General features: G+C 34.9%; 5 protein-coding genes and 2 pseudogenes across 7 annotated transcripts; 3 read left to right on the top strand and 4 right to left on the bottom strand.

Annotated features, from left to right (window-relative positions):
• Window positions 1-13,795: 13,795 nt before the first annotated feature.
• Window positions 13,796-16,622, top strand: LOC120138495 (annotated as a pseudogene).
• Window positions 16,623-18,647: 2,025 nt separating this feature from the next.
• Window positions 18,648-23,472, top strand: LOC120138489. Its single transcript, XM_039153942.1, has 15 exons — window positions 18,648-18,950; window positions 19,858-19,959; window positions 20,084-20,195; window positions 20,328-20,483; window positions 21,306-21,410; window positions 21,624-21,707; window positions 21,798-21,913; window positions 22,018-22,119; window positions 22,199-22,315; window positions 22,445-22,501; window positions 22,596-22,662; window positions 22,746-22,799; window positions 22,893-22,967; window positions 23,056-23,091; window positions 23,203-23,472. The coding sequence occupies exons 2-15, from the start codon at window positions 19,940-19,942 to the stop codon at window positions 23,314-23,316; spliced, it is 1,215 nt and encodes a 404-aa protein (XP_039009873.1). The 5' UTR covers window positions 18,648-18,950; window positions 19,858-19,939; the 3' UTR covers window positions 23,317-23,472.
• A 3,864-nt stretch (window positions 23,473-27,336) lies between these two features.
• On the bottom strand, window positions 27,337-32,842 carry LOC120138481. Its single transcript, XM_039153936.1, has 9 exons — window positions 31,908-32,842; window positions 31,336-31,391; window positions 31,165-31,247; window positions 30,911-30,989; window positions 30,597-30,707; window positions 28,591-28,700; window positions 28,415-28,498; window positions 28,183-28,220; window positions 27,337-27,579 (listed from the first exon to the last, which is right to left on the bottom strand). Exons 1-9 carry the CDS (start codon window positions 32,803-32,805, stop codon window positions 27,509-27,511), a joined length of 1,530 nt encoding a protein of 509 aa, XP_039009867.1. The 5' UTR covers window positions 32,806-32,842; the 3' UTR covers window positions 27,337-27,508.
• A 1,819-nt stretch (window positions 32,843-34,661) lies between these two features.
• LOC120138480 (golgin candidate 6-like) lies at window positions 34,662-41,365 on the bottom strand. Of its 3 annotated transcripts, none has more exons than XM_039153932.1 (20): window positions 41,240-41,365; window positions 41,074-41,126; window positions 40,569-40,621; window positions 40,348-40,475; window positions 40,188-40,261; window positions 39,200-39,346; window positions 39,030-39,103; window positions 38,869-38,938; window positions 38,603-38,656; window positions 38,372-38,467; window positions 38,104-38,154; window positions 37,936-38,022; window positions 37,709-37,822; window positions 37,545-37,616; window positions 37,286-37,471; window positions 37,061-37,164; window positions 36,841-36,889; window positions 36,579-36,644; window positions 35,717-36,475; window positions 34,662-35,313 (listed from the first exon to the last, which is right to left on the bottom strand). In XM_039153932.1, exons 2-20 carry the CDS (start codon window positions 41,095-41,097, stop codon window positions 34,771-34,773), a joined length of 2,751 nt encoding a protein of 916 aa, XP_039009863.1. In that variant the 5' UTR covers window positions 41,098-41,126; window positions 41,240-41,365; the 3' UTR covers window positions 34,662-34,770. The 3 variants fall into 3 exon arrangements, with proteins under 3 accessions (XP_039009863.1, XP_039009864.1, XP_039009865.1); XM_039153933.1 differs by having other exon boundaries at window positions 41,074-41,152; window positions 41,240-41,346; XM_039153934.1 differs by having other exon boundaries at window positions 34,771-35,313; window positions 40,188-40,240.
• A 2,370-nt stretch (window positions 41,366-43,735) lies between these two features.
• LOC120138572 lies at window positions 43,736-45,386 on the top strand (annotated as a pseudogene).
• Window positions 45,387-49,493: 4,107 nt separating this feature from the next.
• LOC120138543 (CRM-domain containing factor CFM9, mitochondrial-like) lies at window positions 49,494-52,290 on the bottom strand. Its single transcript, XM_039154005.1, has 4 exons — window positions 52,137-52,290; window positions 51,636-51,921; window positions 50,888-51,289; window positions 49,494-50,772 (listed from the first exon to the last, which is right to left on the bottom strand). The coding sequence occupies exons 1-4, from the start codon at window positions 52,208-52,210 to the stop codon at window positions 49,717-49,719; spliced, it is 1,818 nt and encodes a 605-aa protein (XP_039009936.1). The 5' UTR covers window positions 52,211-52,290; the 3' UTR covers window positions 49,494-49,716.
• Window positions 52,291-53,924: 1,634 nt separating this feature from the next.
• Window positions 53,925-66,537, bottom strand: LOC120138571 (serine/threonine-protein kinase STY13-like). The gene is made up of 8 exons (XM_039154027.1): window positions 66,429-66,537; window positions 62,551-62,689; window positions 62,253-62,343; window positions 61,286-61,327; window positions 60,926-61,121; window positions 55,242-55,344; window positions 54,987-55,164; window positions 53,925-54,594 (listed from the first exon to the last, which is right to left on the bottom strand). The coding sequence occupies exons 1-8, from the start codon at window positions 66,535-66,537 to the stop codon at window positions 54,280-54,282; spliced, it is 1,173 nt and encodes a 390-aa protein (XP_039009958.1). The 3' UTR covers window positions 53,925-54,279.
• Between the last annotated feature and the right edge of the window lie 5,184 nt (window positions 66,538-71,721).

The raw sequence follows: 71,721 nt of genomic DNA, 5'->3' as shown, positions 1-71,721 counted from the left end.
TTAAGTTATCTTATTTTTTCTTGCTCGGGAAGCCACTTCAAAGGTAAACTTTTGAAATTTGTTGGTTCCTTCAATTTTTGGCTTGGTGTTGAAAGTTTGAGTATTAGATAAGCTTAAGGAAAGCTTGTATAGGATAAAAACAACAAGAGGAGTGAATTAGAAATGATTTTTTAAATTGGGTTTTGAGATGAATGATTGATATGGTGTAGTTTTTGGAGTCTTATTGATAAATTTGACTTATCAATGATCTAACTAAAGACTTAAGAGGGTTAGAATTGATTAAGAACTTGTTTGAAATTACGGTATGATTTTGAAAGGTAAGAGTTTTATATTTTTAGGAGTAATAAATGGAGGCAAGTTGGTTTTGATGAATGAAGTTGAGTTTAAAGGTATAAAAGGAAGTAAAAATACAAGATTAGTTAAGTTTTGGGTAATTTTCAAAATGGAAATGGTAAATTCTAGGCATAGGTATCGGTATTGTTCTTACAGTACCAAATCTTCAAGGCTAAATCAATTAAAAATCGAGGATCAGTATTGATACTGATTGAATGGGTACGGATACTAAAAGGAGAGTATTGATACCTAGAGTAAGGTATTGATACCATTTTCAAGTTGAAATTCCAGTATGTCGAAATGGTATCGATACAGAAGGGGGTATCGATACAATAGAAGGGAAGTATCAGTACTAAAATGGGAGTACCGATACTATTAAGCATAAAATGAGAAATTAAGTGTTTCTTTCAGCTTAAGTTATTATGATTGGATATAAGTGATTTGAATTTTGATATTTAATTTCGATTGTTTTGTGTAGACGTTGAAAAAACTCTATTTCCGGTCAACTCGACATTATAAGTTTCGATCAAAAGTATTAAGGACTTCGTTTAGGACTTCAATGAGGCAAAAGTGAGTGCAACTTATTGGTTTTATATTAAATTCGAGGTCGGCTTGCGATAAGCTAACCTCAAAGTTTTCGATCAAAAACCTTTTAAATTCTTTTATTTTATATTTTTACAATGTTTTATTCAAGTTATATTATTTAAGCTAATTTTTTATGTTTATGGATGCATGACTATGAAAATGTGAAATGTGAATATGAAAATACAAAGATATTCGATGTGAAAGTGCCTATTAGTATAAGATATACTTCGAATCATGAATAAAAAAAATTATATGGTTAAAATCCCAAGGAATATGTATGAGGAATAGAGGTATAGTTGGCATGCCAAGAGTCGAGGGTTCTATGTGGTTATTCGAGACAAAATTATATGGTCATTCGGGACAAAATTATGTGGTCCTTCGGGACAATTATGTGGCACTTCGGTGCAAATTATACAAGCTGTGGTGAAAGTATTAGTGCACAACCTCAATTTACTCAAATACCTAAAGTTCTTAGTAGTATACGTTGGGCATTGAAAACAAAATATATAAAGTGAATAATGTATAACATCACACATTCTTGTTATGGAGAATCATTTGAAATCCTTATGAAATGTTTTTATGAAATAAATAAAGATTTGGATTATATAACTTTAGTTTCTCGTAATTGCCTCACAAAGTCATCGACTTAGCATGTGATTGTTTCACGCGTAGGTTTGAAGAAATCAGAAGAGTGAAGCTTGTCGAGGATAACATACTCCCTTGAAGATCAGATCAAGACAAATTAAATATAGGTTTTCTGAAAATTTTATAAACTGTTGGTATGTACTATACGTTTAATTTGAAATGCTCTTATCTATTTTTATAAACTCTTAATTTGTATTTATGTAAATCATTAAAGACTTTTATTAAGTATGAATGTGAGTTTTATATTTTATTTTAAGTTAAAGAGTTTCACCTTGTTAATATGAATAAAAGTTAAATTTTTCCTTATTTTTTATGAATCAATGTTTTTAAAAGTCAATGTGACACCTCAGATTCATATCCGGATTGGGTACGGGTTAGGGGTTTTACATTTAATGGTATCAGAGCTATGGTTTAGTTGATTTTGATTCGAACCGAAATCATTTTTGTTTTAAAAAAGTGTACATGTCAACTTTTAGTTAAGTCATTATGATCTGATAAGGACTAGTATGATGTCCTACTAATATATATTACTGAATTGATCTTATTAGATGTTGGATTTTGAGGGCTCCCGAAGTGAAGCGAGAGATAGAAATGAAGGAAGTAGCAACTCACATGCCCCAACCAGGTAGGATGAGAAATAGGCACATTAGGGAGTGCATGTACAAGATCAGGGAACCTTTTTCCAGACGTTGGATGCAATTCTGAAGCGTTTCCAACCATCGGCTCCCTCAACTTCTAGGATGAATGTGGCTAAGGAGCTTAGAAGCCTACGAGCTCCCGAATTTAAATGAGAGGCTGAGGAAGGTCCAGGGTCTACCGATCTGTGAATCAATCACCTTAAGATAATGCTAGAGAATCTTCATTATTCTAAAAGTGAGAATCTGGATGGGGTAGTTTCTTTACTTCAAGGTCAAGCCAAAATTTGGTGGTCTAATATGACGATGAGAGCTGCAAGGGACCAGGTGACATGGTCGTTCTTCTTGGAAGAGTTTTAGAAAAAATATATTGGAGATCAATTTATTCATTATATGAAGCAAGAATTTATGAGTTTAAAGCAAGGTAATCGCATTGTATATGAGTTTGAGTGCGAATTCAACAAGCTGAGTAGATTTACAGCAGAGTTGATCCCTACGGAGAAAGAATCTTATGATTGGTTTGTGGAGGGTTTACACCCTCGATTGAAAGATTTGTTGTTGACACTCAACCTCTCTTCATTCCAAGAGGTAGTGAATAGAGCCAAAGCCCTGGAGCGAGCTCGAAATGAAAGGTTTGTGGAGCAAATGACATATTGGAATAAGAGAGCTGGTGCCTCTTCCAGTTCCTCCCATTCAAAGAAGAGTCAAGGTTCAAGTTTTCGACCTCAGACCAGATCGGAGTCAACTGCATCCTCAGGTAGAGGATCAAAGCCTGGAAGAGTCAGACAAATTCATTCAGTGGATTCAGGAGTGGATAAGCCAAATTAATGTCATTACTATGGGAAATCTCATAGTGGAGTGTGCACAAGAGTCTCCGGAGTTTGTTTTAAATACGGAGAGCCATAACACTTTATTCGAGACTACCCATTGATGACGGGAGAGTCTGCCTAAACAGGAAGATCCACTGCTGCAAATATGAGATGTAGAGGTCGAGGTAGAGGAATAAATCAGTCTGAGTTGAACGCTCAACCTAAAATACGCTCCACTGCTCGAGTGTACAATCTAAATACCAGCGAAGATTGTGATGATCCTGAAATCATTGTAGGTACTTTTCAGATAGCTGGTAAATCTATTTTAAATCTAATTGATCAAGGGTTGAATTATTCCTACGTTGGTCGTAAACTAGTGAGACAAATCTGTCTAGGGTGTTATATATGGATTCATGGAATTGAACTCCCTACTAATCTAATGAAATTACCCTTTGATGAGTTTGAGGTTATCGTAGGTATGAATTGGCTTTATCATTATCAAACCAATGTGGATTGTTGATTTAAGTGAGTTATGTTAAAAAGTCTTGAAGGATTAGTGGTTAGTGTGGTCAGTGAAAGAATTAATCCCTTAGCTCATGTGATATCAATTATGTCGACTCGGAAGTTAATGCTACAATGATGCCAAGCTTATATTTCCAAAATGATCGATACTAGAGCCAATGAAAGAAAGTTTGAAGATATTCCGACAGTCAGAGAATTTTCAGAAGTATTTCGGGAAGAATTACCAGGATTACCTCCAAATAGGGAGGTTGAATTTCATATTGAATTAATGTCAGGATCAACACCGATTTCAATGGCTTCTTATAGGATGGCCCCAAAAGAATTGAAAGAGTTAAAGATTCAGTTACAAGAGCTTTTGGAAAAAGGATTTATCAAACCCAATGTGTCACCTTGGGGTGCTCTAGTATTGTTTGTAAAGAAGAAAGATTGTTCGTTGCGCCTTTGTATTGATTATCTCCAACTTAACAAGGTGGCCATAAAGAACAAGTATCCTCTTCTAAGGATTGACGATTTATTTGATCAACTCAAGGGATCTGCAGTGTTTTCTAAAATCGATTTACGCTGCGGGTATCATCAGTTGAAGATACAACAAAAGATGTTCCAAAAATGGTGTTTAGAACTCAGTATTGTCATTACGAATTTGTAGTAATCCCGTTTGGGTTAACTAATGCACATGTAGTGTTTATGGACCTTATGAATAGAGTTTTCCAACTGTATATTGATTAGTTCGTGGTCATTTTCATTGATGACATTTTAGTATATTCTAAATCAATGGAGGAGCAAGATGCCCATCTTCGTGTGATTCTTCAAACGTTACAAGACAATAAGATTTATGCAAAGTTCTCTAAGTGCGAGTTTTGGCTAACTAAATTGGCATTCCTTGGACATGCGATTTTGCTAAAGGAATTCGTGTAGATCCTCAGAAGGTTAAAGATGTGTTAGAGTGGAAAATTCTAAAGAGTGTGTCAGAGGTTCGGAGTTTCTTAGGTCTCGCAGGTTATTATCGAAGGTTTGTCAAGAAATTTTCAATGATATCTCTGCCATTAACCAAATTGTTAAGAAATGATGTGTCTTTTGATTGGACTCCTGATTGTCAAAAGAGTTTTGAAGCATTGAAGAAAGTTTTGACAGATGCTCTGGTGTTTGTGTAACTAGAATCGAACAAGGATTTTCCCATAATGGTTTGGAATGTGTATTAATTCAAGATAAAAAGGTAGTTGCTTATGCTTCAAGACAACTTAAGCCCATGAGAAGAACTATCCAACACATGACCTTGAATTAGCAGCAGTGGTATTTGCATTGAAAATTTGGCGACACTATTTATATGGTGAACATTGCTATATTTTCACCGATCACAAAAGTTTGAAGTATTTGTTGATGCAAAATGAACTTAATTTGAGACAAAAAAAATATGGATTGAGTTAATCAAGGACTATGATGTGATTATAGATTATTATCCTGGGAAAGCCAATGTAGTAGCTGATGCTCTTAGTCGAAAGACTTTTTTCGCTTTGTGTAGATTGGATGCCCAAATTGTGTTAAAGGATAATGGTGTATTGATGGTTGATTTAACGTTGAAACCGTTATTGTTAGAGAGGATTAAGGAGTTGCAAAAGTATGATGAAAAATGTTTAGCTTAGTTTGAACAATTAGAAAAGGGTGAACCCAAGGACTTTGATGTAAAGTCGAATGGGTGTTTCTACTTCAAATATTGAGTTTGTGTACCTAATGTTGACAGGTTGTAAAGATAAACATTGTATTAAGCACATTCTAGTCCCTTAACTATGAACCCAGGAGGAAATAAGATGTATCAAGATTCGAAAGGGCGTTTTTGGTTGCCAGACATGAAAAGAGACATTACGGAGTTTGTATTAAAGTGTCTTAATTGTCAACAGGTAAAAGCTGAGCATCAAGTGCCTTCAAGATTATTGCAACTGATTTTCATTCCTCGGTGGAAATGGGAAAGAATTACAATAGATTTCGTAACAGGTTTACCCTTATCACCAAACAAGAATGATTCAATTTGGGTAATTGTGGATCGCCTCACAAAGACTGCGCATTTCATTCCTATGCAAACATATTACTCAATGGAAAGGCATGTTAAATTGTATATTAAGGAGATAGTACGACTACATGGTGTTCCAATTTCAATAGTTTCGGATAGATATCCCAGATTTACTTTGAGATTTTGTAAGTCTTTGTAAGGAGCTTTGGGTACCCGATTGAATTTTAGCACTGCTTTTCACGCTTAAATCGATGGACAATCAGAGCGAATGATTCAATTTCTGGAAGATATGTTGAGAGCGTGTGTGATCGATTTTACTGGATCATGGGAAAAGTATTTTCCACTTGTGGAATTTGTATATAATAATAATTAAGAATTAAGAATTAAAATGGCACCGTATGAAGCATTGTATGGAAGGAAGTGCAGAACTCCACTTAATTTGTATGAATTGAAATATTGGGAGGTTCTTGACCCAGACGTGATTAAAGAAGTTGAAGAAAAAATTCAGGTAATCCAGCACAATCTTAAAGTGGCGTCAGACAGACAAAAGACATACGCGGATTCGAAGAGGAAAGAAATTGAATTTCAAGTAGGTGACAAAAGGTTCCTAAAAGTATCACCTTGGAAGAACGCATTTCTCTTTGGGAGTAAAGGAAAACTCAGTCCAAGGTTCATAGAACCCTATGAATTTCTTAAAAGTGTTGGACAATAGGCATATCAGTTAGTGTTTCCACCAGAGATAGAAAATATCCACAATGTTTTTCATGTGTCTATGATTCATCGATGTCAATCAGATCCTTCTCACATCATAACTCCATATGAGATAGAAGTTCAATCTGACCTGACATACGAGGAAGAACCGGTGTAGATTCTAGCAAATGAAATCAAGCAGTTAAGGAACAAGACGATTCCGTTAGTTAAGGTTCTATGGAGAAATCATAAAGTTGAAGAAGCTACTTGTGAGCGTGAAGAAGATATGAGGAAACAATATCCCCATCTCTTTGTGCAATGAAAATTCGAGGACGAATTTTCTTAAGGGGAGATTTGTAACACCCCAATTATGGGTCAGTGACAAAAATGTAAGAATTAAAAACTTAGTGGTTTGATTAGAATAATTTGAAAAGTTAAGGATTTAATTGTGGAATTTTGTGTAGGATTTGATATTAAATTTGGATTAGTGGAGGGACAGGATGGTCTTTTCTCAATGAAATATTTTTATCTCCTCTTTTAAGGATAAGCACGTGGTAAGAAAGGAAAACTCTGGAGCTTAAGTTATCTTCTTTCTTCTTGCTCGTGGAAGCCACTTCAAAGGTAAGCTTCTGAAATTTATTGGTTCCTTCAATTGGTGTTGAAAGCTTGGGTGTTAGATAAGCTTAAGTAAAGCTTATATAGGATTAAAACAATAAGAGGAGTGAATTAGAAAAGAATTTGCAAAATGGATTTTGAGATGAATGATTGATATGGTGTAGTTTTTGGAGTCTTATTGATAAATTTGACTTGTCAAGAATCTAACTAAAGAGTTAGGAGGATTATAAATGATTAAGAACTTGTTTGAAATTATGGTATGATTTTGAGAGGTAAAAGTTTTAGTGACATTTTGTATGCTTAGGAGTAATAAATGGAGGCAAGTTGGTTTTGATGGATGAAGTTGAGTTTAAAGGTATAAAATGAAGTAAAAGTAGGAGATCAGTTAAGTTTTAGGTAATTTTTGAAATGGAAATGATAAATTCTGGGTATGGGTATCGGTACTGTAAGAATAATATCTATACTTCAAGGCTAAATCAATTAAAAATCGAGGATCAGTATCGGTACTGATTGAAGGCGTATCGAAACTGAAAGGTGAGTATCGATACCAAGAGTAACGTATCGATACCATTTTCAAGTTGAAATTCCAGTATGTCGAAATGTTATCGGTACCGAAGGGGGGTATTGATACCATAGAAGGGAAGTATCGATACTGAAGTGGAGTGTTGATACTATTAAGCATAAAATGAGAAATTAAGTGTTTCTTTCAGCTTAAGTTATTATTATTGATATAAGTGATTTGAATTTCGATATTTATTTTTGATTGTTTTGTGTAGACGTTGAACAAAATCAACTTCCGGTTAACTCGGAATTATAAGTTCCGATCAAAAATGTTAAGGACTTCGTTTAGGACTTCAATGAGGCAAAGGTTAGTGCAACTCAATGGGTTATATTAGGTTTAAGGGCAGCTTGCGATAAGCCAAACTCAAAATTTTCGATCAAAAACCTTTCAAATTCTTTTATTTTATATTTTACAATGTTTTATTCAAGTTATATTATTTAAGCTATGTTTTGATGTTTATGGATGCATGACTATGAAAATGTGAAATGTGAATATGTAAATACAAAGATATTCGATGTGAAAGTGCTTATGTGAATAAGATATACTTCGAATAATGAATGATAAATAATTATGTGGTTAAAAGCCCAACGTATATGTATGAGGATTAGAGTTCTAGTTGGCATGCCAAGAGTCGAGGGTTCTATGTGGTCCTTCGGGAGAAATTATGTGGTTCATCGGGACAATTTTGTGGCACTTAGGTGCAAGTTATGCGAGCTTTAGTGACAGTATTAGTGCACAACCTCAATGTACTCAAATACCTAGAGTTCTCAATAGTATATGTTAGGCATTGAAAACAATATATAAAACGAATAATGTATAATAACATACATTCTTGTTATGGAGAATCATTTGAAATCCTTATGAAATATTTCTATGAAATAAATAAAGATTTGGATTATATAACTTTAGTTGCTCGTAATTGCCTCATTAAGTCATCGAGTTAGTGTGTAATTGTTTCACACGTAGGTTTGAAGAAATCAGATGAGTGAAGCTTGTAGAGGATAGCATACTCTCTTGAAGATCAGATCAAGAAAAATTGAATGTAGGTTTTCTAAAATTTCATAAAATGTTGGCATGTATTATACGTTTAATTTCAAATGCTCTGATCTATTTTTATAAACTCTTAATTTTTATTTATGTAAATTATTAAAGACTTTTATTAAGTATGAATGTGAGTTTTATATTTTTTTTAAGTTAAAGAGTTTCACCTTGTTAATATGAATAAAAGTTAAATTTTTCATTATTTGTTATGAATCAATATTTTGAAAAGTCAATGTGACACCTCATATTCGTATCCGGGTGAGGTACGGGTTAAGGGTGCTACCCCACATTGTTTTTTCTTGGAGGAAGGTTTATGTTCAAGTGAACATTTTGTAATCAATCTCTTCATGTTTAATTAGTAGAAAATGTTGGTTTTACGTCTAAGAAGACTATGTTGTGACTTTATTTGCTCAATGAAATGTAAGGGTACGACTTTTTGTGAAAAGATAAAGGTAATGTTTCAAGGTCTCAGAGAGAGGGAATGTCAAAATTTGGTTCTTTGGTAGTGACCATGAATTATTTTGAGTTAAGAATTGAGGGTTTTTATTTTTGGTTTTGGATGGTATAAGAATGGTTTAATCTTGCCATATGTCAAAAATCCATAATTCTTGAAGAATTAAGAGAATCAGTAATTTGTTTGATATTCGAATAACTAAAGATTAAAACTATTTCAGTTATTCAACTTTAGAATGTAGCATAAGTTCAATCATTAAAAGATTAAGCAAATATGAAAGACAGAACAAAAACGAGTCCAAACAAAACAATGCTCTCAATGCAAGTGGTAAATCCAAACGAGTCCATTAGGTTCTGGATCTTGCGCTTCAGTGCCTTACAGTTCTGAGCGGAATGTTCTAAGCTTCCTATGTGATAGTTGTATACGATATCAACATCATAGACCTCAGGGAACGGTGACTCTTTTATCGGATCATCTTGAAAGGCTCAACCCTACAACCAGCTGAACAAGCTCCCATCGTACTGATTTCAGCTTCTTCTTTTAATTGTTTAAATCTTGCTTCTATTCTCAATGTGTTATCACGTTATTAGGACCACTTCATCGAATCCTCCACAGATTAATTCAATGTTTTTATGAATTATGTATGCGAAAATGCTTGAATGAATGAAATGCAGATGCAAAATGCAAAGATACTAATGTAGATGCAAAAATATTGATCCCAACGATGAATATCGCAGAACAATTTTGACCAGAGATAAAAGTCTTCACATTACAAGACAGTCCACTTTACAGACATGCCTTCGCTTAGATGTTGAGTCTGAAATGGATTACTGCTTCGTCTCAGATATTTGTCCTTGCAAATGATGCCCCTCAATTGCTCTGTAATCTGACTCTGTTAATGCCCTGGTGGTGCTGAAGTCAATGTGTCTCTCCTTGATGAGTAGCGATGAAATGATCGCAAATAAGGCTCTACTGCTAGATTACTCATTGGATCAGTGGATCATCATTTCAGTCTCAGATGCTGCACAATTTTCGAGCAAGTCTCATTCTTGCACCCTGAACTTGTTTTAGCCCTCGGTGCATGTATGTGTATGCAACTACTTGATTGAAATTTTTTACCTCTTCTTGTGAAGATTTTCTCTCGAATATCCCCTTGTGGATCAACACTTTTGCATTATGTTATGATGATGCAATACAATGAAAAGAATGATTAAAAATGACACAAACAAAAATAAATAAATAAATTAGTACAGGTAAGATAATCAATAGAGTTAAAAGATGTTATTTAAAGATAAATACAACATCTACCTTACCCGAGCATGCTTTTATTAGATAGCATTCCTATCCAGATATGTTTTCTACCCATAATGATTTTTCAAGAAATTGTTCCTAACCACATGGTATCTAATTCGCATGCTTTTATTTATAGAATTTAAAGAAAAAGGTAAGGGTTTAGAAATGTTCCTCCTTTGTGTACACTTATTTTGGGTACCTACTAACGGACAGAGGTTCGGTATGACTATACCGAGGGTGACCATTCTATGGTTCATTATATACATGGTTTCGGCTCTATGAGAATAGGGTACTCGAATTGTCCTTGATGTCGGTGCACCCTTGGGCTGTCAATCCCTCGATCCTCAGCCGTTACAGGTTTCGAACGGAACGAGTTCAATTCGAGGGGATTCACTGCCTTATACCTATATGAGGAATAAATCCCTACGAAGATATAAGGTATGTATCACATGGGTTATTTGCTAAAACTCATAAGAATAAATTCTTACGAGAGTAAAGCATTCACCCCACTTATCTGGATCGAAACTAGGGTCTAGAGCTTATGTCATGCAAATGCACGTGATCTATGTGAGGAGGAATATACAAACCTTTGACTCAAAAGATAAACAAATAATCTCTCAACAAAAACTTGGACAGAGATGAAAGCAAAATTTAAAATGTTAGTATGACAATTGAAAATAAAGAAATTAAAAACTTCACTAAAAGGTTCATAAGTTAACTAAAGACTCGTACACATAATTTCCACCACAATGACAATCTGTAAGCGACTAACAACCTAACTCTCAAAAAAATCCCCAACAGAGTCGCCAAGCTGTCGTAACCATTTTTTTGAAAAACAATTAAATATTATTTTTAAAAACAATTATGACTTTTATTTGGAAATTTTTGGTATTTTGAATTAATTTGAATTAAATTGATAGGAGTTGCCATCGGCCTTTGGGTTAGGTAGGTCGAATATTTAAAAACGTCTTTTAAAACAATTTTAATGAAAAATCGTTTTTTAAGACAAAAAATGGTATGTGTTTACCAAAGATTCGATTTGATGGGTTCGGGAGTCGATTACGTGTGGGGAAAGGTAAGCAGTCCCACAACACCCAAAATTGGTACTGAATCGCTTACACGTTGTCGTAAATGGTGGAAAGTATGAATCGAATATAAAGTAAAAATATGATCTGTTTATTGAATATTGATTAATTTATTTCAAATTATTTAATAAGGAAATTTTTTTAATTTGAAAAGAAATCTCGAGATTAGCAATCCTCCATTGGGAAAGATATCTCGACTATTTCTTTTCCATAAAGAATATTCCCTCCTCGAGACAAATACACATTGAATATAAACTAAAAATCGACATTTGCATAAAATAACAAAAATTACCATTTTAAAAAATGCATTGCATTTTTTAATAATAAAAATTTAATCGGTAAAATAAATTAAATTTATTTCAAGTGCCCATTTCGTTGCCGTATCGGATCACATCACTTTGACCAAGTGATACTTTCCACGCTCATTCTACAAATCAGTTCTTGAAATTATTTAGATAATATATCACTAGATAAGAAAATAAGGTGGAAACAAATACGATTGTAAATGTAAAATAAAATATTTACAACACAAGACTAATAACATTTATTTAATATGGTACATATAAATACAGAATATGCTAAACATGTCTATTCATAAAGGATTGAAATAAAAACAAATAAATATTACAAACCAAAATACAATGGTCAAAAAGGAAGTAATTGGTAGTTACAGGAACCAGAATGGGAATAACAATAACTTTAAGGATCTAACAATAATAAAAACACAAACCATAGCCAACATTGAAAATACTACACAATACAAGTACTGGAAACGTAAATAACCCAAAAATAATGTTAAGGACTAAAATAAATTAAATTAGAAGCATGAAGGAGTAAATAATAATTAAACCAAATGTAAGACAGCGACTAAAATAGAAGATTTACAAATATCATGACTGAAATCACATATTCACTAAATTACATAATATATAATAATATGACTAAAATACAAATATTGAAACATTAATGCTCAAAATAAAATGAGATAAAACTTCATTATGTGACTGAAATAAAACATTACAAAGGAGAAAGGACCTAAACTGTTATTTATCCTAACCTAAAAACACGATGAACCCCCTTTCAAAATGACATCATACTGTGTGTGGCATTTAAGGCCCAAAACCGAAGCCTCTTCTCTCATTCCCTCATTTTGTCTCTCTTCACAAAACAGAGAAAGAGAGAGATTTAGAAATCTCTCAACCTCCCATCGCCGGGGAAGCTCATCGGCTTTGACCCACTGTGGTCCACAGTGGCCGGAGGGAGTAAAAGACTCCTAGGACACTCCTCTTCTCGCCCTCAACCCAGATATTAAACCCTCTTAACCTAAAGCCACCCATATAACCCTAGATATATGTTATACCTTTCGGGTATTTTGAACACATGCGACTTTCGGGCTTCCACGGTTTCGAACGGAGGTAAGAACTTTCTCCCTCTCTATTTCTTTTTGTTCTGCTTTGTTTTCGTTGTTTCTTTTTCTTTGTTGTTTTCTTTTTGAATTTGTTCTCGATGTTTTCCCTCTTTTCTCTCTTCGTTTTTTTTTTATTCTCAGTGAATACTCTCTGCTTTTCTCTTTCTATTTTTTTAAATCTCCTCTCCCTTTGATATCTTCTCTGCCCTTTTTATCTGAACGCATGTGTGCTCTCTTATCTCTACTGTCGAGGAGATAGGATATCATTATCCTATCTCCATTTACTAGGTAAGATTTGATGTATATTTGTTCTGACTTGGTGTAATTTGGTGTAGAAATCAATCAATATGGATGACAATCATCGGGCGGTGGGATGTTTGGCGGCAGCTCGAGTTGAGTCTAAAAATTTTAGACTCGCAAATTGTCAAGCCGAATCGAGTTATATTTTAGAGTTTTTGAGTTGAGTCGAGTTCAGCAATACTCGAGCTACTTGGCCCGTTACAGCCCGAGTGAAAATCAAGCTAAAACAGAAATGCAACGTAAGCTAGTTCCCGCGTTATTCGCTCGCTTCCTTCACAGCAACAACATAAAAAAGGAACAGATAAATTAAAGCTTTAAATTCGTTCTGTTTCAAGTTATCAGATAATTCGATATCGAACTTTGATCGTCTTTCGTGTTGGTCAAAACAGCACATGGGCTGCAAAATTATTAGCAGCCGGCGGCTGCTTGAAAATAATAATAATAGGGGGCTAAATTTTTTATTATTTTGTAATAGGGATAATTACAAAATTGAGTCATTGAACTTTAGGGTATTTACAAAGATTAGTCCCTAAGTTTCAACTATAAATACCCTAGCTCATTTAGCTTCAAAATCATCCCAAAATCATTTCTTCCTTCCAATACTAGAGAGTTTTTTTGTGAGTAGTGAGTGTTTTGTAAACACCTGTAAATTTTCTCTCTTAGTAAACGATCTGCAGCAGTCCGGAGACGTAAGCAAAATTGGCTAAACTCCGTTATCAATTTCGGGTATTATTTTTCCGCTTTTATTTCGCATTCGCACTAATCTGATTATAAAGAAAATTACTTGTACTCGGTTTATTTCCTAACATTTCGTTTATAAATGGATTTTGAAAAGATTGCTTCATTAAGATGTGGATTCAATGATCATATTCCAGTCGAATCTAACGGCTTTGATCATCCAAAAGAATACAATAAGCAACCATTCATCATCGGTTCCATCTCTTTTCAATTTTTCCATACATTATATTTTGTTTCTTTAACTCTTCTCTAATTTTGACTCTGTTTTTGGATCCAGGAGTTGCTGGAGGAACCGCATCGGGCAAAACGACAGTCTGCAACATGATCATTTCACAACTTCACGATCAACGTGTTGTTCTTGTTAATCAAGTAAATCTTCTCATTTCTATTCTTTTTCCCCCTTTTTTACTATTTTTTCGGTTTTTTATATTTTATATATATACATATGTATTCAAATTATTAGGATTCGTTTTATCGCTCACTCAACGAGGAACAATTAGTGAGCGCTCACGAATACAATTTCGATCATCCGGTAATTTCTTCAAATCAAAGTTCTCCAATTATTAATCTTTTTTTATAATATAATTTTAAAGTAAATACTTCCGTTTCCTTTTGCAGATGCTTTTAATAATGAGCTTTTGCTTTCGTGTATGGAGAAATTAAGACAAGAAAAACCAGTTAGCATTCCTAACTATGATTTCAAGACTCATAAAAGCATCGAACCGTCACGTCTGGTAAATTGAAATATTTTCTGTTTCTTTTCTTTTGCCGAGTAAATTTTGATTTTTTTAAATGAAATCAGAAATTTCCGAAAAATTAGATTTTGTGTTAATGTAGGTTAATCCTGCCGATGTTATCATTCTAGAAGGAATTCTCTTTCTTCATGATTCTCAAGCTCGCAACCTTATGAACATGAAGATCTTTGTTGATATAGGTTAATGCGTTTTTCATACTGGTTTTGCTTACTTGATTTGCAAGTTAAGTAAGCACTGATATACAGGGTTTTAACCCGCTTTGCTGCATCCAGTTTTGGTCGTATTGTGATGTAATGAATGCTAAATCACAATATCACAATCAATTTTGATAAATTTTAGTATATTAAAAATAGAAAGGAAAGGTAGATTTTTTAATTCCATTAAAATCTATACAATTCATTTATCAACATGGCTAACAGATTCTGATGTGCGGCTTGCAAGAAGAATTCAGAGGGACCCAGTGGAAAGAGGAAGGAACATTTCAAATGTGCTTGATCAAGTTAGTAACTAGTTCTTGCTTGTTTGTCTCATTAATTAATTTCTACAATGGCATGCAAACCTGGTAATATACATGTTTATGTGTTTCATGTTTTTTTTACAGGTTTCAGTTGTGTTGAATAATAATATAGACAGTGGTTAGGTATTTCTTACCAATCCTTGTATCGTTTTTACAGTATTCCAGATTTGTAAAGCCTAGTTTTGAAGAATTCATACTACCATCGAAAAAGTTTGCAGATATAATCATCCCTATGGGGGGAGATAATGATGTTACCGTTGATTTGATAGTACAGCATATTCTTACCAAGCTTGGCCAGCATGATCTGTGCAAAATATACCCAAATATTAATGTTATATTTTCAACATTTCAGGTAGAATTCATGTATTTGTTGACTTCATCTTATTCTCTATTATATTTGAAGTCTTTGGTAGCTTCAATGATATTTTTGGCATTGTGTTCAGATTCGGGGAATGCACACCCTTGTCCGTGATGTCAAAACAACAAAGCATGATTTTGTCTTCTATTCAGATCGATTGATTCTCTTGGTAATGAGATCTAAATAAATTGAAAATTATAAGTCAAAAGTAATCACAAATCAGCAGGATACAGAATGATCTCAAAGTCCATATTTCAGGTTGTGGAGCATGGTCTGGGGCACCTTCCCTTCACTGAGAAACAGATCATCACTCCTACAGGTAACTGCTACAGTCATGTACAGCAATTTAAACACATTTTTGGTGGCTTCATATCTCCCTGATTTCATGCATGCAGGTTCTGTGTATTCTGGTGTTGTGTTCTGTAAAAGGTTATGCGGAGTCTCCGTTATAAGGAGGTCTTCCGAATCCCAAAATTTCTACCGTTCTTTTATACCTAGACTGCGTGACCTCTTTGTATCAGAAAAACGAAGTTGCTTATAAACGATAATAACTAAAGAGTTTATGGTACCAGTGGAGAGAGCATGGAGAATGCACTAAGAGCGTGCTGTAAGGGAATCAAAATTGGCAAAATACTCATCCATGGAGATGGAAATAATGGGAGGCAGGTAGGTTGAAAAACAAAAATCTGTGTTCAAAGAGTCTTTCTCCTCTACAGGCACACAATTTCTGATTTAACCGTCAACATTTACTACAGTTAATCTATGAGAAGCTGCCGGCAGACATCTCAAGCCGCCATGTCTTATTACTAGACCCTGTTCTAGCTTCAGGTTTGACAACATAAACTTATCATTTTCCTTCCAATTCTACTACTTTTTTTTCCCACAAATTCTATCCACGCTAAGGAAATTCGGTAATCAAGGCTGTATCTCTGCTTCTTAGTAAAGGCGTCCTGGAAACCAGCATCATCTTTCTTAATCTTATATCAGTAAGTTCAGATACTTTCCCAAATTCATGTGTATATCATTTTCTTATTATGTTTTCATGTTTAAATAGTCTCTTTGTATCGTATGTCCGATATTGTTTGAAAATATGAATTATGGTTAAGTGCAGGCACCCGAAGGCATCCGTGCTGTGTGCAGGAAATTCCCGAAGCTAAAAATTGTGACTTCGGAGATTGATTCATCACTAAATAAGAATTACAGAGTGATTCCAGGTATGGGGGAGTTCGGGGATCGCTATTTTGGCACAGATTAATTATGATTTTGGTTCGAATTCTTCTAAGATATTGACTATCTATAGCTAGCTTGCTCAAATCGTCCCAATTGTGTAAATAATTTTTTGGGTAAACTACACGCGTTTAGTACTTAAGTTATCAGTTGTGGTCTGTTATAGTACTAAATTTTCATTTTTTTCAAAATCATATCTAACGTTTAATTTTTGTTTCATTTTAATACCTCACCGTTAAAAACTTAATATTTTTAGTACCTAAAATATCAGTTTTGATACCTAAACTTTTAATTTTTTTCAAAACTTAAGTACTAAAAAATATTAAAACTTATAGTTTAAATACTAAACACTAGTTTATCATATTCTTTTCTACACGTAGTGGACAAGAATTCTTGTGTGGGGGGGGGGGGAAATCTTTGCAAGCACAAGTTTTAACGCTTACTGAAAGCTTCCAAACTAATTTATTTTTGACGGTATTAAAAAATCATATAAAATGTGCAACTTCTCAGAATGGACCACTGACATTTCTAATTAATTGAAAAATGTTACGTAACTTTGATTATTAATCTTAAAAAGTTAAATATTTTGAAAAAGAAAAAAATTACGTTTTGAAATGAATATAAAAAGCACAATTAACTTCGACAATGCATTGATCGAATTTGATTTTGAATTTTTTATCTTTTAGAAATTACATATAGATTTAATTATTTTTATTCCAAACTATTATTATATCTCAGTAAATATGTTAACGTCCAGCTCAAACGGCCGTTAATTTTTTAACGGTAAAGAAGAGATTGGAACATAATAAATAATCGAGTAACCATTTTATAAATTTTAATAGTCGAGGGAATCAACAAAACAACTCTCTATAATCGGTTACAATTTGTAACTTTTAATAATCAAGAGACTTAATAAAATAATATATTATAATCAAGGAACCATTTGTATACTTTACCCTTAATTTTAAAACATGTTTTAAGTTGTTTGCCTAATATTTTATAATGCTTCCACTAATATAAATAAATAAGTAAAGATGCATGATTTTAGGTTTAATCTATTTTGAGTCATTTCGGTAATTAATACAATATCTAGTGTTTGGTTCAAATCATCTCAACCGAATATCAAGTGTTACATATATTTTCTAATTTGGACGAAGAATCCTTAATCGGTGAGGCAAGTGAAGGAGATAAATTGGTTCAAAGAAATAAAGAGGGAGAGGAGAGTCTTTTTAAAGTTAGAATGGATAAATATTTTTTTCCTTTGTGCATGTTACATGTGGTATAATGATGTAAAAGTAGAATAATTTTTTTTATTACACGTACAATATATGTCATTATCGTTTAACATTTCCATCATATTATTTATCTTGTAGGAAGATAATCTTTTCGAAATGACTCTTTCAAAATAGAGGAAGGATACAACAATAATTATAGTATATGATATTCGCAAATCCTAAAATAAAACGTAAACTCAAATCTCACCAAAGGATCAAATTTAGATAACGTCATAAGAAGTCAATGGGACATCTTCTTTTGCTTCTTGTTCTTAAAATGAAAGAAAGAAAAAGGAAAAAAAATGGTTTCTCAAAGATTCTAATAGACTAATAGTGAACTTCAAAAATCAAAAGCATTGGACCAAAACAGTTCCCTCCAGTCATGATCAAACGCCATTAAAGCATTCAAACTCTGTTTAAAATTAAACTCAAATTATAAATATGGTACATTCAAGTGATAAGTAAATATAGTTTAAATAAAGTTTCGAGATCAAATCTTTATGTATGAAAAAAAAATTATTAAAAATTTTACTCACTAAAATCAAATACATAACTTATGTCGGTAGGGATTAATTGAGATAAACACCTTAAAATCAGGAGTGAAAAAAATTAAACCCGCATTGGATTTAAAATGGTAAACATAAAGCTGGTTGAGGATATCAACAAAGGGTCCCACTTTTGAGAACTTAAATAACCTTAAATCAAGCAAAGTCAAGTGACAAAAACCCTTGACAGAGACTAATAAGGCAACTTATTTAGAGTCCAAATGGTGTACACCCAAGAATTACCCCTAAAGAAAAGAAAAACGGTGAAAAGTATAATTCTTTGCACATCGTCAATAATGTTGGCAACTCACTTACCAGAATTTATTGAGAGCAAAGGGTAACAGAAATTGACAGGATTTCAACAACGAAGTCTTCAACAGTTATTGGTACGTTTTAAAGATTGAAATAAAGGGAAGCTGCCTAACCTTGGGACCAGTCTTCAGGCTGCTTAATCTTTGTGGTTGCTAAATTTGTTTCTCTCTCAAGATTCAGAATTTTCACCCTCCCACACTTTCCAGGAAAGCCCAGATTGAAAATCCTCGGTTTGGTTCCAAGTATCTCCGTTTTCTCATTAATTATATTATTTCTCAGGGAAAAGGAATGTGCTTTTGAATGCTTAATTCAATGATTCTCGTTTTGGTTTCTCCAAGTTCTCAACTTTTTTGTTTCATGAATAGTTGTGATCAAAGCTTGCGTAAAGTTGTTCACTTGAAATAGGTTTAAGCTATTCCAAAACATGATCTTTTTCTTTAAATGGCAAAGGGGTTGTTGGAAATTTTTTAGCTTTGATTTCACGTTAACGCAAAACCTGATACTTTTTCAGGTGAATTTGTGTTATTAAGAACAATACGATTTTGCTTGGTTCATTTATTTTCAGCTGCCGCCTCCTCTTTTCTGCAGTTTTAATTTGTGGGTATTGATGAAAGGGAAATTTTCAAGCTTGTTTAGCTGAATTCGTATGCTGGAAGATCAATCTCGAAAATTTGTGCTTTATCCACTCGCTTTGGTTCATTAAAAAAGTTGTTCTTTTTCAACTTAATAAGCTGCATCTCAGATCTCCTGTTTGTATGTTGTAGCTGAAGCATAACTTAATTGGTAGAAACACCTTTCCTTTAAAGGAAATCTAAAGTCGAAATCATTTTTCTATGCCAAGTTAACCATATATATATATGTAGTTATGTTTTAGAAAAATAGTTCTTTTTTGGTGGATCTCCATTTCCAATGCTATTATGCTAACATAGAGCTTAGCATTTAACAGCTGAACTCTACTGCTAAATTCAAGTAATAGGTTGAGTTAGTGCTTCAAGAATGACCAATTTTTATATGTAAAATGTGATTAGCTGAGATTATTCTATCACTGACATGAGAACCATCGGAACTACTGTTCTGTTTTTGTGCTATGTAATTAATACTAATTTTTAGTAAACCTTTTTTTCAGCATTGTTCTATCATGCTCTGCAGGTTATAATTTGAGCTTCAAACTTGATGACTGCATCTGGTGCAGTTATCTTTGTAAAAGTAGAATAAGGAGATCTTGAGCATAATGGGAATTCCCCTACGGAGGTATCGCCTTTTGTACTATTGTTTAACAGAAAACTGTTCATTGGCATTTTTACTAGTTTACAAGGTTTAAGTAACACCAAAAGTGGAATTAATATGAGTTACATTCACCTCTATTGGGCTGCAGTGTTAATTTAAGGATACCAAATGAGACAATGAGGCTTATTATTATGGCTGTTGCTGGAGTTATTTTCGGCCTTTTTTTAGGTGTATCCTTTCCAACAGTTTCATTGACAAAGGTACAATGGCACTCGCACTTTCCCATAATTCCAGCTGTTAAATGTTTGGTTTTCTTTTGTTTCCTTCTCCCCTTTCCCGTGTAATTTAACATGGAATAACGGGTTGATTTCAATATATTTAAATTTTGGTAGATGAATCTCCCATCGACCCTATTTCCTTCCATCGATCTTACATATATTGAGGACAAATATTCCGGCCTTTCAACCCAAACACTATTTAACGCTTTGAACACTCTCAAGGCTAATAAGGTTGCCTCAATGTCATCTTACAACTACACCGAGAAAAAGGTAAATCCCCTTTTTTTCGATTAACTATGCAGCATTACAATTCAAAAACTAAGATTGTAGGCTGTCCCTTGTCTTGAAATTATGAAATTTTTAACCATGATTTCTACTAAAGTAGTTGAAGATTTTTGGACAAAAAGTTCTCTTCATAAGCTATCAAAGCGATATTTACATTGAATTATGTTCGCAGTTATACAAATTTAGGATTAGTTTTATTAGCATATAATGTATTAATTTTTGCATTTTTTGTAATGGGGAACTCAACATTTGGACGTCAGTTCTATCAATTGATGAAACTATCTTTTCTTTAGGATGAAGCTCCTCAAGCAGGAGGTATCTTACAAACTTATTTATTATGGTGTTGTTAATATCATCTCAGGAGCTTTGACTAGAAAGTTGCAAAGCAATCAATTACATGTACAACTTCTTGGTTCTCAATTGATGATCTTGTTAATATCATCTTAGGTCGTATCTTTAGAACCGTTTTATGAAATAAGAAACAAAAGCTAAAGATTTTACCCCGAGATGGATGCAAATTCTTTTCTAATCTTGTTAATATAGGCTGGAGAAACTTTGTGAATCTCCTTTACTCATTGCCTTATATATTACTTTGTATATGCATCAACATCTGATGGTGTCACACTGTTCATTATATGTTATGTGATTGGCGATAGAAGTTAAAATCTGCTTGGATTAGACTTTCCTTTTTGGGCTAATATGTGATGGTCTTCTATAGTTATGTAACAATTTTCAAGGAAAATCAATTAGCATCAACACTTGCACGTTTTAGTGTGAGCACTAACTGTTAATCCTTAATTATTGCAGATCTGGCTTCCGTCAAATCCACAGGGTGCTGAAAGACTTCCCCCTGGTATAGTTACATCCGAGTCCGATCTCTATCTTCGTCGATTATGGGGTCATCCAAGTGAGGTATTCATCTTCATCACTTCATATTGACTCATTTTTATGTTTCATTATCCTAGTTTCATACATGTCAGATTTCGAACTGGTTGCCATCTAAATAAGGAGGAATTTTAAAAAGTTGAATTTGTATTATTTTGTACTCTTGTATTCTGAAGAAGTTGAATAGGGCAATGATCATTTTTCTTGGATATAATTCGGGTTGATGGGTCACATTTGCAGGACTTAACCATCATACCGAAGTATCTCGTAACTTTTACAGTTGGTTATAGTCTGAAAGACAATATTGATGCAGCTGTGAAAAAGGTCAGATCTCTCCCACTGTGCGTGTACACATACACTATATATATTCCTTGGCATGTCTTGACTCTCTTGTCTAAAACTTCTGTTTTACAGTTTTCAGAAAATTTCACAATTATATTGTTTCATTACGATGGTCTTACCACTGAATGGGATGAGTTTGATTGGTCAAAGCGAGCTATTCACGTGAGTGTTCCAAAGCAGGCCAAATGGTTAGCAACCGACTCCTTTTTTCTTCCGTGACTCTTGTAGGTTTTATGGGATTTCGCTAACCTCCAGTTGTGTTTGTACTCAAACTCCTTAATATTTTGTATAGGTGGTATGCAAAGCGCTTTTTGCACCCCGATATAGTTGCACCCTATGAGTACATTTTCATGTGGGATGAGGATCTTGGGGTGGAGAACTTCGATGCGGAAGAGTAAGTCCTTATGTTCTCTATCTTGCTTCAAGTGAAAATATGTTCTTTTAAGCTAAAATTAAACTCCTTTTGTTCTCAGATACATAAAACTTGTCCGAAAACATGGTTTAGAAATTTCCCAGCCAGGTTTAGATTCAAGTAGTGCTGGACTGACATGGGCAATGACAAGAAAGAGAAACGACAGTGAAGTTCACAAGTAAGAGCATTTTAGTCTAACAGCTTGATTGTGGTTTCTGTATTCCTAATCAGTAGTTCTGCATAGGTTGGAATGGTTTCTTTGGTAGAAAGGTAGTTTGATCTTCGGTATTTATTTTCGCTCCTATAGGGATACCGAGGAGAGACCTGGCTGGTGTACTGATCCACATTTGCCCCCGTGTGCAGCGTATGAAACATATTTAATCCCATTTGTTAAAATATTTAATCATATTGCTAATCCTTGGATCTTAGCTAAGTGTTCTCGCATATTTGATGCTTAGATTTGTCGAGATCATGGCTACAGTGTTCTCTCGGGATGCATGGCGATGTGTTTGGCATATGATTCAGGTAAGCAGCGAGTTGATTCTTTTGAATGTTGTCAAATCTCAACTATTCCCAGTTTATGATAAAATTTCTCCTTTAAAACGCAGAACGACTTGGTTCACGGATGGGGCCTTGATTTCTCTCTTCGGAAATGCGTTGAGGTTAGAGACGTCTTATTCCTCTTACATTAGTTAACTTTCTCTCATATACATACAACAACCTAACACTGATTTTGCAACTTTGTCCGTGAGAAGCCTCCTCATGAGAAAATTGGGGTTGTAGATGCTCAGTGGATTGTACATAAAAGTGTTCCTTCTCTCGGAAACCAGGTAAACATTAACCCATTAATCGTTGTCGTTACAATGTTCATCATGCACAGTATACAATTCACTTCTTTTATTCCTTCATTTCTCACAGGGGAAAGCAGAGGGTGGAAGGGCTCCATGGGAAGGGGTATGAACAAATATATATATATATATACACCCATTGCGTATTTAAACACGTATATATATGCATGTATGTTGAGGAGAGTTGTGGTAAAAGTTGGAAATTTTGGTGTGGCAGGTGAGGGAAAGGTGTAGGAAAGAATGGACAATGTTCCAAGATCGGATGACGAATGCGGAGAAAGCATATTATGGAGCACTGGGAATTAATCCTTACAATGAAACAGCTAAGTAGAAGATATAATATAGTAAGTATTTCACACTACCATTAGAGTTTTACAAGTCACTTCTATCTGTGATGCAAACTGATTTTTGGTTACACTAGAAGCTAACTTTGATCCTATCAACATATGTAATGTTACTTGGGCATCATTGTCAACATTATATATTATAAGTAACTGCATGAATTATATAAAAATTTCTTTGTTTTCTCTACTTGTACAAAAAGGACAGTTTCAAGTGCAGAAACATTCATGCCAGAAAATTGATGTACATTTCTAGGGTAATGAGTCCAGTATTAACCTAGAGAATGATATTTGGCTAAATAAGGGATTAGAATTCTTGTATCATCTCCGTGTACTAAGAAATTTGGAGAATATTTTCGCAGTCAAGATCTTCGGGGAGCATCTTTTCAATAGAGACCCCATAAAAGTATTTTTGGATATAGGGCCTCCGGAGGCTTATGCTTATTGGAAAATCATAATCTTTTGACATGACCTTTGACAGGTAACACGTGATTTTTCAATGCCAAAATCAATTGTCAGTCAACTATATCAATCGAGTCTATCAACCTACAAGTACCTATAATGACCTTACATCTTATTGCAACACTAAGAGTCACTATAAAATTCATCGATCAAGATTGAGGAAGGAATGGGAATCTTTCTCTTCGCTCATCCCTCTTCTACCTCCTCATGAAGGTAAAAGACTTTGACACCGGTTAACGATCACCTAATCACTAGTTGTGACTCTCTATCTAAATCAAAAAGGGTGAACCGCCTATAAATATCATAACACATTTGTTCCCATCAATAGATGGTGCGGTAAGCGTAGAACACCTCTTAACATAAAAGAATCAGTCAAAATGCATCCATAAAGGCAATAGTCAATATCATCTCTCATCTCCTTCCTAAAATCTCCCCCACATATTTGGTTATTTCTGGCTTGCGCCTGTAAATCAGAAGGAAAAACTTGCATACGCAACCTTACACCCCTTATGTTGCCCAAACGCGGTTGTAGTGGCGGATCTAGTTGACTCATAATCGACTTCGTAGCATATGATGGGGAGAATAAGAAGTAAAGGGGGAGAACATAGACAACGTCGTGCGCTTTGCTTATCCGGATTCCACTCCTTACGAGCTCTGGAAAGCCATTGTAATACCACCAATTCTGGAATATGTTGACCTTGTCATCCAAGAAGCGAGAAATGTTACCACTGTGAACACTCAGCACGACAGCGTCAGAGATAGTGTCAAGAGAGAGCCAACCTTGGCAAGGGAGCTACCCGAAGCATACATGAAAATCACATTGCCTCCGATTGCTCCTCCGACAAACGAAATTGGTAAACTACACTTGTAACTTTGATAATCACCGTATAGCTAATAAGTATGAGAGTTTCCTCCCTATTAGGCTTACAAACTAGGAACTAGATTAGGCAAAACCTATGAACTAGATCTTCATCTTTTCCTTAGACTTACACAATGCTTAAACTATAACTTAGCTACTTCTTGATCTAGCATGTGCTCCCTGTTCTCAAAAGGTGGTTTGGGCGTAGTTGATTTAGATATTAAAAATAGAGCTCTCCTTGGCAAGTGGGTTTGGAGATTTGGAAACGAGAGAGAGTCTTTGGAAGCAAGCTGTTACAAGCAAATTTAAGTCTGGGAGAGGTGGCTTATTTCCTCCAATTCAAATTAGAAAATCTTGCTCGTGGATATGGAATGATATTACAAAATCATTTTTCTTCTGTGATGTTGCATGGTTTCTTTGGATGACGTTTTTCGTCTTGTGGGGTATCGCTACGGCTCTTCATCATGAACCAAAACTGGTTCTATTGTCCTGGTAGAGCGACCACAAACAGAACCCAGCTGGTTCGATTTGGAACATAGTCCCACATGCGATCATGTGGTCATTATGGCTATATAGGAACGATGTTATCTTTAAGGGCTCTTCCGTGGATATCTTTCAGTTGAAATTTTTAATCAAGTATCGTTTAGCTATTTGGTATAAAGCTTTTAATTGTGATGTGCTAATTTCAGTGGTTAGTAGTATTGCACATCCATTATGTGCTGAAAAATGTCCGGTTGATAAATTCAAAAACAGCGGTTGTTCTTCATGGCGACCCCCTCCTAGGGTTTTTTTTGAAGTTCAATGTGGATAGCGCTACGCTACGTGGTGGCAACGGTGGTGGCTTGGGAGGAATCTTTAGAGACGAAGTGGGTAATGTATCATCCAAATTTGTTGTTAAACATGTGTGTGGTATCCTTGTTTTGCAGAAATAATGGCTATTGAGTATGGTTTGAATTTATACGTAAAGTCGACTTGGTCGAGTATCTATCGATTGATCATAGAAAGTGATAGTCAGATTGCTGTCGAGTGGATTAAAAATCCAATCTCATCTCCTGCATGTTTGCCTTCAATGATTAAACATATTTCAGATTGTATTCGTTTCAATAGCTCGTTTGCATATTGCATTTTTGGTATTAAAGTCCTGTGTTGTATCGTTGGAGTGTAGTTTTAGTAGGCTAGATGGGGTTTATTTTCTGTGGTTTGGCATGGATTTAAAACTAGGATGTTGTAATGTTTTCTTGAGTTATTATATAAGTCTTTTAGCTCTATTTTCCCTCCTCGTCTAATTATGGGTTTTCGAACTTAAAATTAGGTATGAGAGGGCTTTTAACGAGACCCAAATATCTTTCAAAAAAAAAAAATTAGCTAGTTCTCAAACAAGTTAAGAAAAACTTCTTTCCAGCGTACGTAACACTCAACATTTAATACACAAAAAGATTGGGGTTCTTCCTCCGTTTAAGTACTAAGACTCTAGAAACATTTTTAGTACTAGGAGTGGGTGCATTATGACCTCCGTCATGTCGGCATGATGTTGAGACACCTTCGATTTGCTGTCATAGTGGGGATTCCTTCTTTCTGGCCCGAAACATTAAGCTACCCCTGCGTTAACCGACCAAATGAGTTAGGATGCCTCTATTCCACTAATAACAAGATGCCTTTACTTTTGGATACCGTTGAGATGATTCCGTCAGGAGTAGAGATGCATATAAAATAAGTTTACGATTTATGGAATTTACCCAAAGGGTTGGAGAGCCTCTGCTCTAGCAATAAGAGTTCCTCCATTGTGCATTAACGTGCGTCGAGATATCTTTGCTCTAGAGATAGAAATTCCAACTATTCACTTCTACCAATGTGAAGATGTCTTAATTCGCACATGTAGAATTTTCTTAAAGTGTGGAGATGTCTTCACGGTGCATTATCACGGACTGAGTTACCTCATCTAATCGGTTGAGGACGTCGTGATGTCTTCTCTCTGTAATTAAGAGAACTCTTCCTAATACCAACTTATAAAATTGAGATGATTCCGTCCTGATAATAGAAACTATTTCATTGCCACTAAATTGTAATGGCTTAGCGTGCGATTTCTGATTTTTGTGCATAAGCTGAGCAGATAATAAAAGATTATCAATAGAGAAGCTATAATAAGCATAACAAATCATACACGTTTCAGTCAAATATATTTCATTTTCCCTTAGAATAGTGGCATGTGCATAATATTTAGAAGTTGATGTTTTTTTTCTGAGCTAGCCGGTGAATGGTTGATATTTGTCATTAGTAGCATTTTTCTTAAATGATGATAATAAACTCGTTCTGATGAGCTTTTATGTCAAGTCATTTTATATGGTATATTAGATTATGATATGATGGTGCAAACGTCAAGAAAATGGATAAGTATATTAGAGTAAGTATAAGAAACTTGATGGGATTGATTATGGTGGAAACTTGAAGTAAATCTGACATCTCTAATCCGATCTGGACATCAGGACCGTGCAGCGGGTATTACAAACTATATTATTATGAACCAGATCATGTATTATCAGAAGAAATACATCGAATTTTAAGCTATCGAAAAGGAAAATGGCAGCAGGCCTCAACTCGTAAATACTTTAGATCATTAAGCATTCATCCGAGATAGTCGCCTCTTCAAAGGAAACTGAAAAATCTAAACCAATTTGGAAAATTACCATGAAAAACTAGCCAAAAACAAATTAATGTATCGAATATAAACCGTTAAATGCATTTTTAATTGTTACACAACAATACGGGGATGAAAGAATTCTATGTCAAATGCTCAAAGATGGATGCTCTCTGTCCTGACATCAATGTTATGACTCTTGAAACTATGGAGATGCAGAAGGCAGTTAGAAATACCCTTTAGTGATTGCTTCCTCTAGTTCCTTGAATTCCCATGCCTCGTCCGCTGAATACTCGCCTGCAAGGAGGAAGAGTGGTTTCTTAACGAACTATTGACTTTTGAAACAAAAATCCACTGAAAATAATGTTGAATCTCTTCTAATCTGACAAAACAAACGCATTCAGTGTCTTGTTTATTGGTTTTGCAACACAATTAACACCTAGCTTCGAGATAAAACCATCTTATGACTAGGAGCATATCGACTAAAATGATCACATTTCAGTTAATCCAATCGCAGTCCAAAATTGTGTAGGATCTAGTATGGAAAACCCTACATATTCTTTGTTGTGATTAGACAATAACAGGACTGTGGTAAAAGGCGTTGTAGGTGAAATGCTCCCTTTTTGCCCACCATTTCATGAATACTAAGTCCTAGCAACCAGTGCAAGGGCCCCTTACAGCCTTGCAGATAAACCGAAAACAAAGAGAAAACGATAAATTTATATAGCAGTGATCTCTTTTGCTTTACTAGTCATTTATATTGGGAAATCAATTAGTTCTTATACCTCCTACTTGAGATAAATAGAAACAACTTCCAAGTGAAACAAAAATGATAGGTTCATACTGGCAAATCATCTATTTGATCAAAACCAATCTATTAACATGATGATGAGATCTTACCAATTGAGTCTCTTCGCAGAGCCGTCAAATGAGCACAACTGAAACAGCAGAGAAATCAAGAGAACATCAACTCAAATGTTGAAACGACAAAGCTGAGAGGTTAGACAAATTTCTAACTTCCCTAAAACCCAGAAACTATTGACCATCATTCATCAGCCAATAAATACCAGAGCTAAGCCTGAAAAGCAAGGCAGAAAATTTTTCGAGTATCAAATTATTAAAAGATGATTACCTGCCCAAAGCCTTCCCAAAATCTGCACATAATGACCGGATATATGTTCCTTTCGAACATGTGACCCGGAAAATCAAGTTTTGTCTGCAAAGACATCAGAAGCATTAAAATGAAGCTTGAATTATGCAGTAGTAAGATGACTGAACCAGTGTTTGAGGGGGGTTAAAGACAAGTACCTATCTTCTAAGCTACGCTCAATCTCAAAGTGGAAAATTGAAATTCGTCTTGGTGATAGTTCAACACTCTCTCCTCTTCTTGCTTTTTCATACATCTTTTCACCTCCAACCTATTCACAATATCAACATGTGTTTATTATTCAATAAATTCCTAAGTTTCACAAGAAGCTGAGAAGAAACCAGTAAGGCACACTGTACACATATAATGGATAAGGAAGAATGACAGACTTCTATAAAACCTAAGCCCCCCAGATGAACAGTAACTTCTATATATATTAGACAACAACAACAAAACCCAATTCTCATATGCAATGGGGTAAGGGGGAGGTAGGATAGTAGGCTGCCCCCAACGCCAGGTTGAGAATAGCTTCCGTGGAAGACCTCCGACAGTCAGAAAATTAAAAATATAGATAAAATGCAATGCATATATAAATAAATACATAAATATATAGTTGAACAGTATTCATATGCAGTCATTAATATCATATGCGCGCCTGTAATAGGCAATAATCCCTGCAAATAAACCCCTGCGAAAAAATCTCTGCATATAGACAGAAACGTAAGACCCGACTAAATTTAAAAGTGAAGAGAATGATACATAGAAGTCTACGATAGCAAGTCCAGTTTTAAGCCTTCATAAATACCAATAACAGAAACGTATAAAAAGTAGAAGTCATGGAAATTACTACAAAGACATTAAAAGAAGACAGAGATGATACACCCTAGAGATGTGACCCACACTACTCGACTACCCTAGTCTTAAGTCTCCATAATTTCCTATCAGAGGTCATGTCCTCTGTAAGAGCTAAATCCATCAAATCAGATCTCAAGCAGTCTTCCCACTTCCGCCTTGGTCGTCCTCTCCTTCTAGAACCGTCGACTGTAATCGACTCTACCCTCTTGACCGCATCTGACGGTAGTCGCCTAAGAACATGCCCAAACCACCGTAGTCTTCTCTCCCTTAATTTTTCGGAAACAGACACCACCCCCAAGGACATCCTAATAGCAGAGTTTGTTGTCATATCCCACAGAGTCCTACTGCATGTCCATCGAAGCATTCTCATTTCTGCGGCCTCTATCCTCCTTACATGATCCTTCTTGGTTGCCCAACATTCTGATCCATACAACAGCGCTGGTCTTATTTCCATTCTATAAAATTTTCCCTTAAGTTTTAGAGGCACCTTCTTGTCACACAAAACTCCAGTAGCGGCCCTCCACTTTAGCCATCCCGCCTTTAAACGGTGTGTAACGTCATCATCAACACCCCCATCTTTATGTATCATAGACCCTAGGTACTTGAAACAATCCTTTGAGGGGAGAACGTGTCCTTCTATGCATACTTCTACATCTTCATCGTTTTGGTCCCCACTGAAGTTTGAACATAAATACTCTGTCTTTTCAATATTGATCCTTAGACGTTTTTCTTCCAAAGCAGTCTTCCAGGTAGCCAGTCTACTATTCAACTCAGATTTTGTTTCAGCAACTATGACAATGTCGTCAGTGAAAAGCATACACCATGGTACACCGTCTGGTGTCGCACAAAAGATGTCGTCCATAATCAAGACAAAGATGTAAGGGCTAAGAGCCGACCCCTGATGGAGTCCGATTTCCACCGGGAATGCCTCGGTGTCGCCAACTGTAGTCCTGACGTATGTAGTAGATCTACAATACATATCACGAATCGCCCGGATATAAGCAGCTGGGATCCGTCTCGTTTCCAAAGTCTTCCAGATCGTATCGCGGGAAACGCTATCATAAGCCTTCTCAAGGTCAATGAACGTCATGTAAAGATCTCTTGACTTTTCCCTATATTTCTCCATAAGTCGTCGAAGTAGATGAATCGCTTCCGTGGTAGACCTGCTTGTCATAAAGCCAAATTGGTTTTCCGAAACCCTAGTAACTTGTCTCAATCTAGCCTCTATCACCCTTTCCCATAGCCTTCTATATATAATAGGATTCATCAAAATATTTTTATATCCCCTCAAGCATTTTTCTGTAAACCTTACCTTGATGGCAGAGAACATGGGAGGCACTTGCCATATCTCCCCACAGAAGGATGCAGCAGTTTTCTTTATGTCCTCATCTTTGATATGCTCCCAAGGCTCACGTTGAATAACCTACATAAAGATCAAACTGAAACTTAAACATATAGCAGGCTTAATGTCCTAGAAATAAATGAATACATGCTGAGATCTTGTAGAGTAGTCACAAGAGAAACATTAAGTAAACAGCACATAACAGTATACCGAAGTGAATACATAAATTGGACAAAGAAACAGCAGATCCTATTTATATCAGACTGACTACTGAATAAACATACCGGTGAATCAGCATCCCAAGTTGAAGTAGCCTCCCCTAAGCGAAAAACCCCACTATATCCCTTTACCATTCCTTGGTATCTGCAATTGAAATATTCAAACCCGTCAGAGAAATTCATCTGACACATGTATGGAAACAAAACCTTCAGTTTCAAGCCAATAGGCCAGTAAAGGAGGGGAATGGAGCCTGGCTTTAGACATTGAAAACAGAAGAGCTAGTCTGTAGAATTCAGACATGAGATCAGATCAAACAAACCTCTCTACCAACTTAGTGGCTTTACCAACACATACAATCAATAGACCTGTTGCCATAGGATCAAGTGTTCCAGCATGCCCTACCTGTAAGTACAGTCCAAAAAGTTGAACTATAGCAGAAAATAAGTTAAGAAGTATCCAACAAACGAGATGTAAAAAGGAAAAACAATACCTTTTTCACTTTGACTAAGCGACGCAGCTTGCCACAAACGGTAAATGAGGTCCACCCTGTTTTGCAATATAATAGTGTTATCATTTGATACAAGTCACTGTCATAATTCAAAAATTTTACATTTTTTTAATGAGGATTTTCAATATTTCCATCTCAACAAATCAGAGAATTAGATAAATAGCCCTAAAATTTAATAGGATGGCCAAACAAATATGACTCGCATCCTCTCTGAATTTGAAACAGGAAAACGAAGAGTTCCATTGCTAAAGCAGATGGCAAGCAGTACAAAACTACCTCACACATTGTCCTAGTTAGCCTAAGCTAACATTGAATAACATCCAACTGTAAGCCACATATTACCAAAACCTCACATATCACTGAATGCACCAAGAAAAAAAGAACACTAAAGAACACTAAAGAACTGCAATATATTCACAAATAAAAGGCCTCCGGTCTTTAATAATAGATAAGGTACGGAATTCAGATTGTGATGCTAATCAAAATATAGCATTCAAAAGTATCGAATCCATCACAATTTAAACAAAAAACACTATGCATACTACTTAGCTAACCTTTGGGCTTATTAACCAAAACTACCGTCCCATGTGAACCATCCCATCTCGGGGGCAGCTCAGTACTCCTACTAACAAGGTAAGGCTCCCCAGCACTGACCTCGGTTTCCTTATTGGGAACTTTTTTCAAACACTTGAAAAACTCCTCCACCTTCTTCTCAGTAACCTTCTCCTTCACATCCCCACCTGAATTTCCGTCTTCCTCAAAAAACACCAATCCTTTATCCTCCGCCTTGTTATTATCATCCTGCTTTTTACTCTTTCCCTTAATTTTGGTTTTCTCATTTGATTCTCCAGGTTCAAGAAAAGCTTTATCAAAACACTGATCAGGAAAATACTTCTTTTCTAATTGATAAACCATTTTATAATGCTTATCTTTTTCCCAAGGATACGCAAATGCATCATAAAAGTAGAGCTCTTCTTCCCTCTCATGTAGCCTATCAAATTCCACGACTTTAGGCTTCAATTCAACAAACCCATCTTCATTTTTTCCCTTATCCTCATCTTCAGAATCTGAACCATACATTCTTTTCCTTCTCTTTCTATAATATTTCCTCTTAGACTTGTCCATTTCTTCTTCTGAAGTGAGTTTTTTTTCTACCCATGAATCAAAACCCAATTCTTTCTCTGGTTTCTCTTCCTCGGGTGAGTTGGGCGAGTCCGATTTACTGAGTCGGCGGCGAGTTGGGGTGGGTTGGGACTGAGTTGGGGTGTTGATGACCATGTCATATTGAAGAGGATAAGGTGTAGATGTTGTAGAGAAGAAAAACGAAGAGAATGGCTGCTTTGAAAAGATCAATCTGTTGTTGAAATTATAGGATTTTGGTGATAAGAGACGAACAGACTGAGTTGCTGTAAGAAAAGATAGAACCTTTGGACGTAGCAAAATAAGTGACATCGTGGCTTCAGGTGGGGAAATTTTACCTACACTCGAGGTTTGAAGGATGAAGCTTTAGAAAGAAAAAAAAAACCCAACCCGATTCAGGGTTTTAGCAGAGCCATGTCCAAGTGTTGAAATCTACAATTTCACAGGATTTTTGGTTTAGAATTTAAGGCTTTGGACAAGCCCAATGGCAAAATTAGTCCAACAATCCAAACTGTAAAGTTAATTAGGCTTATACGAAGGTTTAAAAATTAATCTGGAATTTATGATAAATACAGAATGAAGTTGAAACTCGTCATTCTATCGTAACGGATTTCTTATAATATTTATTTTTTTTATTGATATTGATTATGTGAGTGTCGTGAATCGTATTATTTTAATATATTTTTTGAAACTCGTCACAACTTGTAATGAATTTCACTTGATAAATTAAAAATTATTTTTAAAATAATATAACTGAATAAATTTAAGATAAGATATTTTGATAATCACTCAACTTGAATAGATTTTAAAAATATTTAATATTTTTTATAAGCAAAGAACACGTAAATACATTAAATGTAAGGGCTTGTCTCTTCTTAGATTACATCAACTACAACCGTAGGAAGTGTATCGAACTTTATTAACCAATTTAAATGTAACTTTTCAATTTTCACGTATTAACCTATCAATCATATTCACAAGAGCATGAAATGTTGGATATTTTATTAACAATTTTAACTATTTCAGCATTGTTCACTTCTACTTCAAGTTGATATTAAATCTTTCAACTGTTGAAATAAAGAAATTAAAGAATACTTCATTTAATGATTAATTTACAAAAGTATTATATTTATACAAGAATGCTGTAACTAATCTATCAATAACAACCCTGACCAACTCGTACAACTACCTCTCAACATGAACATGCATAACACATAATAGATCGCCCATGATTCAACAACAAGAAGAGAACAACTTCTCACATTTTTTGTAAAGCGGAATATCCAATTTCCATGGTCATCTCTCAAAAGATCTCTCTCCGATGCATCTTGGTTAACTGCTCCATCTGAATTGGCCCTTATTCATCCAGCTGCTGCTCGTCTCCACCTCCTTAGATTTTTGCGTTGTTAGACATTTTTACAAATGCCACAATGAATATTACTTGTCATGCGTTTCCTATAGCGTTCCACGTTCGTTAAGAGTTTTTCATGAAATACCATTACTAAATTATCAATAATAAGATGATATGATAATTTAATGCTAACGTAAGCTGATATGAAAGTAATTTTCTTTATTTCACATCATTATTTTTTTTATTTAATATTTTTTGTATTATTGAAAAAAACTATATTATCCTACATCCTTTACGATCACCTATACATCAATACATTCGTTTCATCGTCTTCCATCACTTTATCAAGTTATTTTTTTTTTCACTCAAAAAACTCTTTTAACAATTCATAAAATTAAATACAAAAATCTATAATTTTTAAGGTTTACGTGCCTTCTTAAATTTGAGAGACGTTTAAAATTTTAAATAATAAAAAATATCATCTCAAGAGGACGAATACATACTTCAAAAATAACCTCATCTGACAGCCATTGAAAGAGATCAGAGCTTTAAAATATTAAACTTCAGGTAAATCCTCGATGATTTTAGATAAATTTCGCAAAGAAATCATTCCAAAAATGATATTCAAATATTTTAACACCAATCTTACTGCAAATAGTGATAAGAGATGATTGATAAACAATGACAGCAGCATCCTGAAAAAGAAATTTAGACATGGAGGAACCTGTGGTATTGATTTTGAATAAATCCAGCTTTATGGCATAATATGGAAAGGTCAACAGGAATAATAATTTAAATCCAAACGAACAAATAGTAATCAATCCATGGTAAATAATAAACTGCACATTGGGAGCTGACAACATACAACCAGCATATCTCATGAGAGGTTGAAGAAATTACAGTTGGTAGTACTAACACAAGCTCCATCAGTCTTCTTCATCGTCTTCACCTTCTGGAAGCCCCATATCGTCTCCGATACCCTCGAGCAGTTGGTCAACATTTTCACCTAATTCAGATAACCTTGCGCTCAACTTTTCCACCTTGCTCTGCTCTTGTCCGAGGCACACAAGTAAATCATTCAACTCTGCTTCGCTTTCCTTCTGAGCTTCTTCCCTAGCTTCGGCTATTATTGCCTCGATATCTGGAGATGTTGACGTCCCACCGCTCTTCAAAGTTTTAACCTCTTTTTCTAGTTGGATATTGTTCTGTTCAAGACTATTGTAAGCATCAGATAGACTCTTGAGATCAGACTCTAGTTTCCCTGCCAAATTCTGGTACATTAATGCCTCTGATTCAACCTTGGCTTTCTCTGCCTTCAGCATCTCTACCCGTTGAGATGCCTCCTGAAGATCTCTCCGAAGAGTTTCCATCTGGACTCTATCCGAGCTACTGCCTGCCGTTAGCTCAGGTTGAGAATGACCTGTCCTTGCCAAATCCTCAGCCAAAGTGGCATTCCGGCCAAGAAGTTTCTAGAAATGAAAAGGAACGGAAACAGAAGATCAGCCAGGTAAAAGCAAAGGAAGCCAATTGGCAAACATAATTATTTTAAAATGTTAGTGAATTTGCAAATAATGATAAAAAAAAAAGAACCCAATAAATGCACACAAATGAAACATGTGAATTCAATACGCTCTTTAGATAGTAAAATGATTTCCAACTAACGAGTTCTTGTGGTTTTTAGCTATGTTAATCGGGCTCGGATTAAAGTGTTAGACAAAGATATATATCTGACACGAGTATGGTTAGATTTTTCTAAGTTTTATTTTCATACATTTTTGTAGGATCCTTTGAAGTCATGTCCCATATTCAAGAGGTGGAAACGGATAATGAAAAAAAGGAGTCTGAGCAACACAGGTTTTAGCTTTCAATTACCTGTATCTCAAAGCACTGCGTCTCCACAAATGCTTTTAGCCGCTTGATATACTCCTTATCACTCTCTCCACCCTTTTGTTCCATATCGGCTGGCACAACAGCCACATCACTCTTAGGGCGACTGTAAACATCTACAATGTTCTCTCTAATATTCACTTCCACACTTTTCACAAAACTAACAAACTGAGCATCACATATTGATGTGAGGATTGGGTGATCCTCACTCTTCTGATATGTCAAATCACTCTCATTGACATCTTCAATCTCTGTCATAATAGCAGCAGTGGATCTTGTTAAAGGTTTATGGGATTGAGTTGGCTTCACTGAAGAGAAAATGAAGCTTCTCTGCATCTCATCAAACTTCAGGAAGTACGATGTAAGCCCAATTTTCTGGCTTATAGCATCAGCTATAGTAAAACTATCCTTTCCATTTTCACTAGATTTATTGTAAATAATGCATTCTCCCAAGAGAACTGCAGCCAACCCCCTAACACACACAGTTGATGATGTAGCTGACACCAACTCAAGCAGATACGTTAAGTGGGGGCGTGAATCTAGGAAGCATTGCACTGCACTTGGGCAATCTGCTAGCCAAGTGATGAGCAGTTTCAAGATAATTGGTTGGATATATGAGTAACCTGGTTTCCCATCTTTATTTTTCATTGAAGTGGCAACCGCCAAATACCTAACAATTCGGTGCAATAGTAGCTCTGGAGCTCCTAAGGATGGCATTGACGCTTCGAGCTCAACCTGTAGAACCTGAAAGTCTTCATTGAAATTAGAATGCAGGAAAATAGAGGCATACAGTTTCCATTTTTCTCTAGATGCAAGGGAAAAGGGGAGAAAGAATGTGACAGCATACCCTTTCTTTGCACTGAGTATTGTCCTTGAGAATATGAGTAAGGACACTAGCAGCCCTGCAACAAGACTGTAATTCACAATATTAGCTGGACAATTCGCAGGTGGTAAGCAACATGAAGAAAATCTAATAGTATGCTATATGATGGATATAAATATTTATAAAATCTTAATACATATCATAAGATGGTTCAACAAATTTAGGTTCTCGATATTGTTTTTCAATGTTCATGACAAACAATGGAGAAGTGTGAACATTAGATTACCTCAAGATCGCCATCACTTTCACTCATTGCAAGACCACGTAACAGCATGCTGCCACATATACACCGTAATCAAATAATTTCACCAAATGAAGTTTGTACAGAACAAGCAAACAGCCAAGTAAAACTTTTAAGATTTAACTAACACCATAGAGTTCAACACATTTTCCTAGTCTGAGTAGCCTAATAAAAGAGAAAAAGAAAGCATTATGAGTGAACAAACCTTCCAAATGACATATTCACATCCTCCTCAAGGGAAGCAGCAGCCATTGAAATTGGATGTGGAATTAATGTTGATGCTAGCATTGCTTGCCCATCCTTGTTTTTCTAGAAATAAGAACCAAAGTTCACAATCAAGAAACAGCAATTCACACCAAGACACTTCATGTAAATTACATGGGCATAATTATTAACAAAAGAAAAATATCAAGAAAGCTGTGATATAAACCTCACAGAAGTTCTTAAAAACATAGTCAGCCGCAATAAACTCTTGCATGCTAGATGTTCGCAAAATGATTCGGAGAAGAGAATTCAAAGCAGGTTCTACTTGTCGCTCCTCACCAAGAACTTTACTGGAAAGGGCATCCAGATTCTTGGAATGCCCAGCAACCAAGTCACCAATGCACCTTAGTGCCTGGCAAAATATAATCATTAGAGAAGTGTATGATGAAATAAAAAAATAGAAAAAATCTAGAATGAGATCTCACTGAACAGCGCAGAGCAACTGGAGCCCATTGACTTTCAACACCCAGCATTAGCAGATGGTCCAATAACTTCTTCTACAATCAAGGAAACAGGAAACAAGATAACATATCACATAAACAGATGGCTCCGCAGACAGTCAATCAAGTAGAAACTATTTGTAATGAACCTGAGATAGGACTGTTTTATTGGCGATCTTGTTTGAATCTTTTTGAGGGTCTGATTCTGAACCTCCCATCATCAACAAATTAATAGTCTCCAACGCACTGAGTAAATTAATTGTCTACTGGGATGTTGTTTTTTTCACGAAAACAGAAAATCACCAGTAAGCTTGTGGTAAATCTACAGGAACTGACAATGGAAGGAAAATAGAGCTATTATACTTGAGTATCTAACCTTCTGTTGAGTAAAACTGTAAGAGATTCCCCTTATTTTCAATATTGATATTAAGGGATCAAAACCCACAGTCTCCCTTAGTAGCACCTGAAACACACTTAAAATTAGTACCAGAGAAAACTTCATAAACAGAGAGAAATAACAATGAAAATATAACATGGACTATACATGATTTGAGGCATTGCTGCGAAGAAGGTTGTTCAGTAACTCAAGACAATCCTGTATAGGAACAATATATCAGTACCTCAGTAATTCATTTATAGGATTCTGTAATAATGGCGTTGCAATATAGAATTGACTGCAGCTAAAGAAGTTGCAGACATAATAATAATGATATTAATAATAATAATAATAATAAAGAATGCTCTAATCCTCTAACAGCAGACAAGTCAGAACAAGTTCATTGAAGTCCAGAATTAAAAATCCAATGAACCACCTGCACAACAACACCCCCTTCAGAACCTCCTTCCTCTTTCATGATACTAAAAATCTTTTCAAATACACCTTCAAAGACTACAATCTTTTGGATCTCCTGAAATCATAAAGCTCTCTGAGTTAGAATGACAAACAAAAAAAAAGAGTAAGCAAAGTTCATGTGCAAAATCAAAAAGAAAACGAAATTAAAGGGCAGAAGGGGGAGGATCAATAAACAAAACCAAAGTCTCACCTCAGCTTCACGAGTCAAGTAGGTAAGAAGCAGTAAGGCTTCATTTCGTATAACCTGGAAGACCGACAGAGATCAACATGATAAAAAAGAAAGAATCACATAATATAATAAGCCTATCCCAATATAACTTTGAGACAAACATGAACATTAGGTTAAATAACCAGAAGGTTCATGAAGATGCATATTCAAAGAGCAGGTGTAGAACAAAGCAGAACATGGAAATTAACAAACTTTGCATGAAGAACATTTGGCTAATAACTGCTTACCTCACGGTCCATCAACATATCCATGAGTCGAGTTATACCACGAGGAATAGACAGAATGGCTTCCTGTAACCTGAATAGGAACTCAGCTTGAGGCTTTCAAGCAGAAACCAAAAAAAAAATTATCTCGGTAGAATAGAAAGGAATTTCTCTAAAACTCATACCTATTTGGAGAATTATTGAGAAGGACTGTTAAAATTTGAAGAGTGTAATATCGCACATAGAAATCCTCCTCTGACTACAAAATCACCAACAGAGAAGATAATGATGCTATCACAAGATGGATCCATACTAAGAGGTAAAATATGTTCCAGATACATAAAATAACTCTCACCAGCAAACTTAGTAGAAGAGAAATGCTCTCTGATTCTCGGGAAAGCAAATCAGTATTCATTAAAGCTGGCTGAACCTCATTTGTAGGCCCTTTTACATGATCAATTGGTGTCAGAGCACTAACAAGAGTTTCAAGTGCACCACGAACCTGCATAAAGGGGATGAATTTCAATCATTGTTATCAATTTTCAGTCAACCGCTTCACCTGGAGGGATAAAGGAAAACAACAATATCTGGACAACCTGATTAGGGATGATAGAGGTTTGAAACTAGGATCTTTCTCTGAAATAATTGGAGGAGGTCCTCCTATTCTTGCAGAGTTGCTGGCGATCAAAAGAGGTTTAAGTCTCATTGAAGAGTTGGGATCTTTTCCAACTCAGAGGATTATCTTGGAATCAGACTCGACCACGGCTCTCAAATGGATCAAAAATCCAGAATTATGTACCCCGTTGTTTCAGTCCTTGGTAAGAGGCGTAGCTACTTATGTGGAAGGAAGGGGTATCATCTCAAGACATATTGTGAGAGCTGCTAACTGGGAAGCGGATGAGTTGGCAAAAGCTGGTATAGGATGATCAGTGGTTATGAGTTATAGTTATTAAGCTGGGGTGTTCTGTTTTTTAAGGGGCTTGGTTTTTTGTGCTGCAGTTTGTGTCTATGATTGTTAAGTCTTATGTTATAAGCAGACCATGGTTATGGATTGGTTGTATGTTATGTTCAAGATTAATACAATTCAGAGGCGCTCTTTTCCTCCTTCCTTTGTCCTTCATGTTACTTATGTAACATGTAGGATATGAAGGGGGTTTTTAATGAGGCCTATATTCTATCAAAAAAAAAACAATATCTGGACAACAAGAAAAAAAGGCCCATTGGACTGCAGACTGTTGGACTAAAGTTCTCTCAAAAGTACCATACATGCACAACCGAGAGACATTGTATGAAAAACAATAAAAAGTATAGAACAATAATTGCAAGCAAAAGAGATCTCAAACCATTTCAACATCATCTCGTTCTTCCTTTAAGACACCCATGAGTACAGGAAAACCTGAAAATTTGTATGCACTAGCTTTATTATACAATATAGAAACACAAGGCAAGAACGATAGGAGAATGTAACTTCAGTACTAGCTTTAACAAGGTAGGAACACACACCCATAGCTCCAAAAGCTAGCTGGCCAGCACCACTTTCAGCCACAATAGACTGAAGATCTGCAATAGCATTCCTCCTGTCCTCCGCAAGGACACCATTACTTATCCGGTCGAGCAAGCGTTCAACATAACTGTTGACATAAGAAAAATGGTAAATCAATCATATCATCAATATCAAATATAGCAAAATAAATAGCAATTACTGATATTCTCAATTCAATTACCTATCCTCACTCGAGCCAGAGTTCTCATTTCCAAAAACAAACCCAACAACCCCCTGCACAAAACACATAGTTTAATACTCATAATCACAAAGACTTTAAAAATAGATAAATAAAAACCATTGCATTCATAACGCACCAACAAAATCCGTTTAGGCAACATACAGTAAGCATGTATCCGGAAACTTAAGCGACACAGTGAACTGAACAAGAGGAACCAAAAACTGTGATTTACTTTTTCCCCCCTAGAAAATGCGGAGTCCAAACCGTGCTTTCGATAAGAATCAATCGGCTAATTAAATTTACACACAACGAAAAATTGTAGGATTCGCACTATATACATATCAAATTTGCTAATTTAGTCCACCTTAATTCTAACATCAACCGCTAGCTAAAACTAAATCAAAACTCCAATTTAAATATATAGAAGATTTGAAACAACAACATTAGCCCCAATCAATGATAAAAAAAGAGAGTAATGATTATAAGAATCAAACATAAATTTCACCTTGTAACGAGACGCCAAATCCATCTAAGCTCAATTAAGGAGCACAGAAAATCCTGAATAAAAAAGAAGAAATTCGAAACTATTGAAAGGTTAAAATCATCGATTGACCTAATCAAATCTAACGATTACGGTAGGAGAAGCAAATTTAGGGCAATAATGGAGAAACCTGAAGAGGATCGAGTGATGTGGAAAGAGAAGATATGGGGCACAAGTTTGAATTTGGATCTGCGTTTTACGTGGATTTTGATCGTCGTTTTCTGACTCAGCGAGTTGGATGATTATCGAATGAAAAGATTTGTGAGCCAAAAAGCAAATTAATAAATAAAATTAAAGGAATGGATAAACGGGGCGAGTTAGTGATGATTTGGGCCAATCGAGGCCCATATCTAGGTAAGTGCCCTTCTCGGCTTCAATAAGTTTTGACTTTTAAAAATAATAATAAAAAGAAAACACTTTATACTTGAATTGAAAAATACTTTATAGACGCTGTAATTTATAGATTTTATTTTTTATTAAAAATTATTTTTAAATAAAATTATTTTTTATGTATTTTATTTGTTTGAATAAATATTTTATTTATTTAAAATATTTACTTTAATTAATTAACTCTTTTTTCCAATTGAATAAATACAATATCATTGATTATCTTAAGTTTTAGGGAGAAAAAGCTAAAATTTTGATTGCTTTCAATAAGAGAGATAACATCCTAATATAAAGTAAGACGACACTCTCTCTTTTCAATCAAGGCGTATCAATATTTCTTATCATGAATTCAGAGTTTTTAAGGTGAAAAAGCCAATACTTCATTACTTCTAATCGAGGAGAAATAACCACTTAATATAAAATAAGACAATGGCTTCTCATTCCAACTGAAGTAAAAGAAATATCGATTACCCCTAAGAATTTCACATTAATCTTTATTCAAATTGAAATTATGCAACAAAAATTTAAATTAATTGAAACTGATCTTTAATTACATTAATTATGCAACAAACGACTGAATAGTTCAAGGATATCACGTCTATTGATTAGCTAATAAAGTAAATATGTCATCACAATAGAAGATTCAAATAAGGACACCTATCTATCTTATGCAACAATCGATCATAGGGTTTATAACCACATAGAATCAAAATATTTTGATAAAATCGTCAATTTCATTAATGTGAGGATTGTTGAAAAAATTACGATAAATTAGAAAATTTGAGCCATATTTTCAATAGGTAAAGGTAGAGATTCGAATGATGCATTTATTGATTTATATTCTACTCCACTCCATGAGTTCTTTACAACAGTATCTCATATGATCAAAACGGATGAGTGATGAATGAGAAATTGATGCTCAAAATATGTTTCACGTGAATTATGTAAGAAAAATGGAAAAGCTCAGTATTTATATATTTTAACTCACTCGCTAGGTATTGAAGGATTTGAGTTGATGTTGTACCTTACCTACAAGTACTTGAGTGTAAATTCAAACTTGCTAAACCCAATTAAAGTTGGGGACATACTCGTAAACTATTTTTTTATACTCTAGTTTTCGATGATAGGCACGAGCAAGGATATAATTCGTAATCTTTACAATTGATAAAATTGAATGCTCTTACAATATCATGATTGTTTTTTGTGAATAAAAAATTATTAAAATTTGAATTTTATGATTCCGTTATATTAAAATTATTTAAATTTATATTCATAACCTTAAATAACCATCACCTTTTACATGTTCATATCTTAGACCTGATCATTTACCCTTATAAAACCTTAAACCACTCACTCCACCCATCGTAAATCTCTAAATTTAATCAAGCATAAACCACCTACTAACTTAAAATTAAATTGAAATTGTTTTTTTTATGAAAGAGACCTTTGGTGAAAAATGACTTTTTCTTGTTACAGCGTAAATTGACTTTTGAGGATCTGAATCATTCTTATCACGTAAGACAAAAATACATATTATATACCGTACCGTTCATAAAACATGATTAACGTAGCATACCTTTATTCTTCAAGATACAAATAAATGTCATTTTGAGAATATATCTTTAAATGATATTAATTCAATAATTTAAAAATATATATTTAAATGAAAGATATCCAAAAATGCCCATACTTTCACGTAATTTCTTTTTGCGCAACAAATAAATTAGTATAGGAAAAAGACAGACTCGGATAACAAAAGATTTTCCATTTAAACCAGCGATTAACGCGGACGAGTCAACTCAAAAGTACGGCAACATGTTTTAGCAACTGCCTATGTTTGACAGGTCAGCACTTGCTCTTCACCAAGTAAAAATCCTCTACGAACACCTCGAAATTAAGGAAGTTAATTTGAGGCGTGGGGATTTATTTATTTATTTTGGCTGAGCAAATTTTGTGGGGTTATAAGTTTCCGTTTATCTTTGGAATTGAAGAATCCGGTGAAGAACCCAAAAGGCTCTTATTGAAAAAGAGAAGAAGGGAGGAAAAACAATCAGAGATTTTTTTTCCAAGTCATTGTTGAATCTTTACTGGGTTTTTGTTTTCCTAGATTTTCTCTCCTTCAAAATTTTGGCCTTTTTTTCATGTCAATTCTGAGAAAACCAAACTTGCATCTGCATTTTCTTATAATTTACACCAAGGGATTGGAAAGTTTTAATCTTTGTTTCTCTGTTTATTAATCATGTCTGACGGCTACTCTAATTCAAAGAAGACAGATGATATTTGTGAACAAGTCTGTGGTCAGATCATTTTCCTGCTTGATTTTGAGTTTTTCCCACATGTGTTTCTGTATATCTTTGAAGAAAAATTTCTCGGAAAATCATATGCTCTAGCACTAAAAATAGATTGGCATTGTATTTGGAAGGAATAGGAAAATTATCTGGGTTCTTTTCCCTATCCAGATGATGATGTTAAGCAGACATAGTTGATGTTATGTAGGAATATGATGTTCTTTTATTTTATCGATCCTAAATTAAGATTATCTTTGCTTATTTTTATTGTTTATGCTTAATTTGTCCATCTTAGAAACGTTGCCTTGTCCATAATCTGCAGCGGGCATCGTTTGCAGCACTGAGAATATCTCGATTGCGGGGGATCGATATCCGGGTTTGTATTGTCATTGTTGTTGTCGTTGCGATCCCGGTGTTCATCTTCGGCGTATATTTGCACGGTCAGAAGATCACATATTTCCTGAGACCACTATGGGAGTCACCTCCTAAGCCATTCCATGAAATCCCTCACTATTATCATGAGAATGTGACAATGGAGACACTCAGCAAACTTCATGGATGGAAAATCCGCAAGTCCCCTAGACGAGTCTTCGATACGGTGTTGTTCAACAACGAGATCGACATCATCACGCTCCGTTGGAAAGAACTGTATCCGTAAGTATCGCAGTTTGTGCTTCTCGAGTCCAATTCGACGTATACTGGCATAGCGAAACCATTGCTTTTCGCTGACAACAGACATCGGTTTAAGTTCATCGAGCCTCGTTTGAATTATGGGATGATTGGTGGGAGGTTCAAGAAGGGTGAAAATCCTTTTGTTGAGGAAGCATATCAGAGAGTTGCATCGGACCAGCTTATCAGAATAGCCAAAATAGAAGACGACGATTTGTTGATAATGTCCGATGCGGATGAGATCCCTAGTGCGCATACGATTAATCTATTGAGATGGTGTGATGATATACCGCTTATCATTCATCTTCAGTTGCGAAACTACCTGTACTCTTTTGAGTATCATCTCGACAACGAAAGCTGGAGAGCCTCGGTCCATGGGTACAAGTCGGGTAAGACCAGATATGCTCATTATCGTCAAGCCGATATTATCTTGTCCGATGCGGGGTGGCATTGTAGCTTTTGTTTTCGGTACATTAGTGGGTTTATATTCAAGATGAAGGCTTATAGCCACACCGATCGAGTGAGGTTCTCCCACTACTTGAACCCCAAAAGGATTCAAGAGGTAATATGCAAAGGACCTGACCTATTCGACATGATTCCTGAAGAGTACACGTTCAAGGAGATCGTCGGGAAGAAGGGATCTATACCCCGCTCGTATTCGGCTGTCCATCTTCCAGAATATCTGTTGAACAACGCGGAGAGACTCAAATATCTTTTGCCTGGCAACTGCAAAAGAGAAAGTGGCTGAATCAAGGAAATGGCCTGCTCGAAAGTGTTCAATTACGAGTTGTTTGCCTCACCGGAAACGGCCTGCATTAGCCCCGTTTGACGGCTATGGTGTAACATTGCTAGAATTATGCCTTGATTATACTGAAAGCTAGGTAGAACCATGACTGTGAGGGGAAACTTGATATATGTTCTCTTTTCGAAGTCGATCGATAACTCGTTACCGGAGAAGCTAGATTAAGTGGTTCGTGATGGAATGACATATTCACTGGATTTACACAAATGATTAGAATGACATTTTCCCATATTTTTCCTTGATGGGAATCTTGTTTTTCTTGAACTATTGATCCATAACTTGTAGATTTGTACCATTTGACATTCTCCCAATGATGGTAATGCTGGGTTATTCATCCTGAAAGATTGAAGCTATTTAATTAAAAATAAATAAAGCAGGCTTCTTTTTGTTATAACTTAAGTTCAATAATCATTAAACAAATGCATCCACAGTCTTCTAAACAAGTACATTGAGGATGGGACAGAATAGGCTTGTAGGAGATTTTGCAATTTATCTTTACATTTGTTTAGGGTATTTGAACACAATCTTGCTTTTTTCCCTTTCTATTCCCAACATCCTGAGAAGACGGGTGATATAAAAATATGGGAAAATTATTTTAGATATCACTTAATTTTATCCGTCGATTCGTTTATATCACTGAATTTTTAATTCTATCAATTATAGCACCGAATTTTAGTTTTACATTTAACTATATAACTCTGTCGTTAAGTCGATAACGAGATGATGACACGGCTAAAGGTTACTGATGTGACTTGCCACACCAAAATAATATCATTTTGATGTGATTGTTATGATGCCTAAAATGACGTCGTTTTAGACACTAAAATTTAAGACTGTATCGATCTTGCCACTAAACTTTTAAGTGGTTTACCTTTTTGGCATTGTACTTTCTGGCTGTCACCGACAGCAAATCACTGTCCGTCACCTACTGTCTTTCACAACAAAATCGATACTAAAATGTTCGTATTTCACTCTTCATTCTTCTCATATGATTAGTTTTCCGTAAAATTCACTCAAAAGCGACGAATCTTCATTTAAAAGTTTGGCGTACCAATACTTCGAGCTCTTTCAATGATCGTCCGATGAGGCTAGTTTTGAGGTATGTTGTTCATCTTCTCGAAATAATATTCTTCATTGTTCAGATTTATGAACAAACACCCAAATCCAGTAAACTTAAGAAAGTTTCCAAACATCTAAAAATGATAGATTTTTTTTTCTTCAATTTTGAGTGAGTTTCTTGAAAAACTAATCATATGAGAAGAATGAAGAGTGAAATGCGAACATTTTGGTACTGATTTTGCCACGAAATATGATCGATGACAGGCAGTGATTGGTTGCCGATGGCGATCGAAAAATACAATGCCAAAAAAATAAAATGTTTAAATATTCAGTGACAAAATTGATAAACTCCTAAAGTTTAGTATCTAAAATGATATTCTTTTAGGCATTAGAATAGTCGCGCCAATATAATGTCGTTTTGGGTGACAAGCCATGCTAACAACCATTAGTCATGTCATCCCGTAATTGATTTAATGACGAAGTGATATAATTAAATATAAAATTAAAATTTAATATTATAATTGACAGAATTAAAAATTTAATGGTCATGAATCAACGTACAAAGTTCAATGATATTTAAAATTAATTAAATATAATTCATTTAGAAAAGACGGTACATACACGGTGATCTTTTATTATCCTAAATAAGTTTGCATCCGGGTAAACTGTGGTCCTTCTTGGGCGGTGACTATGCACAAATACTTGGCCTCCATTTTGTTTTTTTTTTTTTTGGGTTGAAACATTTTTTATTCAGTGAGAATTTTGAAGGAACAAAGATTGAAGGTACTTTTTTATCTAATTAGTTTTAGAGAAGTTTTAATTTTGTTGCGTTATATATTCACTTTTTTTTTATCTAATATAGCAATATTTGTTTAAAAAAAGTACAAATTAAATTAAATCAAAATTTTTTAACGTTAAATCGAGTCAATAAAATTCATTTTCTTTTAAAATTGAATCGAAATTGAATTGAGATTTGTTTAACTATTTATTAAGATAAGTAAGGAATGTTTATAATTAAATCGTCCGACTTATTAATATTTCATTTTCTGAAGCTTCTTTAGGCTTTGCAATCGTCCTCCTTTGACTTTTGTTCATTTGAATTGTATTTCATTGCTTCTAACTTTAGAAAATACAACTCATATCCCTATATTAATTCTGTGTTTATATTTAAATTTGACAAATTTATAGGTTGAATTTGTGATTATGAATTTATGATTGATGCATGCATTTGTGGTTAAGGATGGGCATGGGACCCGAACTCGACGGGTTCCGACCCGACCCGATGGGGTCTGTTTTTTTTTTTTAAAAAAAATTCGAATTCGGGTTTAGGGTGAAAAATACCCGATTCGACCCGAAAAAGTATAATTTTACCTTATATATTTAGAAATAATTACAATAATACCCCTCTATATATTATTTTTCAATTAAATCATTGTTTTTATTGAATAAAAATAATATTTTTTATTATTTCGGGTCGGGTCTCGGGTGGAGGATTCCTTGATCTCGGGTCAGGCGGGTGGACCAAAAACTTGATCTATGCCCATCCTTATTTGTGGTACTAATTGAAACCTCTTTTCATTAACTTGCAAATATGAACAATCCAAATAGAGGCATTAATTGATTGAGTGGTCAAGGAAGATATTGCTTAACAACTAGGTTTTCGTATCGTGTACCACAAATGCATTTGTGGTACTGATTGAAGCCTCTTTTCATTAACTCTAAACTATGAGCAATTTAAATAATAAGTAGGGTGAGTAAAACTTGACTAGACTCGAAATATTTAAAAAAAAATCAATTTTGAGTTGTTTAAGTCGAGTTATTCGAGTCAACTTGAATTATCGATTCAATTTTTGAGTTCGAGTTGAGTTGAAATTTTGAAATTTCGAGTTACTCCAAAAATCGAAATTTTGGTTGACTATTTTGATAGTTTTGTGATTTAGTCCCTAATTTCCTTATTTCTTCAATTACTACTTCATTTTAAGTCCATTTTTTACCAAATTTGAACAACATGCTCATAAATCGCAGTAGAATACCTATGTGATTTCAATTTCTCTTTTTGATAACATTTTTTAGTTTTTAATTTAGTCCCTCAATTTTTCATGATTTCCTTATTTCTTCACGTCATCCTTCATTTTAATTCCATTTTTTTACCAAATTTGAACCTAATGCTCGTATATTACTATAGAATACCTATATAACTTCAATTCCTATTTTTTTACCAAAAATATACTCTATTTTTATAATCTATTATCTTTGCATTTTAATTAATTTGGTCTTTTGACTACAATTGTTTGCAAATTTTTTTCTCATCAATTCCTTGACTCTTTTATACTCTCATTAATACTTTACCCTCAAAATATCTTCTTTAAAATATAATATTTGTAAATATATTTTATAATTTTAGATTGTATATGATATATTAAATAACATTATAATGTGAAAAGAGTATATATATATATATATATATATATATTATTTGGTTAGAGAAAATTGAAAAATTGGAATCAATCCTTACCATAATAATATAAATAATTATAATAAAATTTGTATAGAAACTCGAATAACTCGACACGAATTTCTTAAACTCAACTCAACTTAACTTGAAAAATTTTCAAGTTAAGTTCGAGTTATAAAATACAATTTGTCAACTCGAATAACTCAATTTTTTTACTCGACTTGACTCGATCGAATGCTCACCCCTAATAGTAAGCATGCTATGGTTTGAAGTTCTTTATTTTCCCAACACAACCAAAATATTAGAAATAATCTTCTAAACATTCAAATATAAAGGAATGAATAAAAATGAACCTGATATCAATGTAATGTGAATTATGATGCACTTTTATTCCATGTGGGATTTAGATCCCAAAATCCATTTAACGTTCTGGACCATTCAAGGATCAATGGACAAAATGGCAAAGATGTGACTGCAGAAGTTTGTTTCAAGATGTTCTAAAATCTGAGGATTTAACAAGAAATTTGACAAAAAGTAAACATTCATAAGAGAAAAAGATTCAGATAACAGCACTCTAAAACATCATCAATAAACATGTAATGGATTTTAAGAATCTACCAGAGGAGAAACTGGAGATACTCCATTCAGCATTTCACTTGCACTCCAGTATTTGACAGCCAGTTTCTTTCTTTATAATGCTGCATTTTATCTGTTCCCCCCCCCCCAAAGAAACAAAGGGGGTTTTAATCAGACAATATGAATTATCGTACCAATAATAACTTGCATAATTCAGATCCTGTTTTGGATCACGATATACGGGTTCCCCACTTTCCACTACTTGTCTTGTGTCCTTTAATCAAAAGGACACATTTACAGTAAGTCCTTGAATCACATCTCAGCTCATCAAACTGGAGAATTTCTTAGTGTTTGGTTCCTCAGATTCCAAATTAGTCACTAAAAACATCATCGTCGGCTTCCTTGGCGATAGTTTTACTAAATTCAGCATCTAAGTTTTTCTTCAAACCAGCATTATTGCCTCTATCAATCCTATCCAGCTTCCCATAAGCATTATCTGCATAAGAATAATCACTCTCATAATATTCGACCCTATTTTTCTCACTTCCCTTGTTTCCCTTCGTGGTATAAAATTCATCCTCTTCATCACTGCTGCTCCTGAAATTTTTACTATAATTTGATGCTCTGAAATCGTGATCTTTCTCAGCATCAGATTCTAGCATTGCATTGTCAAGGTCACCCAACATACTTTCTATCTCAGAATCTTCTTCTGCTATTGCTTGCCTATAACTACCTCCAGTGTTTCTCCTTACACCTGCATTGCTGTTCCACCTTCCAACCTTATCTTGCTTCCTTTTTTGTACCATAGATCTCTTGATCTCAAAAACTTCTTCAGAATCGTTGTCATCATCACTTTCGACCTCACTCACATCACCAGCATTAACCTGATCCAATTCAGCAGCATCCGCAAAATTCTCTTCATATTCATCATCACTACCAGCAGTCTTCTTGTTTCCACGTGTATCTTTCCAACCCCTTGACCCTCTAACCTCATCATCAGAGTAATCATTTCCAAGGTTATCAAATCTCCCAGGCCTTCCACCAAATTCTTGTCTATTCAAGTATCTAATTCTCCCAATCTCTTCCTTTTCTTCTTCTTCCCCTTCAGCCCATTCTCGATCAGCTGCATCCTCAATCTCAGCTATGAATCTATCTAGCTCCTCCTGGTCGCTCTCTGCAGGAGCTTCTTCACGTGCCAAAAAGGTTGTCTTAGGTTCTGCCGTAGGTGACTGGTCACCACGAAAGACATATGGGCTGCCTTCCTTCTCATCAATTGCATTGAAGAATGTCGAAGCAACTCTCTGAATACTGGCCATTGCGACTGGATCTTCAGGGTTAAGACCTTTCCGCCGAAGTTCTTGTTCTATCTTCTTTATGTTTAGCTTCTGAGCTTCAAGAGCTTGTTCAAATCTGGCCTTAAACAATGCCTGCATTTATGGTAAGGAATATATAATTAAACACCTTTTCCCGTATAGAAAGCCTACTCCAGATACAATACTGATGCAAATGATAGTGTACTAAGGACCATAGCAAACCATTTACCTTCCTTTTAGTAAGGGTATTGATGGGAATCAGATTTTTCGGTTGGCGATAGTTTCTTCCACGGAACATGATAATTGTTTTTACATTATGTATGTTAATGACAATTCCACCGCTCAGTCTTGCAAGCATGGTTGCCATTTCCTTGATCTTTTCTTTGGGTAAGTTATCACAACAGACTTGCACTGTCTCATGAAACTTCCAATGGAGATGCATATTTTGGACAACACCTCCAAAGACCCCACGGACTCCGACCGGAACATAATTTTTGTTTCTGAATCCTATCTTCTTAAATGCTTGAAGCTGCTCAGGGGTGAATAGCTCTGGATCATGCACAGAAGGCGGCAGCTCTGGCAGCTCATACTTCTTGAGTTTTTGTAATAGTAATGCCACTTTCTTCTTAGCCTGTGTTGGTTATACAAATCATATGTTGATCAAACTATATTCAGAAAGCCAAAAATAGACAAACCGAGCAAACTATCATAACTCGGAACTCATTTTTTACAGCTAAAATTTGCCAGTTTTCAACAGCAAAGCACCATTCTTACTCTAGTAACAATAAAAATAACACGATAGAACACTCAAACTCTCTGTCTGAATGATTGTTTAACCTCAAAAAAGAGTTAAAACATTAAAACTTCCTTTACATTAAATCAATTACGATATGCTACAGGCAAGCATCAAACAAACAAATCAAAGCAAGAAATAGTTCATTTGTTCATTGTCAGTTATCAATGGCACAATAACTTACCCTTTTAAGGTTGTAAATAAGCCTCTCTTCATCAGTCATAAGCTTCTTCTTAATTTTCTTAGCCCTCCGGATTTCTCTAGCTGTCTTACCAGACTCTTTCTGCATTCGTCTTTCAACCTTGCTTCGCATACTCCTCCCTCTTGAAGTCGACATCATACGACAGCATCCATTAAAGGGATTAGTAAAGGAAGGAACTGATGCAAAATTATCTCCAAAACATCCATCTATTCGTATCAAATTGCTTGAGACTAGTGTGGGAGTAGTTTCCTTAAACGCCACAACATTCCTACATTTTCATTAAAATAAAATGCTCAAACGAATAAAAGTCCAAGTGAATGAGGAAAAAAAACTAATCAAATACTCAGTTCTAATGGAAATGGAAACTGAAGAACCAAGCTCTAATAGAGTAAAGGCTTGATTGACGGGAGCTAAAAAAGCAAAAAAGAAAAACGATTACCAGAGTTTGATTTTATCTCATAAAAAATAAAAGGATAAGCGAACCTGTGGGAATTTGATTGCAACAGAGAAGACAGAATCTTCAAGCAATGTTTTTGAAGATTCCTAGCAGCAAACATTTAATCCGTCAATAAAAGGCCTCTTGTTTTTGTTCTTCACTGCTTCGATTCCATGGTATTTCGGCGAAAAAGAATGGTTAATGGTGAGGAGTTTCCAGGGTTTGGGGTTTCTCTTTTGGGTAAACTATATTTTAGTCTATAAACTTTGACCTTATTTATTTTCTTCACCAAACTTTAAAAACATCTGATTTTACTTCAATTTTTGGGATAATTTATGTAAAAAGTCTATGAAACTTTCCTTATAAACTTAGAATTTTAGACTTATTTGATTAATTTTACTGGAATGGTTTTTTCATATTTAAATTATGACAAGGTCGAGAAAGAGAAGAAAAGTAATATATCTTGATTTTACGACGATCATACAATGAAAAATATAGATTGAACCAAGATAATATTAAGCTTTAGTTTGAGTTTTAATTTTATTTTGAGAAAAATAAAAATAGAGAAAAAAATAAATTAGTATCAATTATGTTGCAAACAGTGGCTAACAATAGCAAATAACGATAGAGAAGAATGCTAGTCAATTGTCATAAAAAAGTGAAATATTAGGTCAAGTTCATAAATAAAATTACCCAAAATGTATCTTTTTTTTATTTTCATTACACAACTAAGAATTAGACGACAAAAAATAAAATTCGGAAGCTAAGCGATAAAATTGAAAGCTTTTAAAAGTTATTGATCAAAATAGAACACGATAAAACTTAAGTGACTGAACGAGAGGAGCAACAATTAATATATTGTTGGATATAATCTCGATAATCCCCTTTACGACGTGGTTTATTGACCGAGTATATTTTTTATAGATTAAATATAGAGAAAAATACATAAATGATAATTTATAAGGCGTTTTTTTATTGAATTTTTTAACTATTAAAAATTATAAAATAATTTTTTATCTATAAGATACTATTTTATTGACTATTAAAAATTACAAAATAGTTATATGACTATCTATATGTTCCAAACTCATCATTTTTCGTTAAAAAAATAATGCTCATCTGAGCTGGAAGTTAACCTGTTTACTGAGATATGATAAACTCTGATTCCAAAATCGTTTGAGTTGTATTTTGTAGATTGACTCTTCGTTTACATTATGTCTTCGAGTCAATGCTTAAAATATTATGTCGTTGAACCAGTACTTGAAAACAACAATGGTGCCAATAGATATCATTAAAATATAATTTTATCATATCTCGGTCAACATGTTAACGTTCAGCTAAAATAGTTGTCAATTTTTAACAGAAAAAGACGAGTTTGGAATATATAAATAGTCAGGTGATCATTTTGTAACTTTTCATAGTTAATAGGTTTAACAAAACAATAACCTATAGTCAGGGGATCATTTTATAACTTTTAATAGTTGAGAGAGAAAACAAAGTAACGTCCTATAATCAGAGGACCATTTGTATATTTTACCCTTAAATATACTATAAGAATAATTGTCAATATAAAGTTATTTTAAAATTATTATTTAATACAATAATTAGTGTTCCATGTTAAGATGAATTTTTTTTCCAGAAAACAATGTATTGAGATGAGATATTTCCCAACCATAGAGTTCAAGATTATGGAAAAGGCTCAAAATTCACCTCCCATTCCCTAGAGAAAGAAAGAACTTCAAAGATCAACAAATCCTTTAATCACTGAAGTAATAAAACATACTCATATCAAATATGGTTCAACATGTAAAAAAATCATGTAAAACAATTAAATATACTCGTGTCAAACACGTATTCGAATTGAACCCGAACACCCGTGTACAAGTGTGCAAATTCTAGAGAAGAAACCAGAAGCAAAGGCGTTTGGATGCACCTTATACACATTGACATTTCCATCACAGCAACCTTTAAACCCCATGAGTTTGTTGATCCATCTTAAGGATTCTAAAATTCATGCAATCAATATGTAAAGCTAACAGACACATAGGATACCACACAGCTTTCTGTCATATACAAGTTATAACTGATTAGCTTGTGTTATTTCTAATATCCCAGACTAGTTACCTTATTGAACTCCCCTAAATATCAGTTAACGTTATCTTCGAAAACGAACTTGTGTCTTCGAGAGATTCAGTAACACTGGTTAAAGCATAAGAAGAAACTTCTAGGTCGGTCTTCCTTGGTCGCTTTCGTAGTTTCCGCTACATCATATCTTGCAGCCATCAATGAACTTGTACCGGGAGACTCAGGTGGCAATACAGCATTCGCCGAAGTTGTTCTCTTAGGAGGCATCACAGGCTCTGGTGGTGAAATGGTCGAGAGATAGTGTAATAACATTTGTATGATCTGGCTGAAATTGGGGCGAGTATTCGGATCTTCTTGCCAACATGATGTCACAATTGACGCCAAATCTTCTGGAAGGTCCTTGGCACTAGGCCTCACATTCTGAAACTACATAGTTAAAACTTAAACCACAATGACAATATCAGAGCTCCTTAGTTTCACTAGAATAACATAATTGTATATGAGTTTATTCTTGGCGAAAATGAAATTTTTACAGGTTTCAATATGCATGCTACTCTAGCATCATGACTCAAATGTATATGAGAAGGTATAACTACTCGGGGTTCAACAGTGGTCGGTAAAATTCTCATCCATAATATACTAGCTTAAGGGTGTTAATCATGGTGCATGGAATCCTACAAAAAAGGCAGGACGATGGGTTGCGGATATTTGAAATGCGTCAGGAGAGCTTCTCAAAGGCAGGCCGACAAGAATATACACAAGAAATCATCGATCTGAAAAATTACTGCAATAAAAAGGCTTAAAATCATTACCTTAAAAGCAGCTGCATATGCTGCTTGTAAATTTGACATGCCTTCAAAAGGCAACTTGTTATGGATGAGTTCCCACAAAACAATAGCAAAGCTGTAGGCATCCACCTTATGATTGTAATGCTTCTTCTCTCCTTGCCTTAACGTGACTGTGCTATAAAGCTGTTTACATATGTAAAGGCTTCGGCATCTCAAACATCGGAGAAAACCCAAAATCATGAGGGGAGAAAAAACAATTAAAAGTTTTAAAGATATCACTGCATTACTTCAGCAGTCATCATTTCGGTTAATGACTCTTCCCTAGCTAAACCGAAATCTGCTAGCTTAACTGTTTTCTGGTCCTCGGTTAAGATCAAGTTCTCTGCATTAGAAAAGAATTTATCAGGATCATGCAAACCTATAAGAGGTGACCACACAATATTGCATAAAGTTCATTAAAGACTGTTACTACTTTCATTTATTTCCAGATAAATTGTTATTGAAAGCATAAATAACTAATTCAATTCATCTAACAGCTCCAAACTGCCCAATGAAAGCATTGGTCAAAAGAGCCAGGATGTCAATAAGCAATATTATGCAAAACCCCAAAATGTCAAATGATCAATGCACCAATAGTTCCGGATATTCGTCTTACATTTTTAGTCACAAATTTATCAATATACTTTCGGTCTGCACACCGGTATTCAAGTAAAAAGAATCCATTTTAACCAAGATGAATATCCAGAACAAATTATCCATCTTTAGGCATAAACTTGAGTAATTATCAGTGGCCCCAGGAGCTGAATTTTAACAAAGACACAGAAGAACAACTCATCAGCAGTAAATTCTTTATGTTAGATAACATATATTGCAACACGCCGTTGGTTATTGTGGATTCCATTTGCCTTTTTTATGAGTAGGATTACAGTAATATTAGGGGGGGGGGGGAAGCTATAATATAAACACCAAATCTTAGGGATATAAAAAGACAAAATGCAATTATATTATACATGTAAGTTTCCAACCTTTTCTAAGAATGCTACTAATTCAGGCTTATTAACACACTATGTTAGGAAAATAAACCGAGTACAAGTAATTTCCCTATAGTCAGATTAGTGAGAATACGAAATAAAAGTGGAAAAATAATACCCGAAATTGATAACGGAGTTCAGCCAATTGTGCTTACGTCTCCGGACTGCTGCAGATCTTTTACTAAGAGAGAAAATTTACAGGTGTTTACAAAACACTCACTACTCACAAGAAAACTCTCTAGTATTGGGAGAAAGAAATGATTTTGGATGATTTTGAAGCTAAATGGGTAAGGGTATTTATAGTAGAAACTTAGGGACTAATCTTTGAAAATACCCTAAAGTGCAATGACTAAAGTGAATTTACGCATTCCTATTTTCAACAAACATCTACCAAAATTTACCAAACTTTGAAAAACATTTTTCAAAGAAACATTACCAACTTTGAAAAACATTTTCCAAAGTTGGTTGCCAAACTTTGAAACTTTAACAATCTCCCACTTGAATACTGATTTTAATATGTCTTCACACCTCGATCAATGCAACAACATGTCTGGCCTTGTTATTCTAGCATGCCACTGAAGCTGAACATGTGCTTTGTCCTGGAATGAAAAGACGGATTCCTTGCTAGATGGATAGCACTTTGACTGTCGCAATACAAGACATTGTTTTCTTGTTTCTTGCCTAACTCTTCCAAAAACTTTGGAGCTAAACCATCTCCTTGCTAGCTTCCGTAACAGCGACATATTCTGCTTCAGTTGTGGAGAGAGCAATTATCTTCTGTAGTTGAGAAACCCAACTCACTGCGGTTCCTCCTAGAGTATAGACATACCCAGTAGTGCTCCTTCTGATGTCAACATTTCCGGCTAAGTCAGCATCTACATAGCCTGTCAGTATCGTATCTCCACCTTTGAAACAAAGTGCTTTGTTTGTGGTACCCCGCAGATATCTGAGGATCCATTTGACTGCTTCCCAGTGTACCTTGCCCGGATTATTCATGTACCTACTAACAGCTCCCACTGCTTGAGCAATATCTGGTCTGGTACAAACCATGGCATACATCAAACTTCCAATTGCTGAGGCGTACGGCACCTTCACCATGTGTGCACGTTCTTCCTCCGTCTTTGGTGATTGTTCTTTGGAGAGTCTGAAATGAACACCTAAAGGTGTACTTACTGGTTCAACATCTTGCATGTTGAACCTGAAGAGTACTTTGTTGATGTACTCAGCCTGTGATAATATCAAAGTCCCTAACTTTGTGTCTCTCTTGATCCTCATCCCAAGAATCTGCTTTGCAGCGCCCAGATCATTCATAGCAAACTGCTTTGACAATTTTTGCTTCAAGTTTATAATCTCTTGCATGTCTGAGCCTGCAACGAGCATGTCATCAACATACAACAATAAAATAATGAAGCTATTGTCGAACCTCTTGATGTAGCAACAATGATCTGCTTGGCATCTGGTAAAACCACTGCTACTCATGAAAACTATCGAACTTCTTGTACCACTGTCTAGGAGCTTGTTTTAAACCATACAAGCTCTTCTTCAACCTACATACCAGGTTTTTCTTGTCTGCCTCTATGAAGCCTTCTGGCTGCCTCATATAGATTTCTTCCTCCAAATCACCATGAAGGAAAGCTGTCTTTACATCTAACTGCTCAAGATGTAAATTCTCTGCAGCTACAATTTTCAACACCAGTCTGATTGTAGATAGCTTCACGACTGGAGAGAAAATTTCATTATAATCAATACCTTCTTTTTGTTGAAAACCTTTGACAACCAATCTTGCTTTATAGCGTTTGCTCCCATCGTGCTCTTCTTTGATCCTGTAAATCCACTTGTTATGGAGCGTTTTCTTGCCTGGTGGTAATTCAGCTAATTCCCATGTCTGATTTGACATAAGCGAGTCCATCTCATCTTTCATGGAAGACTCCCACTTGACTGAATCCTCCACTTGCATTGCTTCATCATAGCACTCTGGTTCACCATTGTCAGTCAGCAACAAATAGTGCAAAGAAGGCGAATATCGTTGGGTTGGTTTTAGGAATTCTGGAGGAACGTCTCAGTTCTGGTGTGTGTGGTTCTTCTTGAACTGCTTCAGGATTGATCTGAACATCATTTCCAGAAATCTCCTCGAACTCAGCAAATTCCTTTGTTTCAGCTTCGGTATTACTTGATTCTGCGGTTGACCTATCTTTGTACATCACATTATCATTGAAAATAACGTCTCTGCTTCTGATGATCTTTCGATTTTCGTAGTCCCAAAACCGGTAACCAAACTCATCACCACCGTAACCAACAAAGACGCATTTGTTGGACTTGGCATCAAGTTTACTTCTTTCAGCAGAGTTTATGTGTACATAAGAAAACAACCAAACACCTTAAGTGTGAAGGTTTATTTCTTTCTTGCTCCAAGCTTCCTCTGGTATTCCGCCATCTAAAGGAACTGAGGGCCCCACGGTTGATCAGGTAAGTTGCAGTGTTGATAGCTTCAGCCCATAGAAATTTGGGCAATCCGGCATGTATCCTCATGCTTTTGGCACGTTCATTCAGAGTTCTGTTCATGCGCTCTACTACGCCATTCTGCTGCGGTGTTATGGGAACTGTTGTCTCCATCTTGATCCCATTGTTTGCACATAAATCTCTGAAACTACTGTCTCTGTACTCTTTTCCATTGTCAGACCTCAACCGCTTGACTTTCAAACTAGTCTCATTTTCCACCATGGCCTTCCATTTTCTGAAGGTATCAAAGACTTCTGATTCTTCTTCAGAAAATAAACCCACACCTTCCTTGTTGAATCATCGATGAAGGTGACATAATATAGTGAGCCTGCAAGATGGAACAGGGGATGGTCCCCATACATCAGTATGAACCAATTCTAACCTTTCTGCCTTGGAGTCTTGCCAATCTTTGTAAAACTGACTTTCTTTTGTTTTCCAAAGATGCAATCCTCGCATAGTCTGACATCTACATTCTTTAGATCCGGCAGCTTCCCTTTTGACAGAAGTATCTTAATTCCTTTCTTGCTCATATGGCCGAGCCTTTGGTGTCATAGGTTTGATTTTCCATCAGCATCTGCTACTGCAATGATATTCTCTAAATTTGAGGTTACATAGAGAGTATCGGTCTTCTTACCACGAGCAATGACGAGTGCTCCTTTGGTAATCTTCCATTCACAGCCTGAAAAAGTTGTACTATATCCTTCTCCATCAAGCTGTCCAACAGAAATCAGATTTCTTTTGAGGCCAGGAATATGTCTCACTCCTGTCAGCTTCCAGGTGGTATGGTTTGGCAGCTTTAGTCGGATGTCTCCTTTTCCGACGATCTTCAAGGTTTCATCATCAGCTAGATGAACCTTCCCAAAATCACCACTGACATAGTTCTCCATGATTTCTCGGCATGGGGTGGAGTGGAAAGATGCCCCTGAATCCAAGATCCATGATTCATCGGACTTGACGCTTAAAATCATGGCATCACCTGTCTCCTCCGTCATGTTGGCAGATTCCTGTGCACCGGTATTTTTCTTCGGTGCTCGGCAATCTCTTTTGAAGTGACCCTTCTTGCCGCAATTATAACAGGTAAAATCTTTATTTCCTGTTCTTGATTTGCCCCTTCTGGATTTGATCTGCCACGATTTGAATTTCTTTCTGAAGTCCTCCCTCTAGACTCCGTGTGCAAGGCTGAGGAGGTTGATGCTTCACCCGATTCTCTTCGTCGAATTTCTTCACTCAATACAGATCCCGAATATCGTCGAATTTAATTTGCTGTTTCCCGACGAACTGCTGACTGCTGTAACAGTAGCATTCCAACTGTCTGGTAGAGATTATAAGAGAATTAAAGCTCGAACTTCATCATCGAACTCAATTTCCACTGAACTCAACTGGGTTGTGATTGTGTTGAGTTCATTTAGGTGTTGTGCCACCGATGCCCCTTCCCCATCCGCAATTGAATAATCGCCTCATCAATGAACTTTGTTTGAGGCCGATGGCTTCTCGTACATACTGGAGAGAGCCGCCATAAGACCGTGGTCTTTTCCTTTGCTATGTTAAAAGCAACATTGCGGGATAACGTCAGTCGGATAACTCCGAGGGCTTGTCTGTCGAGAAGAGCCCAATCTTCATCCTTCATGCCCTCTGGTTGCTTTCCTGAGAGAGATTGATATAAATTTTTCTGGTACAAAAAATCTTCAATCTGCATCTTCCAAAAGCCAAAGTCCGCACCATCGAACTTTTCAATTTTCACCTTCCCTTCGTCTGCAGCCATTGCTCCCACTCGAATCTGGCTTCGTTTGGATCGTTTCTGACAATTATTGCGAATCACCGTGTATTAGAACACCACCGTTGACAAACTCGTATCGCAGACCGAATTTCACTATTCAAAAAATTCACTATTCACGTGAATAGTAATGAATAGTAACCTCGCAGAAAATTTGACAAAATTCACAACCAAAAGCTCTGATACCAGTTGTTAGGAAAATAAACCGAGTACAAGTAATTTCCATATAGTCAGATTAGTGAGAATACGAAATAAAAGCAGAAAAATAATACCCGAAATTGATAACGGAGTTCAGCCAATTGTGCTTACGTCTCCGGACTGCTGCAGATCTTTTACTAAGAGAGAAAATTTATAGGTGTTTACAAAACACTCACTACTCACAAGAAAACTCTCTAGTATTGGGAGAAAGAAATGATTTTGGATATTTTGAAGCTAAATGGGTAAGGGTATTTATAGTAGAAACTTAGGGACTAATCTTTGAAAATACCCTAAAGTGCAATGACTAAAGTGAATTTACCCATTCCTATTTTCGACAAACATCTACCAAAATTTTACCAAACTTTGAAAAACATTTTTCAAAGAAACATTTACCAAACTTTGAAAAAACATTTTCCAAAGTTGGTTACCAAACTTTGAAACTTTTAACACACTAGTCATACCAGGTTTCAGGTCCCGGTGAATGATCCCATGGGAGTGTAAGCATTCCATTGCACGAGCGATATCAAGTGCGAAGCCAATCGCTACACGTGTGTCCAAGCACTTTGGCCGCAAACTCAGAAGGAATTTACGCAATGTCGCACCTAATAAGAGCTCAGTTACTATGACCATCATAGGCTCCTTGCAAGCTCCAATAAAATGAAAACAAATGAAATCTCTGCTAAGATATGAGCCTATTTCCACTAGTTATAACCTAAAATGTCATGATTAGCCGATATTCATTATCGATACCAACAATATCCACAAAAGAAACATAATTCAGCAACTAGAAACTAGTGGCATATATGATGATTAAAAAAAACCTTAACTAGATTTTTATGTTGAACTCTGGATAACATTGCAACCAGGGATTTAAATAACGTTCACGGTCACGTTTTCAGTCGCGTCGCGTTTATCGCGGTTGCGGACATAACGGATGCGATCGCGGTCACGTCGCGGTCGTGAATTTTTTTAAAATTCGCACAATTTATCCTAAAATATAATAATTAAACTTGATGACCCATTTTTCCATCATACATTTTAAGGTAACAACATATGCTTCTAACTTATAAACGGTAACAAGTTTACCACATTTTTTTAATTGAATTCTTAATCTAATTTAAAATCCAAGATCCATACACCAAAAAATAGCATCAAAACCAAATTATAAACGGTCCATTGCTTTAACAACCCAAAAATTTAAATACCCAAATTGAACCCCGGGCCCAAATCATTTCCTTGACCTAGACTAAGCCTTTGTCTTCTTCTCCACGACAACACTCCAACAATCCTCATCAGCAAACACATGCAGAGAGCACCAAAACAAAAGAAAAATTAGAAAATCCCAAAAGCAATGCAAATTAGAGCTTCAAAAAATGGAGGAAAGTGACAGTACATACCATCTTCAACAAGTGAAGAAGAAGATGAATGAGCATAAAACGAAGACTCATTTGCTTATCGACCAACTCTCAGCCATTGGTAAGAGGCTCACTCACTTTCTCTGGCGTTGCTTGCTTTTTTCTCTCTTTAATATTTGTTCTATTTTGATGATGAGAGCAAGCTATGGCAGTGGGTTTCTTTTATGTGAAAACTTGTGGATAACGGGAATAGAGTCCCGTTATCGACGTTATTTTCCGTTAGATGCTAAATTGTGGCCGCGAAAGACTGTTATTGTTGTGATTCCGCCACCCACCACAATTTTTCCGATTAGCAGTTTCGGACGGCGACGCTACCGCGAAATAGCGGGCGCTATTGCGGTTGCGCTCCGCTTTTTGATTCCCTGATTGCAACTTCCCTTGCAAACCTGCCTTCTCTCCTTGCAATCTCTTCAGGGGTTTCCCCTTTTCTAACAACTTTGATAGCAACATTCTGGTTCCTGTACCTAAATGCATCAAATGGATTAAAATACATGAGATAACTACTATACAATAATAGGCACCAATAATCAAATATATCCAGCCTACAAAATAATTACACATTTAGTGTTTTTGAAGGATGGGATTCATTAAAAAACATAAGCTTTATGTTCTTCACAATTGATCAAAAGGTCAAACTGGATGAAGTAGAATCCAAAGAAAAAATGACTTACCTTCCCTCATATACTTTAGCATGAGCACCTTCACCAATCTTAGGACCAACAAAAAGCTGCTGAGGATCAATCAACCACTTAGCATCTAAATTGAACTCTTGAGTTGCAAAAAATTCATTTGAAGACCCTATTATTAGAAATCACCCTTTTTTTAAAACAAGAATTGAACAAACAAAACCATCCCAACAACAAGGGCTGCCTTTGCCTACATTAAAGAACCCAAAGTCTGATTTTTTACTTTTTTTTCCCAGTTTTAAAATAGCAAAACCATCCTAACAATCAGGGATTGCAGATCCAAAAATCCATCAAGAACTGCCCTTTAACGGGAGGCAAGGAATAAAGTCCCACATGTTCTTAGCAGACAACCCGCAACAAACATAAATTTAATACAATAAAGTTTATACTATAGATAAAAAGAAATACATAAACCCAGAGAGGGAACAGAGAAATAGAAAAAACCCTTCAGCAAACAATCAAGCACTGACACAAAAAATAATTTTAAAGACACAAATAAGTTTTTTTAATGGGAAGTTAGCTGAGTAAGCCAAAAAAAAATAGTTAAGGTAAAGGAATTTAAAAGAAGAAATATTGTGGGGACTAGGAGAGTTAATGCTGGATGAGAGAACTGGCCGCTGGCTATTGAGAAGAGACAGAGACAAGTATTTAATAGCTGAAGGTTATGCAAGTGCATTGAAAGCTGTTCTATACAATTTTCCTTTGATTTCCTTGACTATTTTTTTTGCAAGTCTTGCCTTAAACAACACTGATTTTTATTGTTCATTCTTGGATTTTCCATTTCTATAAACAGTGGTTTCTTTGCAAGAAAATAGTTTATACAGATCATAAACCCAAACATTGAAAAAGAAGATTTCACTTTGCTTATAATGTTCACGAGATTCTGATGAGAAAGACTATAATAATTCCTGATTAAATTAGAAATTTAATATTATTTGGGGTAAAATACACAAATCATCCCTCAACTATAGGATACTACTTTGTTGAGTCTGACTATTAAAAGTTATAAAATGGTCATCCAACTATATAGAGTTGTTTTGTTGAGTCACTCTACTATTAATAGTTATAAAATAGTCACTCGACTATTCATTATGCCCCAAATCCATTGATAAATTAAAGGTTGTCTAAGCTGAACGTTAACATGCTGACTGAGATATGATAGTCGTTTGAGATTATGAAAACATATTTTATCATATCTTAGTCAGTAGGTTAACGTCCAGCTCAAACTGTTGTCAATTTTTTAACAGAAGATGATGAGTTTGAAAACATAATGAGTAGTGGAGTGACCATTTTGTAACTTTTGATAGTCGAGGGAATCAACAAATCAACTCCCTATAGTAGGTGTATCATTTTGTAATTTTTAATAATCGGGAGACTCAATACAACAACACCCTATACTCAGGGGACCATTGTTGTACTTTACCCTATTATTTAAGGGAAGAAGGAATTTAGATTTTCGATGTTTAGTTTTTTTCTTCAGAATTATGTTAACTATCAAGTGGGAATAATAATTATCTTCTTAAACATTGTTTAATTAATGGTTACGTGTGTATTTAATATGCAGAATTTATACATGTCAACATTATATATCAAGAAAAAATGAGATATCATCGAATTTTTTTTATAAAAAGTTATATTAGATAAAATTTAAAACTTAAATGTCAACGAAAATCCTATATAAATATTAATATAAATCGGTTTTTAATATGTTAAAGTAATTATTGAATCTTAAATAATAATAATTTAGACGCAACATGTGCCCGTGGATAGAGATAGTGTACCTCCATGCACTATCTCTCTCTTGGTAGGGTTAGATTCTTTGGAGTTTTATATAATTTCAAAATTTTGAGGGTGAGAGAGTTTTATATAATATGATCATCATATCGAATGGTGGTCATCTTTATTAGAAATCGATGGTCAGTTAACAGATCAACTTGTTCTTTTCGTTCTGATTTTGAGGTCCTCTATTAAGATGGCCGAATGGTCGACATATTTTGGGGTGTCGAAAAAGAAGTAGTTTTAGAGTTTGGTGGTAATCGGTTTATAGTGTTATCTCAATTACAGGTGTGATTGCTGGTATATAAGTGCATTGTTGATTCTTCGTTATGTTGTTTATGAGTGGTGGTTGCGACAAGTGTTGAAGCTTGTTCCATATTTAATCTATTTGGTTTTTTTGGATCGTTAGTTTGTATTTTGTTGCAAGTTTTGGTTTGTTTGAATTGTATCTACTCTTTTCCTTTATTTGAGATTAGAGAGGTTTTTAATAAGACTTACAATTTGGATTAGTCTTGTTAGATATTATTAAAATTATTTTGCCGAAAAAAAACTAGAGAAATTGTTACTGTCTGTTTAATAATTAATATATATATATATGATAATATTTTTATAATCATTAATATTTGATTTATTAATAAATTAATTCAGATAAATTATTATAAAAGTTCATTAAGGTAGAGGCATATTCAGAAATATTTTTCAGGGTGAGCACATATGTATTAATAATAGAATTTTTTTACATGGAGTAAACACCAATAAAATTTTAGGATAGATACCATCAGAAAAATAAACAACAAATATAAAAAAAATTCGAATTCAAAGTGGGCACGTGCCCACCCTGAAATATACATGCATCCACCACTCCTAACTTAATTTGCTTTGTTCATAATGTAAAAAACTTAAATCTTAAATATTATTTAAGGATTTAAAATTTCATTACGTTAGCTTAATTTATGATTAATGTTTTATAATATAGATGCAGTTGCGGAACTAGACAGGGGCTAGTAGAAGCTTTGGTGCATGCCAATTAATTTTTTTTAAAGTTAATTAATACTAAAAAAATATATATTTTTAGAAAATAAATAAAATAAATTTTACGGTGATCCCCTCATGAAAAAGTTATATTTCTAAGAAATAAAAAAAATATTTTGACCCACTTAATAACTTTCTAGTTCCGTCCATATATAGATGCATGGATTTATAAATTTATTCTTGTCTATTGTTTATATTTCTATACTTGAATTAAACCCAGAAGAAAAATGTGTCTTTGTTGAAGTAATAACTTCATTAACAAATATGGATCAACATTAAAGCCTTGAATACTAAAGCACCTATTCTATTTTGTAGTATTTGTTATATATATATAGTAATTGTGGGAGTACTTTTGGTAACGTTTTCGTTTTTGGTTTGAGTTTGCTTCTGTTTTGGAATTGGGCCTGGGACATGTTTCAATGCGGAACTATTTTCGATGTGAACATCTATATTTTTTTTTACGGACGTTTGGTTAAAAGAATGTAAAATTTAAAACTTTTGTTAGAGCATATCTGGATCTTTAATACACTATGAAAATAATAACAAAAAAAGTTGTTAAAATGTAGCCTAACATTACATAATGTGGATGTATACTATGCTTGAGAACAACCTTTACTTATCAAAAGCACATTGTGAGCAATGTTAATCTCAACGACGCTTGTATGTACAAGGCTTCAACTCTGCCACTCAATTTCTCTCTCATTTGAGCTTTAGTTTATGGTTTAGGGTTTATAGTTTAAGGTTGATATTCTGACTTCGTCTAAGCTATGTTATTCTAATTTGAGGGTTGGTATACATGTTAACCAGAAAAAAGAAAGATTACCTTCAATGCCGAGGCAAATCCCATCTCACAAACAGCTTTAGAAAACATATTTGGGTGTGCCCCCCCCCCCCCCCCATTTTTTTGGGATCAAATCTGCTTTTTACCTGCTATCAAAAGCCAGCCACCATGAAGAACCATGATAAGCGGGTACTGATGAAAGCAGCTTTAGAAAACATATTTGGGTGTGCCCCCCCCCCCCCCCATTTTTTTTGGGATCAAATCTGCTTTTTACCTGCTATCAAAAGCCAGCCACCATGAAGAACCATGATAAGCGGGTACTGATGAAAGGCATTAAGAACTGTAGATGCTTCTTGAAGGTAACTAGCATAGTTAGTCCCCATCGACGAAAGGCAAAAGACAGCAACGTCTACTGATGAAGAATGAAGTAATGTCTGACAAAAAATTCAGGGATGCCATCAAACATAAGTACATTCAGGCATGGAAAACATTTGAGGCCACAAAAAATCAAGCATCAAAGTTGGAGTCATGCAACGTTTTGCATGTGCTATTATAATAGATGCATTTTATTTATTTCATTTGCATATCATATGATTTAATGTTGCATATTGCATTTTTTTTATCCACCCTACATCCATTGTCTTACTTCCTACAATAGACTACTTGATAACAATCAAGAAGTTCAGGCAATCATAACAATTCCGCAACCAAAAATGTATCATGAGCTATCTGCTAGTTGTTTTTCTATCTTTTCAAAAGGGAATCAAAATCAGTATTTTCTAGTATGACATCCTACAAAAATTAGTTTCGAATTTGGTAATTGATAGTATCATGCAGACAATAGTATTCTGTACAGATGCTAATAACTGATAGTATATGCAACATTACCAACAGATGGATCAAATTTATGTAATAGCCCTCAGTGATAACATCAAGGAATCTAACAATGATCATAACAAAGGATGAAAAAGAAGATTGCATTTGACATATCACAAGTCATTACTGAAGGATCGTTCGAGACAAGATCGAACGAGAAAACTTTATTCTTCACATTTTCTGCGAGCCGTTCATCAACTGAAACAAAATTCAGTTGGATGACAATCACGTAAGAGCCAAAACAAGATATAACAGATCTTGTTAAACATTTATCGTGAATATGTGTTCAGAGTTAACATCAGAATACAAAATGATTCAATGTGAAGATTCTGCAAGCTGCCTAAAAAGTTTGGAAGTTAAAGAATTCAATTTCACAAGTAAATTGTTATCACTAGAAAACATAAAAAGGACATAAAATTGAACAAACCTAAAATTACAAACTGATATTTAAATAAATTAAACAACACGTATGAATGAAATTGAAACAATTGTAAAATGTAAAGCTAAAATTAATATAAAAATAGACTAAATTGCATTCATTTACAAAGTTGGTCAACAAAAGTTTACAGGGTTTGAAGATTATGATGTAATTTATAGGGTTTGATATGGAGTTATGATGTGATTTATATTGGAGTAAATTGAATTCATTTACAAAGTTGGTGAACAAATGTTTATAGGGTTTGAAGATTATGATATAATTTATAGGGTTTGAAATGGAGTTTATGATGTGATTTATATTGGAGTAAATTACAAAAAAAGAAATAATTGCGTCAATTTCGGATAAAAATATAATTTGAAGGACTAAATTGAACAAACATAAAATTACAAAACTGAAATTTAAATAAAGTAAATAACACACATGGATCAAATTGAAACAAATATAAAATGTAAAGTTGGAATTAATATCAAAATGAACTAAATTGCATTCATTTGAAAAGTTGGTGACAAAAATTTACGAGGTTTAGAGATAATGATATAATTTATAGAGTTTAAAATGAAGATGATGATGTGATTTATAGGGTTTGGAGTAAATTAAAAAAATAAAAATAATCATAGGCCAATTTCGAGTAAATATTACATTACATACCGAAACGTAAATAAATTAAAAACATACAATGATCAAACTGAAACAACTGTAAAATGTAAAGCTAAAATTAATATCAAAATGGGAAAAATTGAATTCATTTGAAAATTTAATTAACAAAAGTTTATAGGGTTTGGAGGTTATGAATTTATGATATAATTTATATGGTTTGGAGTAAATTACAAAAAATAGAAATAACTATGAGCCAATTTCAAATAAAAATATGTTTTTAGGACTAATAAATACAAGATACATACATTAATAAATATAAATTATGCATACATACATGATACATACATACATACATACATACATACATATCATACATTCGATTAAACATATATATATATACATGTATCATACATACATGATACATGCATTAATAAATTATATATACATATCATACATACATACATACTATTAATGATATATACATATCATACATACATACATCTATGCATGCGTGCTTTAATAAATTATATATACATACATATCACACATACATGATACATGCATTAATAAATTATACATGCATGCATATTACATATCATACACACATATCTTAATTAAATTTATTGTCAAATTATCATAATTAATAATCTGTTTTAAATTGTGAAGAATTATTTTTATAAATTTTATCAAACACAAATTATTAATTCAATAGAACTTTCGAATATATTTATATTTTATAATTTATAAATATAAAAATTAAATATATCAATCTAATGATCATAGTTAATCATGTACCTTAAATATTGATTTTTTTTTTTGGTTAATGCAGAGACTTCAAACATTAACTTGAATCAACAAGATCCTTTTGAAGGATGGATAAGAGTTCCACCGAGGGTTCCAAGATATCAATTCCACCAATGGAGCTTCCACGACTCAGTGCAGCCAACCTATTTGCCGTAACGTTTTGTTCACGACGGATATGCCGAACATTTATCGTCCATTCTTGATCCCGGAGTTCTGAGAAAGAAGCTACAAAGGTGTTGTCCACTAGAGCTTCAGATGACTTGTTGCAGATCTTATTAGCATCAAAGTTATCAGTTTCCAATTCGACATACTGAAATCTAATCTCAAGCATGAGATAGGATATCGTGAATAGTCCATTGCTCCACAACAAGAACTGAACATTTACCCAGACTCCGAGTAAACCCGAAAATCCATTCACCCTCTGAATTGCATAATAAACCACCAAAAGATGCCATGCTATCATTCGTTCTCACTGCGCCATTATCGGGTCGCCTCCACACCAAAGGAACAGCAAGCAGAGCTTGTTTCAGATCTGTTGCATATGCGTTTGCAGTTTCAAACTCTTCTACCAGCCGCATACAACGCAAGACAAAATCCTCTTTTTGCACAAAATCAGGATCAAATAGCAACCTGCATCTATTTTTCCAAAGTTGCCACCAAATAATCGCAAAAAGAACTGCCCATGCTATTCACGCAGGAAACCATACCTGAATTTTTTTAAGGTTCTGCATGAACCAGACCTCATACAACAAGAAGAGAAATTCAACCAACTTATCAGCTTGGACCACCCTTGTCCAGACAGAATCGGCCAGTCTACAACAACACAAGACATGATCAACATCCTCCGAACCCCGGTTACAGATTTGGCACCCATCCATGGTCGACATGTGGCGCCTGGATCTTTCAACATTTGTGAGCAAGCGTTCTTGGACTGCTAACCATAAGAAGGTTTTCACCTTTTGTGGAACCTTAAGTTTCCAAATTATTTTCCAATTTATCTCAATTCCTCATGCTGGAAGAATGACTTCTAAGCCGACTTGGTTGTGAACTGTTTATCGAGTTCACATCGCCAACTAGGTACATCGTTTCCCGTGTGCACTTGAGGAGGTTTCACCACCGCAATACACTGAATAATATGCTCATGAAGCATGGCCGATAACATTCCCCAGTCTCAGTCGCCAGATGGAAGCACCATCTCACAAACATTAGTTGGATTCGGTGAACCGAGTGTTTTATAGGCAAATACAAGAGATTTTCGGCTTCCAACCAATGATCGAACCAAAAATCAGTACCTTTTCCATCCCTAATGTTCCATGAAATGCTCTCATTAAAATCATTCCAAATGCAATGCAACACTTTCCAAAGTCGAGAACCGTTTGAATGGTTTAAAGTGAAAGGCAATGGATGCTCCCACTTATAATTCGACCTCATGGCTTGAACCCAAATTTTTTCTGTCCGTGTAACCAATTGAAACCTCACCTTCATAAAAAAACACCTTATTCTGCCAAAATAAATTTCTCAATCCCATACCCCCCAAATCGATAGGTTTTTGCATGGTTTCCCAACGCGCAAGAGATATGCCACCATTTCCTTGGTTCGAACCCCAAACAAATCTTCTAATTATTTTCTCCATCTCTTCACACAATCCTTTAGGAAGCCAAGTGGATTGCATAACATTCATCGGAATAGTCTGAAGAACTGCCTTTGCTAGTGTTATCTGACCGGCCAATGAAAGCGTTTTCGCCGCCCATCCTGAGAGGTGCTGATTCAATCTTTCGAAGTCAAGAGTAAGTAGCCTTAATGACCCTATTATGTACAAAGGAAAACCAAGGTACCTCCTCAAGTCTGAGACCTACTCAAAACTGAAACCTCTAGTCATAGCATTTCGACACAGAATCCATCAAGAACCTCATTAATCGTACCTAGCTGGTTCATATAAGCCTCCGCAAACAAAACTAAATCATCAGCGAAAAATAGATGGGACAAACCAGGTCTATTGCATGAAAGACAGATCTGTTTCCAATCTCTCACGTTAATTATCCCCTCAATCGACTGAGATAACCACTCCATGCACAAGACAAAAAAGATACGATGATAAAGGGTCTCCCTGAAGGATCCTTCTCGTAGGTCTAAAAGAATCCGTTAATTCTCCATTCCAAAGTACCTTAGTCGAAACCGATCTAACACATGTCATTATTCGATTAACAATTTTATCAGGCAAGCCAACTGCATTAAGAGTATCCTCAATGTAATCACATTCCTGTCTGTCATACGCTTTCTCAAGATCTACTTTAATGGTCATCCAACTCTTCTCACCTGATTTCTTCGACATCGAGTGAAGAATTATTTTTGTCACAGTCTAATATCATAAATTACAAGTAAGGTTCATAACATGTCAGGTAATATCAATTATTTACCAGGTTAATATCGGGTTCGGGTTTATATCAAGTTGAACGTAGGTTGTGTTCAGTTATCACATTATCATGTTCAATTCGGGTTCAGGTTATTCTTAGGCCGAGTTCAGATCCAAAATTATCATGTCCAACTCTGGTTTAGGTTAACACCAGTTTGAACTCGAATTGATTTCAGATCATCACTATCTCAAATCACAATTTCAATCAATTTTCCAAGTTGAGTTAGTTATTTACCTCCATAATTGAAAACCATGAAAATAAATTGGAGAATAGTTAATATTTTAAAGCTTACCATACCAAACAATTCTGGGTCTTCATTGAAATAGTCCAGTGCTTCTTTACCTCTAAGATAACAATAGAAAAAGAAGCTTAATTTGAATTACAAAGCAACTAAGCTGCTGAAATTCTACTATTAGTTTTTATTTTGATTAAATTAT

The sequence above is a fragment of the Hibiscus syriacus genome, unplaced genomic scaffold (assembly GCF_006381635.1).
Source record: "Hibiscus syriacus cultivar Baekdansim isolate YM2019G1 unplaced genomic scaffold, ASM638163v2 tig00110694_pilon, whole genome shotgun sequence".
Classification (NCBI taxonomy): Eukaryota; Viridiplantae; Streptophyta; class Magnoliopsida; order Malvales; family Malvaceae; genus Hibiscus; species Hibiscus syriacus.
Note: the sequence above shows the minus strand (reverse complement) of the source record. Positions and strands in the feature narration are given on the sequence as shown.

Bases quoted from the DNA above. Each gene is read 5' to 3' on its own strand.
- LOC120138489 (XM_039153942.1), top strand. From the start codon at position 19,940: ATGGGAATTCCCCTACGGAG. The intron at 19,960-20,083 runs GTATCGCCTTTT...ATTGGGCTGCAG, and splicing joins ATGGGAATTCCCCTACGGAG to TGTTAATTTAAGGATACCAA. The intron at 21,411-21,623 runs GTATTCATCTTC...TCACATTTGCAG, and splicing joins TATGGGGTCATCCAAGTGAG to GACTTAACCATCATACCGAA.
- LOC120138481 (XM_039153936.1), bottom strand. From the start codon at position 32,805: ATGTCACTTATTTTGCTACGTCCAAAGGTTCTATCTTTTCTTACAGCA. The intron at 31,392-31,907 runs GTTAGCTAAGTA...ATTGCAAAACAG, and splicing joins TTTGGTTAATAAGCCCAAAG to GGTGGACCTCATTTACCGTT. The intron at 31,248-31,335 runs GTATTGTTTTTC...CTGTACTTACAG, and splicing joins GCTTAGTCAAAGTGAAAAAG to GTAGGGCATGCTGGAACACT.
- LOC120138480 (XM_039153932.1), bottom strand. From the start codon at position 41,097: ATGGATTTGGCGTCTCGTTACAAG. The intron at 40,476-40,568 runs GTAATTGAATTG...TTATGTCAACAG, and splicing joins TCTGGCTCGAGTGAGGATAG to TTATGTTGAACGCTTGCTCG. The intron at 38,023-38,103 runs GTATAGTCCATG...AGTGTGTTTCAG, and splicing joins GCAGCAATGCCTCAAATCAT to GTGCTACTAAGGGAGACTGT.
- LOC120138543 (XM_039154005.1), bottom strand. From the start codon at position 52,210: ATGTTTGCTGCTAGGAATCTTCAAAAACATTGCTTGAAGATTCTGTCT. The intron at 51,290-51,635 runs GTAAGTTATTGT...TAACCAACACAG, and splicing joins TTATTTACAACCTTAAAAGG to GCTAAGAAGAAAGTGGCATT. The intron at 50,773-50,887 runs GTAAATGGTTTG...CCATAAATGCAG, and splicing joins ATACCCTTACTAAAAGGAAG to GCATTGTTTAAGGCCAGATT.
- LOC120138571 (XM_039154027.1), bottom strand. From the start codon at position 66,537: ATGGGGACTAACTATGCTAGTTACCTTCAAGAAGCATCTACAGTTCTT. The intron at 61,122-61,285 runs GTTTTTTTTAAT...ATTTGTTTTCAT, and splicing joins AACATAAAAATCTAGTTAAG to TTTATTGGAGCTTGCAAGGA. The intron at 54,595-54,986 runs GTAATGATTTTA...ATGTAGTTTCAG, and splicing joins CATATGCAGCTGCTTTTAAG to AATGTGAGGCCTAGTGCCAA.